Below are 72089 nucleotides of genomic sequence, written 5' to 3' on the forward strand. Positions count from 1 at the left end.
ATGAGAAAATCAAAATTTATTACAGAATGCCAAAATGACACCTAGTGTCCTACCAATGCACTGCAGAAGTTGAGGTGACACGGACACTATGCAGAACTGCAGATGGACTTACCCAATCTGTGGTCTACTGGCTCTCGATCGATCTTGATTACCTACAGCGTTGCAAAGCGACGCGCTAAGCATAAAGCTTAGTGGTGCAAATAATAAAATAGAAAGAAATAATATGCAAATAAAAATCATAATTTCTTAGCCATTGTGTTCATAAGAACTGAATAATTACCAACTTAATGTTTAGTCGAGGGCTAATTACGTTTTATGATATTAACTTCTTCATGCATTTTGTTTATTTATTTTCTTCATGATCTTGAGTTTCTTTGTATTCTATCGTAATCATTTCTGATATTTAATTTTCGTATTTTCTTTAACAATCAGTTCAATTACGTTATACTTTTCCATGCCCAAGTAACCTATACAAATTGACCGATTTGGATAAACGGGTAAACTAGCACTGGGTACTAGGTACCTCGGGCCGTCACACCATCGGTCACAATGTGTCTCCCGGTGTGCAAACAGAATGGCTAATAAGCCATATAAGCAATAAGGCATAAAGCCAAGTAAAACATCATAATCAGTATAGCCATAGGCTATCACATCACAGAATGGCAATGAAGCCATACATCATATGCAGTACTGCTATCAGAACCCTATTGGCATTCCAACCTATCCAAACCAATCACATTAGGCCTACTAGGGCATTTGATACTTTTGAATTCTTCAATTTTTGAATTTCAAGTTTTTATGTCACTATTCACTTCAATAGTCAACAAAAAGTTGACTTTTGCATAGAACATAGGTGCATTGGTTTTAACACTCCCAATGTACCACATTTTGCATTTAAAACTTGTTGGTTTTGGTCACTTTCTCAAAGCTTAGGTCATTTTGGCAAAATTGCCAATTTTCGGTTTTAATTACTCGAAGTTGCACTGTTCTATTGGTCGATCTACTGTTGGAATTTGACAAAACTTCCTTCATAGAAAATGTTCCTTATTTTGTTTAGTTGAATTTCGTTTTTTTAATCACTCCATTTGGAGTTTTGTAGCTCAAGTTATGGCCAAAATAAGTTTACTGTTCACGTGCTTGTTCATCTTTGCACTTTTGGGTTTTGGCGATTTTGGTCCAACTTTGGTCGATAATTTGACCAAGTTAAGTTCATAATTTGGTCTAACTTTCTTCATATGAAATGTTCTACTATGCCTTAGGTTTCCATCGGTTCAAGAATCGCCTAAATCCGAGTTTTCTAGAGAGAGTTATAGCCATCCAAACATTACTACTCAAATGAAAATTATGGAAATCTCAGTACAGTAAACTTCACTTTGCTCAATGATTTGAATGGGTTAATGGCATTATTTGGGGTAGGTTTCTCCATGAAAGTTGTTTGTCTATATCTTTTCTTGTTGCTGTAAAAATTTCAGGTCAATTGACCATATCTACAGTGAGTTATGGCCAAATGAACAGTTACTGTTCATTTGGTCATTTCTGCAGGGTCATGCAGGTGGTGTCCGGATTGGGGCCAAGTTTTGGTCCTCTTGCTTTGGTCTTTTGGGCATGGTTTCTTCAGCAAAAATGTGCCATTATAAGTCTAGTTTCATTTCCAATTGGCCAAACACCAATTGGACTAACACAGCCCAAGATATGGCAGTGTAATTGGACTGAAATTTCAGTCCATTGCTGCTGTCATAGGGCAGCCTACACATTCACTTTGCCATACTATTTTTCAGTCCAATTTGTGGTCAACTTACCTAAAATGGTCACTAACTGACCATTATAATGTTCCCTAACAATTTCATAAGCCAAGTAAATTTTCACTCCTCAAAACCCTAGTTTTCCCTTATGATTCACACATACACCTAATTAAGCACTTCCATTCATTATTTATGTGTATATACACCTTAAACATAATCTCTAATTCATTCTAAGTCCATTAATACAATCAAACTCATTCCTTCCTAGGGCTGCTGAAAATTCAAGGGATGCATACACTTAACTTTTATTCATTTAATTTACAATTTCTCACTTATTTCAAGCTTCTAACATGGAATCAAAGAAGTATATATATAAGTAGGCACTAACCTCACTTTAACCTCTTGTAGGGCAGATTTCTCCAAGCTAAAACTTCACTTTCCTTCACTTTCTAGGCTGCCAAACACTTCCCCAGAGGTAGAGACAAGCTTTTAGTGAAGGGACTTAGGGTTTTATAGTGCAAATTCATGGGAAAATGGAAGTAATTAAAGAAAACTTCCATGGAGGGTTATGGAGGAGAGGATCACGTTTTGAAGAAGAAGATGGCTGCTTGTTTTTGGTCTTCCTTGGTCTTTATTTATCTCTTTTATTAATTAGTCAAATTGTTACTTAATTGTGATTGGTTATGGCTTTTAAATGACATCATCAAGATGTCATAAATTGCTTTTTATTTCATTTTCCTTTTCTTTTATCCACTACTCATTTCCAATTTCATTTTTAGTAATGTTTATTCATATTTTATGTCATATTAATTATTTACTCAACTGGACAAGTCGGCCAAAAATCACCTCTGAAGGCAAAATGACCAAAATGCCCTCCGTTTGGCTTAACGGGTCAAAATCGTCTGTACCGATTGAAAAATTTTTCTAAATATTTTCTTGGCATTCTAATGCCATAGGAACCTCAATGACCCTTCTCTGGAGTCCCAATAATTATTTTATAAATTTTTCCCCGGGTCTAGAGCTCCTCGTTGCGAGAACCGCAACTTCCCTCTGGTTACCCATCGCTTGGGCATCGGCTCGTTTAACTTGGTTGTATTTTATTTCTAAAATTTTTACTAAATTTTTCTTATTAATATTTGAGTTAATTATGGTTCCTCAATTAAGTTTAAATATTTTTCCAAACATTCTAGCTGTCCGGACCGACACCGGTCACCGGAACAGTAGAATGTACGGAGTTGCTACCGGGAGGATGTTACAATTCTTCCCCTCTAATTTAAATTTCGTCCTCGAAATTTACCTGACTTAAGTAATCGGGGAGTTGCTACCTCCTTGTTTTTTCACTTCCTTGTATCGCCTCATCGATTATGCAGGTTTGGCTCTTCCCGAGCTTCCATAGCATATACTTGTGGTGCCACCACGACTTGGGCTTTTCAACCGCTCTCAAACAATCTTACGTGAAATGTCACCGCCGTTTCTACCCGATCTTTTACCCCTTTGAACTATAGGGGAAGGTCTATCAACTTGTACCGGAGCTATTGAACCACTCCTCTGAGGGCAATCTCTTATGATATGATCCGTAGCCCCACACTTGAAACACTCTCCAGTTAACAGTCGACACTCCCCTCTGTGTCTTCTACCACAATGCATACATTCAGGCACTGGGGTTAATCCCCTTATTATTGTGCCCGGGGAACTAGCTATAGAGATTCCAATCTGGCCTCTGTGGCCCTGTGTCTGATCTTGTGAACTAGAACCCTTAAACTTCTTACTATCAGTTGGTATACTTGACTGTCCTGGGCCCCTCTTCTGCTGTCTCTCCCTTCTGGTCTGCTCACTGATTCTTACCTTTTCAACCTTTATTGCAGCTTCCACTAGCTTGGTAAATTCTGTGATTCCCAAGGCAGTGAGCTGGATCTTGATGTTGTCATTTAGTCCCTCCTCAAATCTCTTGCACCTTTCGGCTTCATTAGGGACTATCTCCCTTCCATAGCGGCTCAATCTTACGAATTCCTTCTCATATTCGCCACCGACAACCTGTCTCGCCTCAGTTAATAAACTCTCTTCTTCTCTCTTCTAGGTATACATTACCCACATATTTCTTCTTAAATTCGAAAGAAAGAAGTCCCAAGTTCTGACTTACCTGCACTTCATCGACACGTGTCCCACCATTCGTAGGCATCGTCTTGTAACAAGGATACAGTGACTTCTAAGTTACGCTCGGGTGCAGTGGAGTTGTTTTAAGACTCGCCTGCCTGCTCAACCAATTTTCTACCGCAATGAGTCATCTTCTCTCTTGCCATAGAAATCCACCGCTCCAAACTTTCTTAGCCTTTCGGATGTGATTTACTGTGGAGCTGGTGGTGGTGGTGGTGCTGGCATTACTCCGGCCATTTGTCTAAAGAAATTGGCCATTTGCTGAAACATGGCCTGTGGAGGCTGAGCAGGCTCTGCTTGAGCTGGCGGAGTAGGTTCTCCCCTACCCCCAGTCTCAGCTGCTGCAGGTGGAGCATGACTCTCCACTTCCTCCTCGACTGCTCTCTGAGATGAAGGGTCCATATCCTATTCAAAATAAGAAAGATAAACAGATCTGCATTAGTGTCACCTCGACTCTTACAAATGCAATGCATGGTATGGACTCAACCTAGGCCCAGAAACGCCTAAACCGTGCTCTGATACCACTAAATGTGACATCCCTTACCCGACTACAGTGTAGCCGAGCAAGTTATGCCACTCAGTGTGCCGAGCACTCTATTTTATCTTAATTCATTTCCTTAATTAATTTTTTTGTCATAGTTTTGAATATAGTTTATGGAATATAATTTATTTAAGCCATTTATCGAAATTATAATTTATTTGAGGTTCCGAGAATTTTATAGAAAATCCGGCAAAGTACCGGCTAAAAATGGAGAAAACAGTTCTTCGGAACCTGTGAAAAACACTTCCAATATTTATATCTCATCACTCTCAAACTCCAATAATCATCATCTCAATTTCAATTCTCAATCATTCATCTCGTTTGATAGTCATGTAACAATCACAGATCAATATTCACTTTTCCATTTACAAACACAAATTTGCATTATTTACATGAAAATTCAAAATACATTACATAAGTTTCATTACATATGAGAAAATCAAAATTTATTACAGAATGCCAAAATGACACCTAGTGTCCTACCAATGCACTGCAGAAGTTGAGGTGACACGGACACTATGCAGAACTGCAGGATGGACTTACCCAATCTGTGGTCTACTGGCTCTCGATCAGTATCTTCAGTACCTACGCGTTGCAAAAGCGACGCGCTAAGCATAAAGCTTAGTGGTGCAAATAATAAAATAGAAAGAAATAATATGCAAATAAAAATCATAATTTCTTAGCCATTGTGTTCATAAGAACTGAATAATTACCAACTTAATGTTTAGTCGAGGGCTAATTACGTTTTATGATATTAACTTCTTCATGCATTTTGTTTATTTATTTTCTTCATGATCTTGAGTTTCTTTGTATTCTATCGTAATCATTTCTGATATTTAATTTTCGTATTTTCTTTAACAATCAGTTCAATTACAGTTATACTTTTCCATGCCCAAGTAACCTATACAAATTGACCGGACTGGATAAACGGGTAAACTAGCACTGGGTACCAGGTACCTCGGGCCGTCACACCATCGGTCACAATGTGTCTCCGGTGTAAATGTAATGGCTAATAAGCCATATAAGCAATAAGGCATAAAGCCAAGTAAAACATCATAATCAGTATAGCCATAGGCTATCACATCACAGAATGGCAATGAAGCCATACATCATATGCAGTACTGCTATCAGAACCCTATTGGCATGCCAACCTATCCAAACCAATCACATTAGGCCTACTAGGGCATTTGATACTTTTGAATTCTTCAATTTTTGAATTTCAAGTTTTTATGTCACTATTCACTTCAATAGTCAACAAAAAGTTGACTTTTGCATAGAACATAGGTGCATTGGTTTTAACACTCCCAATGTACCACATTTTGCATTTAAAACTTGTTGGTTTTGGTCACTTTCTCAAAGCTTAGGTCATTTTGGCAAAATTGCCAATTTTCGGTTTTGGTGCTCCGAAGTTGCACTGTTCTATTGGTCGATCTACTGTTGGAATTTGACAAAACTTCCTTCATAGAAAATGTTCCTTATTTTGTTTAGTTGAATTTCGTTTTTTTAATCACTCCATTTGGAGTTTTGTAGCTCAAGTTATGGCCAAAATAAGTTTACTGTTCACGTGCACTGTTCATGCTGCACTTTTGGGTTTTGGCAGATTTTGGTCCAACTTTGGTCAGTAATTTGACCAAGTTAAGTTCATAATTTGGTCTAACTTTCTTCATATGAAATGTTCTACTATGCCTTAGGTTTCCATCGGTTCAAGAATCGCCTAAATCCGAGTTTTCTAGAGAGAGTTATAGCCATCCAAACATTACTACTCAAATGAAAATTATGGAAATCTCAGTACAGTAAACTTCACTTTGCTCAATGATTTGAATGGGTTAATGGCATTATTTGGGGTAGGTTTCTTCATGAAAGTTGTTTGTCTATATCTTTTCTTGTTGCTGTAAAAATTTCAGGTCAATTGACCATATCTACAGTGAGTTATGGCCAAATGAACAGTTACTGTTCATTTGGTCATTTCTGCAGGGGCTGTTGCAGGGTGTCCGGATTGGGGCCAAGTTTTGGTCCTCTTGCTTTGGTCTTTTGGGCATGGTTTCTTCAGCAAAAATGTGCCATTATAAGTCTAGTTTCATTTCCAATTGGCCAAACACCAATTGGACTAACACAGCCCAAGATATGGCAGTGTAATTGGACTGAAATTTCAGTCCATTGCTGCTGTCATAGGGCAGCCTACACATTCACTTTGCCATACTATTTTTCAGTCCAATTTGTGGTCAACTTACCTAAAATGGTCACTAATTGACCATTATAATGTTCCCTAACAATTTCATAAGCCAAGTAAATTTTCACTCCTCAAAACCCTAGTTTTCCCTTATGATTCATACATACACCTAATTAAGCACTTCCATTCATTATTTATGTGTATATACACCTTAAACATAATCTCTAATTCATTCTAAGTCCATTAATACAATCAAACTCATTCCTTCCTAGGGCTGCTGAAAATTCAAGGGATGCATACACTTAACTTTTATTCATTTAATTTACAATTTCTCACTTATTTCAAGCTTCTAACATGGAATCAAAGAAGTATATATATAAGTAGGCACTAACCTCACTTTAACCTCTTGTAGGGCAGATTTCTCCAAGCTAAAACTTCACTTTCCTTCACTTTCTAGGCTGCCAAACACTTCCCAAGAGGTAGAGACAAGCTTTTAGTGAAGGGACTTAGGGTTTTATAGTGCAAATTCATGGGAAAATGGAAGTAATTAAAGAAAACTTCCATGGAGGGTTATGGAGGAGAGGATCACGTTTTGAAGAAGAAGATGGCTGCTTGTTTTTTATCTTCCTTGGTCTTTATTTATCTCTTTTATTAATTAGTCAAATGGTTACTTAATTGTGATTGGTTATGGCTTTTAAATGACATCATCAAGATGTCATAAATTACTTTTTATTTCATTTTCCTTTTCTTTTATCCACTACTCATTTCCAATTTCATTTTTAGTAATGTTTATTCATATTTTATGTCATATTAATTATTTACTCAACTGGACAAGTCGGCCAAAAATCACCTCTGAAGGCAAAATGACCAAAATGCCCTCCGTTTGGCTTAACGGGTCAAAATCGTCTGTACCGATTGAAAAATTTTTCTAAATATTTTCTTGGCATTCTAATGCCATAGGAACCTCAATGACCCTTCTCTGGAGTCCCAATAATTATTTTATGAATTTTTCCCCGGGTCTAGGGCTCCTCGTTGTGAGAACCGCAACTTCCCTCTGGTTACCCATCGCTTGGGCACCGGCTCGTTTAACTTGGTTGTATTTTATTTCTAAAATTTTTACTAAATTTTTCTTATTAATATTTGAGTTAATTATGGTTCCTCACTTAAGTTTAAATATTTTTCCGAACGTTCTAGCTGTCCGGACCGACACCGGTCACCGGAACAGTAGAATGTACGGAGTTGCTACTTGGAGGATGTTACATGTAATTCTTCCAAATTTGGCATTTCTTCATTGATTTGATCATCATTGGCATTATGAACATCTATTATGGTATCTCCTTGAGTTTCTTCATCTTTGCCATCAATTTGTTCCATTTCTTGACTTGATATTATATTTTCTTTTTCAAATACCTGCTCATTATTATCATCACAAACAATTTACCTTCTGATAGAAGGGTTAGTCTCATCAAACAAAACATGAATAGTTTCCTCAATAACTAAAGTTCTTCTATTGAACACTCTATAGGCTTTACTCTTAGTTGAATACCCAAGAAAGATTTCTTTATTGGATTTAGCATCAAATTTCTTTAAGTTATCCTTCTTGTTATTTAAAATATAGCACTTACAACCAAATGCTTTGAAATATGAGATATTTGGTTTTCTTCCTTTCCACAGCTCGTAAGGGGTCTTTTTCAAAATTGGTCTAATCAAAATTCTATTCAACACATAGCAAGATGTATTAACAGCTCAAGCCCAAAAGTACCTTGGCAAATTATTTTCATTCAACATAGTTCTAGTCATTTCTTGCAAAGTCCTATTTTTCCTTTCTACAACCCCATTTTGTTGAGGTGTTCTAGGAGCTGAAAAATTATGATTGATTCCATGTTTATCACAGTATCTCTCAAATAAATGATTTTCAAATTCAATTCCATGGTCACTTCTTATAGATGTGATGCAAAAAACCTTTTTCATTTTGAACCATTTTACTAAAAGAGGTGAATTTTTCAAAAGTTTCATCCTTGTGAGCAAGGAAGAATGTCCATGTATATCTTGAATAGTCATCAACAATAACTAAAGCATATGACTTCCCACCAAGACTAGTAGGAGATACGGGTCCAAATAAATCAAGATGAAGCAATTCTAATGGCCTAGTGGTAGACACAATATTTTTAGATTTAAAAGATGCTCTAGTATGCTTTCCTAGTGCACATGCTCTGCATTGAAATTCATTTTCATAATTAATCTTAGGAAGACCATTAACAAGTTCTTTCTTAGATAATTTTGAGAGTGTATGCATGCTTGCATGACCCAGTCTTCTATGCCACAAATAACTAGAGTTATCAAAAGATACTAGACATGTACCATGATTAGTTTCAAAATTATTCATGTCAAGCAAGTAAACATTATTGAATCTATTAGCAATAAACAATGTGTCATTATCTAAGTTATTGATCGTACATAGAGAAGAAGTAAACTTTACCTTAAAACCTTTATCACAAAGTTGGCTTACACTTAGCAAAATGTATTTCAATCCTTCAACAAGTGACACATCTTCAATATTCAATACAGGGTTTGGTTCCAATTGTGCCATTTCCAATTATTTTTCCTTTCCCTTTATCTCCAAATTTTACATGTCCTCCATCTTCCATTGTGATTTTTGAAAACTTGTCCTTTTCACCAGTCATGTGCTTTGAACAACCACTATCTATATACCATTTTTCACTTTCCTTCATCCCTTTGAAACAAACCTGAAATTTAATCACTGAGCTTTAGGTACCCAAGTAACTTTGGGTCCTTGGGGGTTAGTGACCTTAGGTAAGGTTCCCTTTAGCACCCATACCTTCTTTACCTTAAGAAGACCTTTCCTAAATGCACAAGAACTAATCATATGACCTCTTTTATTGCAATAATAACATGTGAAATTGGGCAAAGAGGATGTAGATGCTTTAATGAAATGATTCTTATATTTACCATAGTTCATGAAACCATCAAAACCAATTCCATACTTTTCATTTGAAATTCTTTGGTTTCCAAGAAGTATATCTAGAGTTTCTTTTCCTTTTGTAAATTTTGTCAAATCATTTGTCAAAGACTCTACTTTAGCTTCAAGAACTTTATTTTTCTCAATGAGCATTTCATAAGTTTCTTTTGAGATTTTCAACTCTAAATCTAGTTCTTTAAACAAGGCAATTTGTCCTTTGTAAAATTCATTTTCTTTGTACACATTGGACATGGCAATATTTTGTGATCTCAATGATTCAATCTCTAAATTCATTTTAGTGCACTTTCTCTTGTAATTTCTATCCTCATCATATACTCTAGCAAATGAAAGTTCAAGTTCTTCTACATTTGGAGATTCATAAGAGTTTACCTCATTGTCACTTTCTTCTTCCTTTTGTGAGCTCTCAACTTTCTCTTCAAGTGCCATCATACAAAGAAGAGCAGTCTCTTTGTCACTTGATTCATCATTTGAAGATTCTTCACTGTTGCTCCATATTACTTTTATAGCTTTCTTGCTCCTATCTTCTTTTCCTTTCTTCTTTTTGAGTAATGGACATTTGGGCTTGATATATCCAGGTTTGTGACATTCATAACATACAATTTCTTATTTTGAATCCCTGAAATCTTTATCCTTGGGAGTATACTTTTTCAAGAATTTCTTGTATTTGCTTCCTCCCTTCTTGAAAGCTCTTTTGAATTTTCTTGCAAGCATAGCCATTTCATCATCATCATCACTTGAAGCACTTGAGTTGTCACTAGAGTCAGCTTTGAATGCAACTCCTTTCTTCTTATCTTCATCTTTGTTTGACTTGAGAGCAATGTTTTTCTTCTTCTTTTACTCATTTTCAACTTCATCTTTCTTATATACCATTTCATGTGCAATGAGAGATCCAATGAGTTCATCATAGGTGAAAGTTTTAAAATCTTTGGTATCTTGGATAACTGTAGTCTTTGCTTCCCAAGATTTTGGAAGTGATCTAAGAATTTTCTTCACAAGTTCAGCCTCCTCAAATCTTTTACCAAGTGCTTTGAGAAAATTTACAAGATCGGTAAACCTTGTACTCATATCCGTAATTGATTCTCTTGGCTTCATTTCAAATAGCTCATAATCTCGAATAAGAAGGTTTGCTTTGGACTCTTTGACAACATCAGTTCCTTCATAAGTGACTTCAAGCTTATCCCAAATTTCCTTAGCAGGTTGACATCCTGAAACACGATTGTATTCATTAAGGTCAAGTGAGCAATGCAAAATATTAATAGCTTTAGCATTTATAGAAATTTTCTTTCAATCATTGCCATCATATTCATCTTCATGTTTTAGAATTTTTGTAGTTCCTGGACTATTCTTTTGAGGAACATGTGGACCATTTTTAATAATTCTCCATGCATCAATATCTACAGATTGTATGAAATTTCTCATTCTTACTTTCTAAAATGAATAATTAGTGCCATTGAAGAGTGGTGGTCTAGTGATTGAGTAGCCTTCAGCTAGTGGTGCGGGTATACCGGCAGTATTGCTAGATGAACCAGCCATTATGGATCACTCTAAGGTTGTAACACCCTAAGCAAGAGAAACCTAGCTCTGATACCAATTTGTTGTCCTAGAATAGTCCAAGAGGGGGGTGAATTAGACTTTAATAATTTTTCGGCCCTTGCTTGTAGCCTAATAAAAAATTGTGATTTTATTCAACTAGGTGCTTCTTAATATATAATGACAGTGATATGTATTTTAAGAAAGTGTCCCTAAGTTGCAATTCAAGCATTAATAAATATTTTATGGCTATTACAACATGCATCACAAAATATCCAACTAATTTCTCATCATACTCATAAATCCTCAAATATACCAACTTAATATATTCAATCAACATTCAAGGTCATGTATAAAAATTAAATTGCACAAAAGTAAGGAGGTTAAGGTTAGAGAGATCAAACACAACGATTTTTATAGTGGTTCGACTTAACTAGCCTACATCCACTCTCTCAAAGAACCCTCTTTGAGTCTTCTCTTCACTATTTGCTCTTTTAAAGGCAAGAGACCAAAAGCCCTTTACAACTTTTCAATACCAAGCTTTTACCAAGGTAGCTTGAACCCTTGACAAGTGCTATCTCAAGCACTTACTCTCTCTCAAGCTTCAATAGGTGCTTGTACTACCTCTCTTAAATGCAACTTAATGTTTTAACACTCACTCAACTATAAAGAAGAGATGAGTTGATTTGTCAATGGTAGCTCAAAGACTTTAAAGCTCTTGAATGAAGCAATAAATGAAAAATCAAAGTTGGAGTTCAAATGTAGGCTTTCATCAAGTGTAAAATGAAATAAAGAAGGTGTATTTATAGTCCCAAATCATTTTAGACCGTTTGAAACCTTTTTGGAACGTTATACACACTGCTCAAGACAAAATGGCCGTTATTTTGTCTTTTTGTGCGAAGTTGAGCAGCTCTGATCATTTAGCAAACTAATGAAATTTTGGCAATAGCAGTAAACTAGTTAGTAAACTAATGTTTTAGCAAACACATTAGCAAACTATTATTTTAGCAAAGCAGTTAGCAAACTAAGTCAACAGCTGCATGTCTCAACTTGTAATATTTAAAAACAAAGATTTAGACCTTAAGAAGAAAAATAAGTTCCAATATCAGTATCCAAGGTCATGATGAGAAAAAGTAATCGGAAAATAAAGTTTCATTTTTTAGCTCCATTCGACTAAACTCTCATATATTCTTTTCATATAAGACCTAAGACTCAATCTCTACCTTTATGAATTTCATACCTTTACTTTGGGTCTTGGTTTTTATAATCTTGTTCTTTTCTCATTTTGGATTTGTCTTGAAATGCCTTTGAGTATCCTTTCTCTTTAGGTGCAACTTTAAAGATTCTTTATGAAGAAGAAAAGGAATCTACACATCACTTTAAAGTTGTGTTAGATAGATTCTATTTGAGTTTTGTTATCATCAAAATCAATACTCATTTTGAGCTACACGGGTTCAACATTACCAATCTCTGCATAGTTGGAGGAGTAATGATTGCACTTGTTCTAATAATCTTCTTTTCCTTATTTCTTGTTTATTCGAAAATTCGAGAAGGAATTTTTCTTAAGGGGGGAAGAATGTAACAACCAAAAAAAAAAAAAAAAAGGGGAAAGGGGGATGGGACTTGGCGTGTGATAGTGGATTTCCACTGTCACTGCCAGTAAAAAAAAAAAAAAAATTTAAAACAAAATGGGGGGGCGCCCCCCCCCCCCCCCCCCCCCCAATTTCTCTCCTCTCCTCCCCTCTCTTCTTCTTCTTTCCTTCTCCGGTGACCAGCCGACGACCTCCCAAGTGGCTCCCCACCTGGCCGGCGACCTCCCAAGCTATGGCGGTAGCCCGAAATTCGGCCAATAGTGGAGAGAGAGAGAGAGAGAGAGAGAGAGAGAGAGAGAGAGAGAGAGAGAGAGAGAGAGAGAAAGGGTTCCAAACTTTGAATGCTTGTATCCGGTGATCTCGACGTCCGATTGGAGTGATTCCAGCGGCTATGGACTCCTAAGAGCGAGCCCTTTTAGATGAGACCAGCCTCGTCGGATTTGGTGGCCGTTTCCTACGCTGGTGAGGAGAGAGAAAATCGGCTTTTCTTTGACTTTTCGATGAGATTTCCGACGATCCGACCATTGGATTGATGATTCGAGACTACCTATGGACTAAGGGAGAGGAATGAAATATGATGGTATGATCAGATCCGGCAAATGTCGTCGGCGACTGACGGCCGCCACCGTGTGCGGTGGTTCTAGTGGTGGCTCCGGTGGGCTTTGGAGATGATTCAACTTCCAGAGACTTCCTCATAAATTTTTGTAATTTTTGAGACACAGATAAACTTCGGGTAAGACTATTTTTCATTATTTCTCTGTCTGTGGAGCATAAATACAGTGTTTCTTAAATAGGAAAAATTGGAGAAAATTTCTAAGAAAAATATATGATGAAAGTAAAATTATTTGGAGATATTCTATGGTGTTTGTTGAATTTTTGAGTGATTGTAGAATATTTTTAAAAAATATAGATGGATTTTAGTTAGATTTTTAGCATATGGGCATATAAGATTATTTAAAATTAAGATATTTAAATTTTATATGATTGGTTGAAGCTTGAGGATGGAGGTTTAAATATGTGAATATTGAATTGGGTTGAATTAAGAATATGTTAGCTGTTGGAAACTTATGAAATTGAGTAATATTCTTGAATAAAAAATTCATGGGTGATTAGAAAATTACAATTCATTTTGCAATAGCCTTATAATATTATTAAGGACTGCAGAGCAAAATTTTAGAATTTTAAGAGCTTGTTTGAGTGGATTTTTACAAAATGTCAATTATAGGGACTAAAACGTAATTTTTAAAGTTTTGAGTATTGCTTGGTTTGGAGGGCCCAGAATGGGCCTTATAATGATGATGAGATATGAGTTGAATTTATAAGTGTTATTTGAGCCTTTTTACAGGTTGGGTAGGTCACAGGTATAGGGGAAACTCTGTCGGATTTCCGGCATGAATTAGGCTGTCTGTTACCTCTTTAGAGTTTTATCTTAACTTAGTACTAATAAATTTATAATTTAATTATTAGGTGATCGAGATCAGCTATTTTTCTGTATTCAGCAGCCATAATAGTCATCGGTGTACTGTGAGTAAAATATTAATTTTAATTATAATTTCGATATTATTATATGTTCAAGTATGCCCATGCATCACTTATAAATATGTATTTATGTAGTTAAACACTAGGCACATTTTTATGTTGCATTCATAATTGTTAAAAAGCCATGGATGTTGTTGTGGTAATTTAGAGCAGCGTGTGTGAGTTGACGTGCGTGTGGTATGGTGTTGGCTATGGACAGGACGGGTAGACACGGCTTGAGATCTTCGCTGGGATCCGGTCCTTCGGGGTAGACACGGCTTGAGTTTTTCACTGGGACTCCGATTTGGTTTATTGAGCGAAAGTCCGGCTGAGTTCTTCGCTGACACAGGTTAGATTAAGAGGGCTGTATAGGGGATCAGCTTCCATATATGTATTGTTTGACAGTGTTGGGTGTGTGAGTGCTCCAAATTACATTTTTGATGTGATTTATATGAAATTTATGACGATATTGCATTTCACTTCATAGAGTGCATTAGCTTTAGATAGCTATAGAGATTATGGTTAAAATTGATATTTTACTCTCTGAGTCAAATGCTCACTACTGTTCACCTATTTTTCCAGGCTACAGGAGACCTTCTTTGGAATAACCTATTCCTTTCCTCGCAGGTTATGGAGAAAAATTACTTAATGGTATTATTATTGTCTAAATTTGTAATTTAGAACTCCGTATATACTAGTAGAAGCATTAATTCTGTCAGGAACTACATGAATTTAAGTTTTTGTGTTAATAAATGAAAAATTTTTATGAGTTTTAAATAGTTTGTAAATGATGTAACAGGGTTGAGTTAGGCTTCTCTAATTTTAATTTTTGATAATTTTTGGGTTAAGTTGATCTGAAATAAAATTATAACAGTTTAATTTAAATTATTTTTATATGTATATTGGGCATAAATTATGAATTTAATTATGAATTGAGAAATAATTAGACTTACTATGAACCTCAAAGATTTTAAATTAATTCAAATTCTAATATCGATCTAACTTATAAATTGGACCGTGACAAATAATATGTAATTTGGTCCCTGCATGTGTCATCTGTTCCATGAAAATGTGGATGATTATTTAACCAAGGCGCACGCAAGCCTAACATATTGCCGTCTTCATCTTTTCTTTCGATGGTTGTGTGTAGTGAGAAGACAAAAGTAGGTACTCTATATCACATAACCATCATTTGTTTGGCAATCAATCACACTGAGATATTATTTCAATCATATCTTATTTGTTCTCAATCACCTTAATTAATACTTTTAATTATATTCTTTTTCTTTTATTATATTCACATTCCTTCTGATAACAAACAGTAAATCTCTGCTGTCTAATACTTTGACAATTACTTTATTGGTAATTGTAATGGGTTGGCATAGTGAAGAATTTTATATTTTTTAAATAAAATTAAGTATTTAATTAAAAAAAATTTCAGTTAAAAATGAGTGTTTAATCTCATAATGTGCTTTTTTTGATGCTATTAAAATTAATTCTAACTTAATAAATTAAATAATATATATGATTTAATAAAACAAAAGTTAACTATTTAATTATATTTTTAAAAAATTTAATTAGAATGGCTTTATATTTTCAAAAATTAAATTCTTTAATTCACCTGTAATTAATGGAGTTATCAGTATTTAAGAAAGTTCCTCTATTCTCTCTCTTCTTGTATATATCATTATCCTCCTGTGATTAATGGAGTTTTAAATTAAATTAAGATCTATTTATTTAATAAAAATAATGAATTGTTATTGGTTGACAGTTGCCCCCTTGTATTTTTTTTTTTAATTTTTTGGTCAGAAGTTGAAAATTGCTGGTTGAAATTTGAAAAACCAAACTATGGAGTTAGAAATTTATTAATCATATCGCAATTTACTTTGTTTCAATTAATTTAAATTTAATTAAAGCTGAAATGCTGTTTATTATTATTATTATTATTATTATTATTATTATTATTATTTAAAATATTATAATTTCAGATATAATTTTAATATTATTAAATTAAAATTTATTTAAAATTAATAAGAAATAAGTAACTATTACATGTGTGCACTTGTTTTTGTAGCTTTTAAAAGTTGTTTGGTTCAATTATTTGTCACTTTAAAAATATTAAAATGTGTTAATTAGTTTTTTGTTTAATTTTATTATTATCTCTATTAATCACAATAATTATTTATATAATTTTTTTATGTCTTATCTTATTATTTGTTTAGATAAATAATAATTTAATTAAATTAAGAAGAATTTTTATTATAATTTAAATAATTTAATTATTTTTTTAATATGCAAAGATATAAGTATATATGTTACTATTTATTGTTATAAATATTTTAAATTAATTATTATTTTTATTTATCCTTTAAAATTTTTTTATAATAATTAACAAAATAATTAAATTATTCAAATTATAAATAAATATTTTTATTTATTTAAATTATCCTTCACCTTATTTAATTAAGGGAGAAAGAAATATTAAAATAAATTATAATAAAAATAAGAGTAAAATTAAAATAAATAATTAATACTCTTTAATATTTTTAAAATAATAAATAATTATAAATAAAAATAATATAAAAAAAGAAAATTAAAAGAGAAATTAATAATAATTTAGTACAAATTAAAAGAAAAAAAAAAAAAGTGGTTAACGTTGGATGGGTAAAATAATTTACTCTAGGAGAGTAGGGGTTGCTGGAAATTTTGCAGGCACACAGCTTTATACAAAAAAACCTTAAAAGCAGGTGGTGTTCTATTTGCTTGGATTTTAACAGAGGAAAATAGGCTGAGGATCGGGCTCACTGTTTCCGGTATTCTCGCTCTCTGGTCTCGCACTTCCTCTCTTTCTTACCATTTACTGCTTTCTCGTAATTACCTTTACCTTCTAAGCTCAATTTCAAGGTGTTTTAAGAAAAATACATTCTTGCAGAAATAGCCGTGATTTCTTAGTTTCTGTTTGATTCAATTTTTTAATAAAATTTATTTTATTTATAAATAAATTATATGATAAATTTTATTTATAAATAATTTTTTTTATATATATTTTATATTAAATATAAAATTAATTTTAAATAAAATAAATTTTATATTTAAAAAAAGTAAAATAAAATAAAATAAAATAAAATAATATATATATATTTGCCACTCAAAATATATATAATTTTAAATTTTAAATTTATTTATAAATTTTATCAATTTTGATAAAATTTAATTAGTTATAATAAATTTTACATAATTAATTATTAAGAATTCTAAATAAATTTTTATTTAAACTAAATATTAAAATTTTATATTTACAATGAATTCAACTAAATTTCATGAAATTAGTTTATACCAAACACTACTACCTTAATGATAAATGTATTTATTAAAATTAAGAGATTCAAATTCAACTCTTCTTTTTTGTTATTGATGTAAATCTTATTCAATAATATTTTTAAGGTAACATTTAATATTTTAATTATCAATGGCATAATAATTATATTAATATTTAAAAATTAAAAAAATAATTTATAAAAAGTTATTATAATAATTAAGAAAGTGTTTTGATTAAAATTAATAGGATAATATTATTATTTTTATATTTAATAATTAATTTAATAATTATTTTTATTAAATATTTATATTTTAAATTAATATATAAATAATTAATTATTAATAACTAATATTTAATAAAAATATCAATTACTATTAAAATAACTGATAAATATTAAAATAATTAATATTTTATAATTTTTAAATAAAATATTTAATTTTATAATAATGCTATTTATAGTAGCATTCAATGCATGGGTAGCGTCTAAGATGCTAATATTAATCATATATGTCTATTTCATCTCTCTTTAATAAATAGTTTGAGTCTCAAATTTTTTGGGTATTTTAAATTTTCAATTACACTTTTTTTTTTAAAAAAAAAACTCTATTGTAGAATATGATTGTAATAAAAAAAAATTATCATTGGAATTATAAAATTATTTTGAAAAGAAAACTGTAAGGATATGGCCATTTAATTTTTCCATAAAAAGCAAATATATTTAATTATATATAATGTTTTAATAAATTATTGTAATTTAGAGGTTTTTATTTCTTATGTTATGAAATGGATTTGTGGGTAAAATAAGTTGATGAAAATTAAACTGTTTTTATACAAAATGTGGATTACAACAAAGAAATAATCACATTAAGCAGTTTTATTTAACAAAAAGGAGATAGTAATATTAATTAATTATAATTATAACTAATAAAAATTTTCAAAATACAAAAAATTGGGATATGGATAGTACAAAGATCCGACCCACTACCATCCAATTGCATGAAAAGTGGAAATCTGCATGCAGGACATGTGGGTAAAGTTCAGTTAGCACGACAAAAAAGAATTTTTAAATACCATTAAAACGGCAAGGTCATTTTCGTAAAAAGATAGAGATGAGAACCCTATATTTATCAAATTTCCGCCATCCCGGATCTTTCGCGACGTTGTTTCAGACAAATTTTCTTCTCCGCAGAGCTAAAAAGTCACCGCCTCTCTTCTCCTTTTTTATTATTATTTCTTATTTCTCATCTTTTATTTAAATAAATAAAGAAGAAAAATCTCTGGTTTTACGCCGGTTGGCTGCAGAAACCGCTCAGCTATGCCATTATATCTAAGCTACACCTCCTGCTAATTTATTTTTTCTCTCTTTTTCTCTGTTTTGTGCACAGGGACTTACGTTTCTTCTTCATCTTTGTACTAGATTCTCTCCCTTTCTTTGCTCTCTCGAGTAGGTCATTCCATCGATTCGAAGAGTTATCTTTCAAGCACAAAATCCCAAATGGGTTTTCCGTGCACTGTATTTCTAGAACTTAGCTCTTCAATCTTTTGAAAACAAATCCCTGATTGTTTTTTGGAAAATTATTTTGACTTTGCTAGTTGGGTTAGTGATTATCGTTGTAGCTCTTTCTTATTTGTAATAGGAAGTTTTTAAGTAACGGATTAAGGTAAAGTTTGTTGGTGGTCCTCTGGAGGTTTTTTTTTTATTTTTTTTTTATTTTTGTTTGTTTCATGAGAAAATTTTTGTTTTTAATGTTGGGTTTTGTTTAGTTATACAGGGTTATCGTTTTTTATTTTCTATTCTTAAGAAAGGGGTAAAGGAAATAATGGCACCAGCTACTAACTGGCTTTCCTTTTCACTCTCTCCGATGGAAATGTTGAGGTCATCTGAATCTCAGTTCTTATCCTATGAGAGCACCTCCACTGCCTCTCCTCACTATTTGATCGAAAACTTCTATGATAACGGTAATAACTTACTCTATTGCCTTGGTTTTCCTTCTTCTTTTCTTCATCTCCCCTCTTGCTCTTTTGTTTTTGTTTGTTTACCTGTACTGAGAAGGCTTTAACTTCTGTTTGATATCCGAGAAAGTGCTAGAAAAGATACAGATAATAAGCAGCCGAGTGAGATAGTTGCCTATTACTGTTACTAGTTCAAGCTCACACTTGCACCAGACACATGTATTTCGCCGACTCAAATCTCACTAAAAACAAGCAAGTCCCAAATTTTCCTTTACTGTTTTGATTGATAAGGAAAGGGAAGAAAGTGTATACTCGTGTTCAATTCATGAGAGTTACCCGAGTATCCAACAATCAAAATACACAGTTGCAATAGCACTGTTCAAAATATTTGCTTGTGAAAGATACCCCATGGAATCATAAATCTAAGCTTCAAATCCAAGTTATACCTAAACAATCTTTATGTAACTCTCTTGACTTGATATCACTCCTTTTCCTGAGTCATCGGATTAACCCGCTTATCACTTGTTCACAGGCTGGGGAATTTCCAAGGAAGCCCAAGGGGCTACAACAATGGCAGAGACCGCTATCCTCACAAGCTTTATAAACCCAGAAACCCACCACCAAGAAGCACCAAAACTCGAGGACTTTCTTGGGGATTCATCATCAATTGTTCGATACTCAGACAATAGCCAAACAGAGACTCAGGACTCATCTCTGACTCACATCTATGACCAGGGCTCTGCTGCTTACTTCAGCGACCAACAAGATCTCAAGGCGATTGCTGGGTTCCAAGCCTTTTCAACTAACTCGGGGTCGGAGGTAGATGACTCGGCTTCAATAGCCCGGACTCAGCTTGGTGGCGGTGAGTTTGTGGGTCACTCGATTGAATCGACAGGAAACGAATTGGGTTTCTCTAATTGCACCGGTGCAAATAATGCGTTGTCACTTGGGGTTAATAATCAGAGTTCCAAAGAGAAGGCTATTGTTCCAGCTGAATCTGATTGCCCTAAAAAGATTGCCGATACTTTTGGCCAACGAACTTCAATTTACAGAGGAGTCACTAGGTACACCACTGTTTCTTACTTTTGTTTCTGGTTGTTTTGTTAATCTATTAATTTCATGTGTTGATCAATCTTCCCGAATGAATATATTATGGTAGGGGTTTAATTATGATTTCTTGGTGAATATAGGCGCATGTGTTTTTTTTTTTTTTTGAAATGGATAAATAAAAAGCATAAATCAATGTGTAAAATCAGTCACAAGACTAATTCCTAATCTTCTCAAAAATTTCTTTTCCATTAAATTGATGCAGACACAGATGGACAGGTAGATATGAAGCGCATCTTTGGGATAACAGCTGTAGGAGAGAGGGTCAGGCAAGAAAAGGGCGTCAAGGTCCTAACTTTCACTCTCTTTCTTTCAAAACTATATTTAACATACAAATGGGAAAAGCATATATTTTGTAATTTTGTGTTTAAGAGATGGATGCACTGTAACACTGAAAAGAAACTTGCATGCAATCGAAGGCATTGACTAATAGAGAATGGATCTCGTAGGGTGGGAGGAGGTTTTTGCATCAGAGCACCTTTGGCTTCTTGTTTCCGATATTATCTTCAGTCTTTTGTTAGACTGATGTTGGTATATACATCTGCGGATGGTACTTTTTAAAATCAGTCTACTGTTGCTTTTCTTCTAATTTTCTTTTCTTTTCCTTCAATTATGTGATTGATTTGATCAGATGTGCCGCCAATTTTGTTCACACTTGGCCTCACTCTTCCTTCTCTTACCTCACCTGGGTCCCTCCCCTCAACTGCAAGGTTTTGTTTGACCCGACCTACTGGCCACTTCCACACCCCCACCATGCCTCAGACGTTGCAGATATCAATGAAACTCTGATATCTTCTGTCAGCCATGGATTTTTTACCTTTTTTTTTTTTTTTTTTTTTAGAGGGTGTCAAGGTTTGACCAGTGCTCCCACGTTCAACTCAAAGATAAAATTTTAAACCCCCCGCGCCTCTCTCTCTCTCTCTCAATATTAAAATTGCCCACCCATTATTATTGCCGAAACTTGCTGGCAGTGGTGCTGGCATTATGGTCTAAAACTTTAGCTCCTTCCACACTCAGTATATAGTACCTTAGGGTCTTCTAGTGAATATGCATATATAGTGAACAAAGTAGAGATTCCAAGAGTTGTTGAAGTTCTTGGTATTGGAACTGTGTGCTAATAATAATAATAATAATTATTATTATTATTATTAGTAGACAGAAAGAAACTTTTGTCCTGCATGCTGCAGTTAATGGGTAAATGCCTCTTTCTTAATGGGTAAATGCCTCTTTCTTAATAGACTATCACATGGTTCTCCTCTTATTTTCTCCTTTAAGTGATGGATTCAGGCTGATATTTTTGACCACCTTTTTTTTTTCTCCTATTGAAAATTCTCTCTTTCCCATTTTGCATGAAAACGTGGGATCGTGGATTCTGGCTGGCGTTTAATATTTTGAATCTGCTCTACAGTATACTTAGGTAAGCTGATCTCCTTTATTTTGTTTATTTTGTTTACGGATTGATCTCTAAAAGAATGTGGGAAAGAATCTGGTTGATGAATCTTGTATAATTTATATAGGTGGATATGATAAGGAAGAAAAGGCCGCCAGGGCTTATGATTTGGCAGCTCTGAAATATTGGGGTCCCACTGCAACCACCAACTTCCCTGTAATATTTATTTTCTTTGATACTTCTATTTATTTGTTGATCTTTGCATTTGCATGAGAAACTATGTTAAGGCTTTACTAAGCAAGACAGCATGTCTCTCCCAGGTTACACATTATACTAAAGAACTTGAGGAGATGAAATATGTGTCTAAACAAGAATTCATTGCCTCGCTGAGGAGGTATATTGCCCAAACAACTCTGCAATTTTTTTCCCCCCTTAAAATTTTCTTCATTCATCAACTAAACTTTCTTATGAAAACTGATAGGAAGAGCAGTGGGTTTTCAAGGGGAGCCTCTATATACAGAGGAGTAACAAGGTTTGTATTTTTGTTTATCTTTTAATCTCAACCTTGCTGCATATACGAGCCAGTAATGACGTTGATACATTTGTGATAAAAAATTTGCAGGCACCATCAACAGGGTCGTTGGCAGGCAAGAATAGGTCGTGTTGCAGGAAACAAAGACCTATACCTTGGCACATTTGGTAAGGATATGATTCCTCTTAGCTAGAATGCTACCCTTCCCTCTTGAATTCAAAATATTTCTGAATCTAATTGGTTTAATTGATAAGAAAACATTAGGCAATATGTATAGATGTATAAACTTGCACAATTTTGTGCTTGTCCATTAGCACGTTGAGGAGTGCTGGACACCATCTTTGATAATAGTCACTTTTAATGCTTGTCGTATTGTCGCTCCACCTCATTTATCTTCCTTTAATAGTTATGATGGATAGACGTGAATAAGTGATGGGAGAGAAAAAAAAAAAAACTCTAATTTGTCTTTTAGTGATAATAAATAAAAGAAAAAAAATTTGAGAAAAAGATGATGTGGACCAATAATATGGCAAGTGTTAAAAGTGACCGGAGGCGATGGCTAGCTTTCCTCTTAGCACATGTGTTAACTTCCATTTGATCATTAATTAGCTTTATAATTTATAAGGATTCTGAGGAAAGCGTTATGAATCAATAAATACCCGACCTTTAACTGTTAACAGCCACTGAAGAAGAAGCAGCTGAGGCATATGATATAGCAGCCATAAAGTTTCGGGGTATGAATGCAGTGACCAATTTCGAGATGAGCCGATATGATGTGGAAGCTATCATGAAGAGTGCTCTTCCCATTGGTGGGGCAGCCAAGCGGTTGAAGCTCTCGCTTGAAGCCGAGCAGAAACCGACACTGAACCATGAACAGCAGCCTCAGAGTAGCAGCAATAATATCAGTTTTGCTTCTATGGCGCCTGTATCTACTATCCCTTGTGGTATTCCTTATGAAAACACAACAGTCTATCATCACAACCTTTTCCACCACCTTCAATCTGCTAACAACTTTGGTGGGACTGATTCTTCCGGCTCCGCCTCATCGATGGCGAGTCCGATGACTTTATTGCCACAAACAGCTGCAGCTGAGTTTTTTATATGGCCTCATCAATCTTATTGACCAAAGCAGTTTTGACTTAAGAAAAAGCAGCTAACATGTGGCAGCTGGCCGAGTCGAAGTTATCTTCCTAGCTGACAAATATTGCTGACTGTTCTACCTGAATGTAACTCTTAGCTAACCTTGGCAGGAGTAGGAAAGAAAAGCGAGTAGGTTTTTCCTTTTTCTTCTATTTTGTTTTAATGGATAAGGTCCTAGTTGCAGTATGATGCTGGATTTTGTAACTAACTTGTCTTAAATATGTGTTGAATGATGGAGCATCCAAATACTTGCGGAAAGGTTTTCAAGATTATTCTCCAATTTTGCTAGTCTTGGAGCAGGTAACAGAATTTGTCTAATGCGTGAATGTATTTGATCATTGACTGTTCATTAATTTCATGAGATAGAAATCTAATGATAATGAAATAGAAATCTGATAGACTTCCCCAAGAGTTTCTTATAGCTAATTACAGAATTTGTCTAATGCATAAATATATTAATGCATTGATTCTTTCACTAATTCATGAAATCTGATGACAATTTTCCCTCGAGTTGCTAAACGTAGTACATGAGCAAGTGTTACTAAAAACCTACATCATTGCAAGCCCAGCCGGTCTAAGCCATTGCGAGCCTCAACGGACCCGGGTTGGACCTTTAGGGCCTCCCCAAAAGCCCATTTAGCATCCTCCCTCATTCCTTTCCACTCGTAACACTGGCCCAACAAACAAAGCGCTCTTTCTCCTTCACCACTCAGCTTCACACCCTCCTTTAAATCGTCAATAGCCGAGTCAACTCGCCGTCTCCGATTCACAGCCATCTTTAACTCGGCCCTCTTGATCAACGCATCCCCACGCTCTCTCCCCTCCAACGACTTCACACGCGGCGAAGACAGCGCCGACTCGAGAGCTTTCAGGGCAGATCCCTTGTGACCCATGAGATCGAGAGCTAGAGCCTTGAGGAGTAGAGGCGCGGGATCTCTGGGAGAGAGAGAGATTGCAGTTTCGGCTTCAAGGAGTGCGTTTTTGGCTAGGCTTAGAGATTGGGATTTATGAGATGTGGATTTGGCTTTGGCTAAGAAGTGAGTACCTTGGATGAAGTGGCGATTGGACTGCAAGGAGGCTCTGTTCTTGGTGCGAAGCTTGGTTAGGGCTTGTTTGGGGAAATATTGGATGGCTATGAACATGGCAACGGCAAATATGAGAATAAGCACTTGAATTGCAGCATCTATGAATGCCATTGATTTGGGGGGAGAGCTTCTTCTATCCCCAGAATAGCAGAATTGAGCAACCGGAAAGCCGAGTGGGTTGTGGCACTTCCAGCTTTCACGTACCCATCTGATTTTTTATTGGGCTGGGCTGGCTTTGGTTACCTGTAGGCCTGATCTCATCCTGCCCAATGTTAGAATTGGCAAGCCAAAATACATAATACAACTTATTTTTAATGGGGTTAAATTCCTAAATGTTGGCTTCTTCGGATCTCACATTTGGTAAAGTTGTGTGTGTGAGTTATATATGACCAAAAATTCTATTAATATTATCATGATTTTAACAGCGGTCCAATTCTATCTCTGACCTATATGTGTGTTCTTTCTTTGACCAAAAAAAAAAAAAAAAGTAACCATCTGGGTGAAAATACAAGAGAGGTGAGAGTCCACAATGATAGCCTTGATTGAGGTCTGCAAGTTCATGGATGTACTTAGAAGTTGATTCTTTGGAATCTCACATTGTGGTGAGGGCGTGCGTGTATGGATTATACAGGATTAAAAACTGTTAAAATTACTATGATTTTAACATCGGTTCAGTTCTGTCTCTGACCCGTGTGTATTCTCCTCCTTTGACAAAAAAAAAAAAATCCTAAATGTTAATTTAATAACTCATTTTATAAATTATAGATATAAAATTATTTGATATAATAATTTTTTTTAAATTTCATCTGTTGATTGAATGAGATCAGAAATGCAGGTGAGCACTTCCCTCTGTTTGACTATTTGCTTGAGAATTTTTATGTATTGATTGATTTTCTGTATCTGTGTATTGTGATTACTCTTCATTACTGTTCAATATGATTTCATGTCAAACAACCCATCGGGAGAAAATCCTGAAGGAGAAAAATGTTGATTTCTCCACTCACGAAGAAAACGGAAATTCGAACATTTTTTTCCTCAAAAACACAGTGGAAAACTAAAGCAGCAGAAACAGCAGTAGCTCCTCCTAAGTGTATCAAATAAAACACTACTCCATCACAAGTTGCATATGACGATTGAGGTCATTGAGGTAACTGGTGCAAGTATAATCTTGTATATCACAACCATCCAAAATCACAGCCCTCCCTGCATTAGTCTTTTGCTTCAAATCTATTGGTGCTTCCTTACCCTTCAATAACTGCACAACCTGAACTTGTGAAACATTACTTTTAGATGTGAATTCTGCTTCTTATTAATGAATTATCATTTAATAGAAGAGAGAACAAACAAATTTCATACCCGATTCATGTGCGGACGCATAGATGGTAGGTGGTTGATGCACATTGAAGCTGTTAACATGGCACGCTTCATTTCAGCCGGATCATAATCGTTACCTAATCGCAGATCAGCTAATTCTTTAGCATTGTTTTCCTGTAACAGTGGTTTTGCCTGTGCAGAGAAGCAGCAAAGTTTGTCAGTGTTTTCATGAACAAATGGCTATAAAACCCAGGAGTTAAATCCAAGAGCTAACAAATTAACCTGTTTGTGGACATAAAATGTATAAAAACATGAAGCTTTTACTTGAAGTTTGAAATCACTTGGATTTCCATGAACAATAATGGAAGCAAAAGCAGATCTTACCCACATCACAAGGCTTTGTCTACTCGAATCAACGGCATGGCGACCTGTTATTATCTCTAGTAATAGAACCCCATAAGCAAATACATCAGTCTTCTCATCAACTATCCCATGCATAAAATACTCTGGAGCCAAATACCTGAAACCCATTTTAAGTTTCCATTAGTCCAAATCAAGAAGAACATTTAGATAAGAGAGATGAAAAAGACATTTTTCTGAAGCTGTAAGACTAACCCGAATGTGCCCTCAATGGGAAAGACAACATGGTGAACCCAATTTTCTGGAAGCCACTTTGCCAGTCCAAAATCAGAAATCTGCAAAGATAAACAAAATTGAGAGATTATATATGTTCATTTGAAAACATACTCTAAAATATACATGGAGATGATATTTAACATTCTTTGAATTGAAAACTGACCTGAGCTTCATAATCTTCACCAAGCAATATGTTAGAGGCTTTGATGTCTCTATGGATAATCCGTCTTTGGCAATCGTGATGCAGGTACAGCAATCCTTCTGCTATTCCTATAGATACCTGAAACCTTTTCTTCCAATCTAGACATTCTCCTCCACCTGAAACATTGAATGTCTCAGTTATTAGCAACAGAACTAATATATATTTATGTTCAAGAGACGAATAAAATAGGAGTTAGACGCAGCACCATGGAGAATGGAAGCAAGGCTGCCATGTGGTAAATATTCGAGGACAAGATGCAAACCGCCATCGATGCTGAAACCAAGCAATTTAGCAGCATTGGGATGGTTTATGTGTGCAATAATCCCAAGCTCAGATAAAAAATCGCCAATTCTACCCTGTTCTTCCTTTTCAGTCTTGACTATCTTCTTCACAGCTACAACTTGACCATCAGACAAACACCCCTTGTACACTTTTGCGTGGCCACCCTTTCCAATCAAATTCTCTACGAATTTTTGATGTGTAATTAGAAGCATAACAAAATAAAAACAATGGGAAAAGGCAAGCAATATAATGTAAAGTGCATCTTTTTTCAGTGAAACATCAAACCATCTGATCAGATCATTGCGATATTCATAAAATCGGCTGCATAAATATGTTGGATTAACTAATTCTTAGTAATATATGAGTTACTGACAAGTTGTGATGTTTAGAAGCCACAATTGATTAACAATGCTAAAAATTCAGTAGTAGCTCAACATTATTTTGTTTGAGTAGGGAATGAGAGAGTGATGACTCAAATCTGATTCTGCCAGTTGAGTGATATATGCCTTCAGCCACTCACTCACTTGGCAAAGCCAGGTTAGACAGTAGCTCATTACATTAGACCTGAAGTTTAGTTTTATAATAAAACAATTAGTTATGTATATGTCATTTGAGAGGGTACATATATAAACCAAGGGATCAAAACATTATTATAAGCATTTGCAACTCACAGATTGGACTAGAATTTAATATCTTAGGCCAAACAGCAGCATAGAAAACCCAAAAAAACATGTCATTGTCAGCTAATATAAATGGTACTTAAATCCCTCTTCAATGAACTAAAATATATCTAAAAATTGCTCTGGATGAACACTGACAAACCACCCCAGTTTTATTAACTCAGAGCTATAGTCAGCTAGGCCAAGGCCTTGAAGTGGATGGCTACTGAAAGTTACGAATAAAAACTTGGGTTTTTCATGGCAGGCAGAGTTCTTAATAAGTTTGGTCCCACCATAACTCTCCTAATTCCTCCTAAATAAAAATAAGTCAACACAGTCTCCTAACATTTGCAGGCGGCATTGACTGCTAGGTTTTGGAATTTGGATGCTCACTCTTTCGAAATTTCAAACTTGTAGTTGGAAACTTTAATGAGACAAAAGTATTAAACTATGAAAATGACCTCCATTGATAAACTAAGAAGAATTACGACATGACAAGACTGGGGAAGCAGAAATTAAACATAACTGTTTGGAATATCACTTGAGGAAATTAGTCCACATGGCATTGTAAAAGAAAAAAGTAAAAAAATTAAAAATTAAAAAAATAAAAATTAAAGGGCATTTAAGTATTGGTAAACCAAATCATGGTGAGAGGAGCTCTCTCAATTTCAAGTGAAGTTTAGCTTATAACCCTGTCAGTTTGATCAGAGCAGTTATAAAGTGTTGCAAAAGCCAAATCCAACTTGTATTCTCAACAATAACTATTTAGCATTTACCCTGTACCCTGTTAGTTTGATGATTCACACTGCAGAGTTCCTAATTTTCAACAATAAATATTTAGTATTTACCCATAAGCTGAAAAATGAAACTGTTTGATGCCTTCCTGACCTTTCTATCTTCCTTTAAACCAAGAGTACAGAGAAAAAGGAGACGAATAAGAGAACAGAAATGCAGAAAATATTAGAAAGAAGGGAACAATTTTTAAGTGAGAAATTCTTACCAGAACTGAAATTATCAGTTGCAGCCTCAAGTTCTGCATAATCAAAATTTCTCCAGGATGGTTTAGGAATTGGCATGCCTTCCCAATCAATCACCACATGAGGGGAATTCTGCATTCTAGTCAATTTCCTTTTCAAATTCCTCTTAGCAATAATATCATAGTTGTTGAGCAATGGAATCACAGAAAACCTTCTCATGGATTTCTTCCTAAACGAATCAAGCATGCTCTTCCATTGTAACAAATTACCCTCTCGTTCAGGGACTAATTTCTCGGTAGAATTTGAGCTACTGCTGCCGCTGTGATCAGAGCACGGACTTAAAATAGGAATCTCCAATACACCTCTTGGTGAGGGTTCATCAAGGATGAAGTCTCTCTTTTTCTCGTCACTCTGTATTTCCATTTCTGGGATTTCCCGGATTTCTTCTTCTGTAAACAACAATTCATTTCAGTGATGGAAAAGAAAACAACCATCTTTTTTTTTTCCTAACCACCTTTTTTTTTTTTCCTTTTATGACTACAGCTGAGCCATAGACAAGCAAGGAGAAAAGGGAAAGATACAGGATGAGGGAAAACTACAATTTTTTTTTTTTCATTTTTCTTTTCCCTTCCTTGTCTCAGCAACTAAACAAACCAAAAACTAGAAAAAAAAAAAAAAAAGCGGTTTACCTTCCATAGCCATTGGCTAAAATTTCTGGGTGTTTGATATCTTAAACTTAAATCAAAGAAAGAAAGTTCCTTGAATGAAAATGATATCAAATACCCAGAAACAAAGAAAACTAGGAATCCAAGTTCCTACATAGTATAAACAGAGTAACCAAGAGAGAAACAGAAAAAAAGAGAGCCAGATAAATACACGGATAGAGAGACAGAGAGAGATGAGGGGAGCTCCAAGAATGGTATATCTTTAGAAGTTGGTTATTCTTGAACAGAGGAAGGGAGAGAGAGCTAAAACCAGCTTGAGGATGATTGGAACCTGTGCCATATTTATACAACTTTCCGTTACTCTTCCATAGATGGGCTTATTATATTAACTCATATTATTTTTTTTTTTTAAAATTGAAAAATAAGGAAAGAAAGGAAGGAAAATCAATTACTATGGCGATAAAATCATGGCCGTTTATCTTTTGGGTCGCGATATTTGCCGCGACTGGCGCTTGAAAAGAAGAAGAATGGAGGGACATAAACGAACTGGCGGGTACGAGATCGATTGGGTATTACGGAAAAGGGCTAATTGCTTCAATCTGTACGGTACCTGTTAGAACTACGAGATTTTTTTTTTTATCCCCCGAAAGATAGCGCAAATGATTTAGCGACGAACGTTTGTTATAATTTTATCAAAATTTTTATTAAAATTTAATTAATATTATTAAAATTTAAATTTATTTTAAATTTAATTAAATTTATTATTAATCACTTAAACTCATCATAAATATAATAATTATTATTTAAAAAATATTTAAATATATTTAATTTATATTTTTTAATTAATAATTATATATATAAATTTATTTTTATTAATAATTTATATTTTAAAGCTTAATAATTTTTATAAAATATTTAAATTTTACTTTATTTAAAATAAAAATATAAAATTTATAAATATTATCATAAAAAAAATATATTTATATTTAATTAAATATTTATATAAATAAATTCGAGTAACGGATATCTAATATGTATAATCTGAATCCATTCTGAATATTACTATTTTTTTTCAAATTTAAATTCATCAAAAACCGATTAAGTACTATCCAAATCTGTTTTATCAGAGTTCAGTCAAGTCGAATACTCACAAATACTCAATTCATTGTCACAAATACTCAATTCATTGTCATCCTTAATTTTTTTGTAATTTTATGGCTTGCAGTAATTGTGAAAATTAAAAACTTTAAAAAATATTTTTTTAATTGAAAAATCCATTATAAACCAATTTAAAAACTAAATTTTTTATTAGGATAAATAGTTTTTATATTTCCTTAATTAAAAACTTTCACTTTCCTAAAATTGTTAGTAACACTACAATCCCTAATGTTTAAAATAATTTCAATTTGATTTCAAATATTTTTGCTTGTTTATTATTATACCCAAATATTTTTGAAAATTATGTTTAATATCCAATTATTTAATGAAATTGTATTAAAATACACCCTAAGGCATAAATAAGAAACCATTGGATTTTGCCAATATATATGTATACTAATTAAACTAGTGGCACATTCAAGCTAAAACTTCTATAGAGTTTATGTAAATTTAGGTATTTAGATAAACATTTTATCAATATATATCTGTTTTAATCTAACTGAATTAATTATTAAGATATTACTAATTCAAAATTATCGAGCGGTTTAAATGCTAATCATAAATAAAAAATAAATATTAAATTTGAGATAAATTCTTACATAAATTTAATTTATTGTGAATCTACAATATAATATGTATGATAATATTCATGTAAAAATTAGTAAGACTTACATATTCAAGTAAGTAAAGGTTTAACACAAAGCATGCACCATAAGAAAAAAAGCAATAATGGATATTAATTGTAGGCTTTTTGACTTCAACATGGTTCAAATGTTGAATGTATGATTATGAAAAACTCGAACTTATAAGAGAATAAATTTAATAGTAGTTAAATTAAATATTTATATTTAAATTTATATATTTATTATATATTTTTTAATTAATTTTATATAAATCTCGATTTGAATATTTAATCAAATAATTATTAAATTTATTTTTAGATGAGTTTATATTAGGTATATACTTTTCTTTATTATTAATTTAGAAGTTTTTTAAAAAGTGAAACTATTAAAATTTTCAAATATTAATAATTACCCATAGTAGCACTTCTTCATTAGTCTTTTTAATCATAATAGCTAATGATTTGCTTGTGCAGGACCAAAATCAATACTTGTTTCATCAAAATTGGCTTTCAATTTACAAAAGAAACTCTAATATTTTTTTTTCTTCTTTTGAAAATGTTTATCTTTTTTTTTTCTCAGCCAAATAAGTAAATTGTACAATCTTAGCTCAAATCAGCAGATATATGAAGGATAACCAATCTTCAATAATCAAAAGCATATTTGCATAATATATTTGGATTAACTTATTGAATATTTAACTTTTTTTTTTATTAAATACATAAATTTATGAAAATTATAATATTTAAACACAAAATTACATAATATTCAACACATGTTCTGATAAATTAGGAGATAGTGCTAACAAATAATTACGTATTAATTCATTTTTATTTTGGATTTATATAAGTGATTGAATTACTTTACATATCAAAATGACTAATCAAGTTAATGTTACAACCCATCTACTTATATTCACTTGTTAATTTTTCTATTTATCTAATACATTCTTTACATGCACCATGTTAAAATAATAATAATAATAAAATGATTCCAACTATTACTGATTGTGTTCTAATCTTTTTGCTAAAACGATGAAACTATTCCCAAAAATTGGTAAAAGCACTGTTTTATATTGTTAGATTTTTTTTTTGAATTTTGTAAATAAATTTTTTAAAATTTATTTATTTTTTTAGCCATTTCATATACTTATGAGAAAATATAATGCTGATTGAATTCACATCAATATAATGCTGATTGAATTCACATCAATTTTAAAAATTCTTACTGTAAATATATATCAAGGTGATAATTTGATGTATTTTTATAAATAGAACTATATGACATAAATATATCTCAATCTTATGCCATAATAAATAGGATTTAAATTTTTAATCGTTAAAATATTCTAAATCTCTTATTACCTACTCTATTATTGATGACAAAATAAATATTTTTTATTTAATTTTTTTAGATAGAAATTTTTCATTATAAAACTGCAACATAATCTTTTTTATAAAAAAAATATAAATATAAAAAATTGAAAATTTCTTTTCAAAGATGATTGAACAAAGAAAAATAACTAGTCTGTTTTCATTTTAGATTATCGCAAAAACCTTTTACAATATTGTCTTTTTGGGAACTTAGTATCCATAAGAATTTAAACCATCAAATGTCAATGGAAAAATAAATTGCACTATCAGGTTCCATTAATAAAATATCATTATTTGTATTTAAAGATTTAAAGTTTCTAACAAAAAAGAATCAACGATTCACACTATGTTTCGAACTATTAAAAAAAATCAATAAATACAACAAGAAACAAACAAACGCCATTAAGGGACAGAAAACAAGGTAGATCCCATAAATGAGAGAATAAAACCTCAACATTGGGAAGAAAAACTTCATATTTGTTCTTAATGGATATAGATCTAAGGAGATAAATTCATATAAGTTCCAATTGGACATAAATTTATAAGTTTATTAAAAAAAATTAACAAAAAAGCAAAAAAAAAAAAATCAATTTGGGGTAGATATGAATAATCTGTAGTTCTCCTTGACCTTAAGATGAAAATACTCCTCTTACCCTTAAATTTTTTTTTTTTAAAGAAAAACAAACAAATCCAAAGTTATCAAAGTTATCAAGTAAAAGTGATTAGGGAAAATTTTTTTGACCTAATACCCAACGCCCAAAAAAGGCCAAATCCCTAAAGCTTGGGAGGGTGAGTAAAGAGAGTAATTACAAGAAGAAAGGAAGTAGTACACGAGACAAGCAGTTGGCTTTAGCTGACCCATATCAAACCCCAAATTTAGTCGTTTAGGCCAACAAGCATATATATATATATATATATATATATATATATATATATATATATATATATATATATATATAATGTGAGTTTTGAATTCTAAGGCATTAGCCAAGAGGGGGTTTTGCTTTGCTTCCTATGTGCCTCATATTTTAGGCATTAGGAATCAATCTTTATCAACTTCAAAAAACCTACCCTTGCATATATATCATGTTTGCTTTTATATATTCAAATATAAATCTGCTTTATATGTGTTTAAATAAAAATCTACCTATATTTGATACAACATTTGAGTATGGTATATTGAATTTTTTTTAAATAATGATAAAAATAATTTCTTACTATCAAATTTTAAATATTTTTAGTGTCTCATTATATTTAGATTAATGGTTAAAATAAAACTCTTACAACATTTAGAAAAAAAAATTAATTTTAGTAATTTTTATTAATAATAGATAACTTCACATTGTCATGAAACTAATACTCCCTTTGTTATTTTTTTTTGTCGCTTTTAAAATAGTTTTATTTAAAATTATCTGTCGCTTTAAGAAAATTAATAAGTAGTAATTAATTTTTTTCTTATTTTATCATTATTTCTATAAAGTATAATAATTATTCTTACAATTTCTTAGAACTCATTTTATTATCTCTCTCTTAATTAGATGGGTAAGAGGTACTTTTGTCAAATTAAAGAGTATTTTATTATAATGTAGTTGATTGAATTACTTTCTTAATCAGTATACAAAAATCTTAAACGACAGATAAAAATGAATAGAAGGTCAATAATTAAATTGTCCTCAAAACATTTAAAATTAGTTATTCATTATCCCTACAAGAACACCTTCTTATAAACATTTTGATCAAAAATATATATTTTCTTCGTCTCACAAAAATAATTTTGTATATATTTTCACATATAGATTAAGAGAATATAGTTAATATAGTTAAAAAATTAAATTTTATCTAATCTTTTCCTAATATACATCAACACATATTGCTCTATTAAAAATTATACATCAACACATATAGTTAAATTATTCATATTACTAAAATTTATCTTTTTAATGAATATTAATAGCAGTATATTAGTAAATTAATATCTAAATTACTATTTTAAAAGGGAAAGGGAAGGAAATAATATAAAGATTCTGAAAATTGACATTTTGTGTGTGTTTCTCTGATGAAAGAAAAAAAAAAAAAAACCTTAGCCTAGGATCAATGTGTGGATGTCTACTTGTTGAGGTTTTATTTTGAGGCATGTCTAGAGAAATAATTTTTCAGAATTCTATATTAAATATAAAGAATATATATATGAATTATATAAAAAAAATCGATTAAAATGATTAAAGTTTTAACAACGATTTATTTTTATTTTTCTTAAAAAAAAAAAACACTGACCTTGCAAGGAGCAGCATGTAAAAAAGTAAAGATGAGCAGCGGTGAAACAAGAAGATAATTGTGATTTTGAAGACGTCACGATCCCAAAGCATGAGAACTAAAAAACAAAGAAGAAAAGGGAAAGTAAAAGGTGAGGTGATTGGCTAGATATATGATTAAGTGGGCGAACTAATCCTGTTAATGCGACTCTGGAACTTGTTTAGATAACGTAAACACCCATCACCAAAACTCACTCACCAACCACACCAAAGTCACTTCAGTTAGAGGAGTGCGTTTAGCTGAATTCTCTCTGACCTCCTTTTTCTAAAAGATATGCCATTTCAGTGTTTTTTTTTTTTTTTCCTATAGTCTTCCTCCTTTAAATCCCCTTTTTTAAATGCTTTACAACCCCAAATTTCTCTATCATCATATTCAATGGCAATATACACTATTAAATTTTTAGATTTTTTTTTACAAAAAAAAAAACAAAGATTTTGTATAGACTTCAACCTTTTGATTTTTATATTATAAACATTATCTCCGTTTACTTTTATATTCCAATTTTCAAAAATTATTTTATTTAAGACTATTTGTTACTTTGAGAAAATCAAAATTATTAATTAATTTTTTTCTAATTTTATCTTTATTTCTACTAAGCACAATAATTTTTTCAGAATATTTTTTATAGTCCATCCTAAACTTTGTCCTATATGTTATTTTTGTCCTTTAATATTAATTTATTACTAAAAAATTTCTAAATTTTAATTTTATTTCATAAAAAATCTCTCACCTGCAATAGCAGGGTTTTAGATTAAAAATCTCTTTAAACTATAGTGTAACGTCTATAAATGCAGTTTTAGTACTTTTCGGTGAAGGGTAAATCCTTCACGTTTCCAAGAAGTAGATTATTATGATAGTATTAATATTTTTGTGATAAATTTAGATGATAGTTAAAATAATAGGTATTTTTTTAGTGTGAAAGTAAAGGAGGTAAAAATGTGGTTTTTTTTTTTTTTTTTTTTTTTTAAGCTGGAAACCTATTACAATAGATTAGAGGGATTTTTTAATAATAAAATGAAGGGATGGAAATGAAATATGGGCAAAGTTCATGGACTTGTTACAAAAATTACCTAATTATTTATACAATTTTCTATAATATCTTGTTACCTCCCTTTCTCTCTTAATTAGAAGAAATAAAGGATAATTTTGTTATGATTTAAGTAATTTAGTTATTTTCTTGATTACCATGCAAAAATTTTAAATAATAGATAAAAGTAGACTTAGAAGTACGAATTATTAATACAATAATAATTATGAGTCTCTTTATTTATTTTTTTTTGGTAAAAACAAGTAATCTGGATTCGTGTAGAGCAAACTCACAAAGGGGGTAAAGCGTTCCCTCCCAAGTTTTAAAGGTGCTTCATATCCAAGAGTTGAACTCAAAACTATTGGTTAAGGGAGAAAGGACCCTTGCCATCCCATCTCACCTTTTGGGGTATTTATGAGTCTCTTTTAAAATAGATACATTTATTATTACTAAAATCCTCTATAAAATTGATGAAATTTCAAATTCAAATCTCAATCAAAATTATATAAATAAAAAATATATATGTATATTTATCTTTTTCTTAGTCAACAAAAACCTTTCATATATATTAATCATTGTTTCAATATCACAAACAAGGGAACTCAGCTTAACTTGGAAATTTATGTCTCATACATAATGATCATATCCCACAGAGGAGAGCCTAACTCAATCCTATGATCCATCTAGTATCCTCATATAAGAGTTTATAGGAATTAAATGCAAAGGCACAAAATTATATAATTCTATTGTCATTGCAAAGCACTAAGAATTTATTTAAAATATAGTACAGATCCAAGTAATGCATGGGGTGGAGTGCAAGGATAATGAGAAAACATACTCTTTATTCTATCACTTGAAAAACAAAAAAGTTAAAATGAATGAGTGTTTGACTCATAAAGTTTAATATTGAACATGAAAATAACCTCTATAACTAACCTAATATCTAATGTAATCCTAATCATAGAATACACAATCATTCATAATATTTACATAATATGTACAAGAGATTTGTTTAGAACCACACATGCACCCATATTTCAACACACATATAGGAGCTGACCCCAATAGTAGCTCTGCTATTCCAACTATGCTAACTAGAGTATGGACTTTTTCTTAACAAGCAATCCATATGCAAAGGCCAAAAATTATTCTCAAGCATGTACTTATCTTGCCCAATCCGTAACATCCTAAATTTTTAAATAATTATTTTATGTGTAAATTTTAATATTTTAATGCATTAAATATTGTGATTTTTAATTGGGATTTTCTAGGTTTTTAAAATTGGGTTTTTATTTTTCAAGATAACAAATTTTAATGATTTTTAAAAATTAATTTAAAGACACATGACAAGTTTAAAAGAATATTTGGACTCCATAAATTTTTATAAGTTTTCGGTAATTTTTTCAAAATTTTTTAGCCTCATTTTAAGTCACAGAGCAGAGTAAAAGTTAAATTTTGGGGGTCTTGAATTGGACCGATCGAATCAAATTGGACCAGATCGAACCAACTGAATCGGACTGGTCCTTTCCTTTTTCTCTTCTCCTTCCCCATGTGCTTTTGGTCCTCTTCCTTCTCTCTTCATTTTCTCTCTCCTCCCTCACCCCCACCGCCTGCCACCACTCCTCCTCCTTCCTCCCTCGTTGGCGCCCCACCGGCCACCCTTCCCTGCCACTATCGCCTTATTTTCTGGCCGAAAAATGTGCCCAAACTTTCTCCCTTTCTTCCATGCAACTTTTCGACTTCTCTCATTGTTTCTGGCGATTCTGGCCATCAATTGAACCGGGTCTTATCCCCATTGTGTTCTACTTTTCTAGAGCTTTTTATAGACACTAATTTTATTAATTTTCATCAAGCGATTTGTGCGAATCGAGCCCACAAAGTTTTAGCCCTTTTCGACTTTTGGGCTAGATTTCTTCCAAACCGTGAACCCCACTGAAATTCCGAGATCACCAATGCGCTCTACTCGTCAAGAGTTTTGCAATGACACCAATTTGAAATTTTTCCGACACCAAAAATTTGATGAGTCTCATGAACTTTTCAGTGATTTTTTGAGTCTTTATTGGTCTTTTTAATTAAATAAAAATTATATTCTAACTTCTGGTGTTGTGAGCTTCGTGTAAGTGTTTTCATTTCGAGGAAATTCTATCGGCAATCAAGACTATATTTTTAGGCTAGACACATGGGCTGCCTGACCCACTTTAAAAGTGAGTCAATATTATAGGGCTTCCTACCATTTTCAGTCGCCCTGAACGTGTTTCAAGTGTCAGAATTGGCATAGGTAAACCTGAACTCTAAATGCCTCGTTTTACTTAAGGTTGAGTTTAGAATAAAATTCATAAAATATTTGTAGATAGCTAGAAAATTATGATTCCAATTGTATTAGTATAATAGCATTGTTAAGGACTACATGACATAATTATATAATTTTTGGGGTTAGTTTAGATAGTTTTTACAAAATGTTAGTTTTAAGCTTAATGGCTGAATAGTGCAAATAGGTGAGATTTAATCGCTTTGGAAGGCCCCGGAGGGGTATTATGTTGTTGATGTATTATAGGCCTAAGGCCTTTAGATTAGGAAGTGTTATTTGAGCTGTTTTGCAGATTGGGTAGGTCCTAGGTACAAGAGAAATTCTGTCAGATTTCTGGCATAAAATTTAGGGTGTTCTTAACTTTTTGATTTCTTGTTTTGTTTTAATATTGATAAATTTATGAATATAATTGTTTAGGTGATCTGAGTCAGCCTTTTTCTTCTTATCAGCCACCTCAGTGATCTTTGGTTAATCTGTGAGTTGATATTGATTTTATTTGTAATTTTAATATTATTGATTTATATTCCAGACATGCTCATGCATTCACTTATAAATATGTAGATAAATAGTTAAATGCTATGCACACTCTTTTGTTGCATATTTTATTAAACTTGTTTGTGAATATCACCTTAAAGTAATTTGAAACTGTGTGTGTGTGTTGGTGGGTATATGGTATGGATATGGACTTGGTAGAATGGGTAGTCGTGGCTGGAGCTTGACTCGCTGGGACCTGATCATTATATATGGATAAGTCGGGGTGAGTATAGATTGATCTCGCTAACTCTCGCACTTGGATTATTAAGCAAAAGTCCGACTTGAGTTGGCCTCGCTGGCAGGTATTGGATTAAGAGAGCTATACAGGAAATCAACTCCCATATGTGTGCATGCTCTAAATTATCTTTTGTGCAAATTTTGTTTGAATTGTTTAAAACTATGTGAATATATTGCATTTCATACATAGAAATGCATTAGGTTTCGATAGTTATAGAAATTATATTTAAAATCATTATCTTACTCTAAGAGTCAAATGCTCACCCTTGTTTAACTATTTTTCCTTAGATGACAGGTGGAATTATTGAAAATAACCCACTTTCTTTCCTCACTGATTTAATCAAAAAAAGTTTAGTTTTACTTTTATTATCTTTTATTCAATTCTAGAACCCGCATGTACCAGTAGTTTATTATTTTTATATGGGGTTATAATAACTTAATTTGGAGTTGTAAACTTATTTATGTGTGAATGTTTAGACGCATGTGATATTTACTACTGTTGATGGAGGGAGCTGAGCTCTCAATTGTTAATTTTTTTATATTGAGGATTGTGAGGGTGAGCTGTGTTTCCCATATTATTATTTTTATTTGTTTACATGTCGGACGAGTAATACTCCCCATTGGATAGTCTAATTTATGGCCAGACTTAGTCCGTTTATTTTCTTAAAATTGGACAACTTTTATGGGCTTTATATTTGGGCTAGAAATAATTAGGCTTACCACAGGTTTTATGGGCCTTATGCTGACCCAAATCCTAGTGCCGGTCAGGCTCAGAAACTAGATCGTGACACAATCAATAAATCCAACCAGCAATCCCAACTTAGGCGTGATCTATTCAATCACATATACTACAAGGTTCTAAATAATTCTCAATACATCATCCAAACATAAGCAGTAACAATTAATGTAACAAGATTTATGTCATGTTTGGTATAGTATAATCAAAGTTGTAATATAATTATGATTACATTATATATTTGATTACGTTGTTTGGTAAATAAAAATATTTAACATAATGTAATAACAATTACATAACGTAATTAATTATAATGTAATGATTATTACATATAAAATAGATGTAATCATAATTATTTATTTTGATTTTTTATCTTTATTGTCAATACTATTACCACTACCACTATTCGGCCACCACTGCTACTGCTATCATTATATCTTCCCTATCATAATTACCACCACTATCACACCACCGCTACCACTATCACCATCCTATACTATTACCACCACTTGATTACCGCTATTACCATTTAGCCATTGTCACTTTTATCAGTACCTAGCCACTACCACCACAATTAACTCACTTTATCACCACCACCACCACCACCACCACTTAGTTACCACTATTACTCGACTATCAATAATTGTAATTATTATCATTTATTATTAATTAAATTAAATATTAAAATAAAAATTAACATTGCATTACACTACTTATATTTTTATTTTACAATCAAATATAGAAATATAATGACAATTATATTATAACTTTGATTATCTTACATAATTGATTACATTGTATTATATTATATTCTATCAAATATAATTAATATATATAATATTAAATTAAATTTAAATTAAAACCTCTTAATTAATTTAAACAGAAAATTGAAAGTAAAATAAATTAAAAATCCTAATTAATATAAAGGTTAAATTAAATTGACTTTTGCCTTTTAATTTAATTAAATCTTACTGTTAAGACAAAAGTCAAATTGACTTTTTGTCCTTTATCCAGCTTTTTTTTTTCAGCACGTTTCCTTATTTCCTACTGCTATTTTTATTTTTATTTTTTAATTTTCTTTTAATACGGACATTTTTTTAAAGATATAATGTGGACCTTATAAATTAATTTTTAATTGATAAATAATATCACAAAAGCAAAGTTGGACAGCATCAGAGATTTCAAATATTATTTGCTAACGATGGAAACTACATGTCACAAATTAAATTAATTGCATAACCCTAATTAAAAATTGCTTAAACTATAGGATGCTTTTCTTGGGAATTTTTCTTAATAATTTGCTTAATTAAATTATATAACCCTAATTAAAAAGTAGCTTGAGCTTCTCATACAATTTTTTTTTTTCCTTTTATTGGGTAAAGTGAGGTCAAGAATAAAAGAAAACTGATCGACCCTGATTAATGAAAGAAGAAGAAAGCAAAGATTTATTATTGCAAAGTGTTACAGCAGTTTCCACTTTGTAGTTAACTGGATTTGGTAGTCTATATATTCACCAACCAACCATATGAGCTTATGGCCTCTTAATTTATTGATATGTAAGAGGTGATTCAACCAATCCAATTGAAAATTAAATATATATGCAATTTTATCTTCAACTCATACATGTTATCGATTTCAGCGGGAATCTCATAAGTCATACTTTTATTTTACGTACCCTTTGAATAAGGTAAGATTATAGAATCTCTATATATGAGACCAACGTTTGTGTTCATTTAAATATATTGATAAAATAGATTTAATATAGATGGTAAACTATGGTCCAATATAGCTCAACTTTGTATATTCATTGCCTGCCGCCCTTCAATACCTGAAATTTTATTTGAGGTTTTATTATGTGCTTAGAGCACATGCTTCTTCTCTTATAATGAGAAAGAATCTATATCTTCAACTCAAATTTAAACTTAATATCCTATAATCTTAAAGACGATTTCAATATCATTAAATTAAAATTCATTTCATTGATTTCTCGAGAGAGGGGCTCTTCCTTCTCTTTGAAAACTCTTTTCCTTTTTTATATTTCTTTATCATTTTCATTCAATTTTTTCTTTAAATCTCCTTTTGGGCGGCCATTGCTGAACTAACCCATATTTTTTTTTTTTATGTTTTTGTCATTTCCTTCTTTTTTTTTTTTTTAATAAACTCTCAAATTTAGGTTTATCTTCCCATATCTTTGTTTGTTAAGAAGAAGATGAGGTTTTCGATCGAATATCAAAGTCCTATTCTCCTCATTACTGAGGTCATGTTTTTTTAGTTGGAGATTTTGAATCTTTAAATATAAGTAATATCTTCTAATAATAAAGTCTAGTAGTGCGATCTATTTCTCTATGAAGTTTGATAGTTTAAACTATCTTATAGACTACAGAAATAACAAATTCTCCAAAGAACAATATAACAAGAAGTTTTTTATTGTTAACAAAAAAAAAATCAATTACTACCTCTAAGATTACTCCTCTCGCCTGAAATTTTATTTATAGTAGATAAATGCAGAAACAATTGTCCACAAATCAATTTAACTAATTAGTTAAAACTCATTTCTCTTACCTTCGCATGACCTTTCTTATTCCTTCCTTGTAGTAGTGACAACCACCAGAAAACAACTACTTGAATAAGAATACGACCTTGTCGCAACAGCAAACCTAATATTCAATGCACCAATTGAAATGAGCATTTCACTCATACAAGTACTGCTCTTTAGGCTAAACTTAATATTGGATTAGATAAATTGTAAATTTTAAACTTTAAAATGGAGTAAACTTCAATTTTATATTAAGAAAAATCATTCAATGTAAAAAATTTAAATTTATAAATGAAGAATTAAGAATATACTTTAATATCTTGAATCATGTATCAAAGAATTTTTAACTTAGTAACATTACAATTATTTCTAAAACTGTGAAATTTTGAATTTGAGTTTTAATCAGAGTCAATTATAAAATAAAAAAAAAATTCACATAATATCTATTAAAAAGATTCATAAAAATAATCTCATTATTTAAAAGATTAAGTTTCTGTTTGTTTCATGGAAATTTTTATACTTTCTAATATTTTGAGCATTAAGAAAACAAATGAATGAAAAATATTTTTCTGATCATTCATTTTTTCAATTTCAAAAGAGAAATTCATTTTACATTTTGTAGATTTAATAATCTCATTAAAATATAAAAAAGCTAATACAAATGAAGCCTCGAAAAAGAAAAGGGATGGATCCAAGCCCTTGCTAGCTTGTTGCCACAGGATAGTGGTATTGTTGTTGTTGCTGCCTCTTCATCAAGGGTTAGTTAATTTATAAATTGTCAAGAATTTGGTAGGCTAGATAACTCTCAAACCATAGTGATGCAATTGAGAAACTAATTGCAAGTTGAATGTGACACAAGAATAGGACATTCCCTGGTTAATTTCTGCTTCACTTTTCCTTTCCATTAAGATTCCAGAGATTTGGTAATCTATCCTTTTCTTGTAATTTCATTGATTCCCAAATCCCAAAGCTATAAATTCATATCTATATATATAAACTAATGATTTTTCCAGGTTCATTTTCATGAAAACAACATAATTTGCTCTCCACTCAATTTATAGAGTTTCAATCATTGCAAAAGATATAATTTTCTTTTGGGTGAATCCATCATCCTAACATGAATATTTTATCTTTAATCAAATTGAAAAGAAAATTAGGGAAGACAATGTCAAAAGTGAGCTGATGAGCATTATAAATGAGATGGTGGGTGAGGCCCAAGCAAGCTCTGATTTTTACAGGCTTGGGGCACTAAGTTTGCCAGGCAGGGCCCTGTTTTAAGCTGCTTAGAATCAATGTTTTCAAAAGTAGATAGATAAGCCTGGAATTGGACTGTCATACAAATTTTTTTTTTTTTTTTTTCTTTTTCTTGTCTGAGGATTAGCTCTTCAAGGTAATGGTGGCCTAATTATAAGCTTATTGATATATATTTATATAGGCCAATTGATACTGCAAACAAGCGCCTGTAGCTCAGTGGATAGAGCGTCTGTTTCCTAAGCAGAAGGTCGAAGGTTCGACCCCTTCCTGGCGCGATTATGTTTTTTTTTATTCCCACTTTATTAATTTGAAATTGCTATTTAAACATTAATTTTAATTTTCAGAATAAACTGAACATCAAAGAACAGAATAATAACCCACTTTAAGAAAAAGAACAGAGTCAAAAGACTGAAAACACAAACTTGAACAGTCATCTCAATGGCGTTCAAACCGCAAACGGTCAATATCAAAGTCTTAATTTCTGATGTTGAATTGTGCTTTCGCCTGATTTGATATATCTTAATTTGTGAAACTTGTTAAACTTTTGGTGTTCTTTAATAGGTATGATGAGTGGGATTAGTAGATTTAGGTTTCTGTTATTTCCATTTAACATGTTTCTCTTTTTTTTGCAAGTAATCTAGGCTTTTTAACGGAGCTTGACAAGGATGGTGCTAGGAATAATATAGTGCAAGCAACGCAACAACAAATACTTGGAAGTTGGAATCCAGTCACTTTTGCAGCCTCAGCACCACAACACCTTCGGCTGCCAGCAAAGATATGAGATCTGCATTGGTTTCTATGAATCGCAAGTACTTTTTCAAGTTGAGCTTCTCATATTGTGAGCAAATCAAGTAATGAATTTTTGTGAAACTACAGATTTCGAGACAAATTAATGCATCCCAAATGTTCCATAATCCTCAAAATTTAGCTTCTCAGCAGTAGCAACAGAACTTCACATGTTGAAGTTTACTTGGCTGATTACTAATTAGATGTATTTCATTAAACTTCTAAAATGTGCTCACCAGTGTGCAAGAACATGGACATTATTAATTAGGGCTCCACCAATGAAGGTTGAAGGTTTTCAGGAATTGATGGGTGGAGATGTTTCATTAAAACATGACTTAGGAAAATAAGTGATTCTGTTATCCTCTCTAGCGGGCTATAGATGTTGGATATAGGAATTGGATCTGCAAGGAAGGAAAGCACTGGGTGGGTTAGATGACCATTGCTCCGATGCCTAAGTCAGCAATAAGAATGAGACAATAGGATGAATGGAAAAACTTAATTAGCATGCATACTTGAGGGCTTTTATATAGGACTTTGATATAGTCTCTTATTAGGATTTGGAGTTCTAGGAACGTTAGGAATCTACTTGATCGAGTCCTTATGCAAATTAGACTTTGATTAAGGCAGATATCTCGGGATCCTTAGCTCTTAGTATAGTTGGGAGAGTGACTCTCTTATTTGGGTGTTCAAGTGTCATGCGGCTTCGGATTGCTCCTTACCGATATACTTGGTTTATTCATGACTCGGCTTATAATATTATTTTAGTAGCTGTAGTATCATTAGGCCCCCTGTGGCTATCCGAGTCCTTAGGCTCGGTGTCGCCTGTTACTTTGTCTTCTTTGTTTGCTACTTAGGTGCCAGTATTTGAGATGTCAGATTTGAAAAGTTTTGAAATGACTCGTCGCTTAGAGAGTCATGTGGCAATCATGTTAGCGTGATGTTCCAAATGTCTCGTTTGGCGTTTTAAGGGTTATCTGATTAATTGCTTATTTATATATATGTATTGTTGGCTCTTATTGCTTTTTCTTATTTTGTTCTTTATCCTTCTTGTTGCTTTTCTTTCTTTGTTGTTTCTTCTTGTGTCAGAGACTTGAGTGTAACTACCGCCGAAAGAGTCGTTCCTAGCTTTTTTTGACATTTTTTAAGGTAAACTATTTTGTCCTTCGTCAGTTTTTCTTTTTCTATTTCTTTCAATGAGTTTCCCGAACCTTAATCTGGATCAAGATACCACCAAAGATTTTTTTTAATTTGGCCACTCCTCCTCGAGAGGCATTATTGCCTAGAGGAGAAATGCCCCAGCAAGGTGTGCTAGATGCCAGAGTAGTGGCTACCATAGAGAGGGTATAGTTAAAAGTCAGACACTTATAGGTCCTTTTGGTTCTAAGCAAGCACCCCCTCGTTATAGCCAAAAGGGAATACAGTCAGTTAAAGGGGCTCCTGGGGTGGGTATGATTGCCAGTAGTCTAATGAGGGATGAGATTGGTGTGATCTTGGAGGAGCATCACATGCCACCGTACAGGCTTGCCTAGAGACCTAAGGAGCACATGAGGGCTAATGATATCCTCTCCTGTGGTAACTCTATAATGATCTATAAGGAATATCTCAAGGCTAATGTATGGTTTCCTTTGGACCCTTTCTTTATTGAGGTCCTTCAATTTTATAACATTTATGTTTCACAGCTCTATCTGAACAGCTAGCGAGCTTTAGTCGCCTTCCTTGTGCTCTATTGGAAAAAGAATTTATTGGCCACCGTGAAGGCATTTCAGAACTTTCATAAGTTCTTTTCTCATTAAAATGCAGATTTCTACTATTTCACTGCAAAGGGTGGGTTTCCCTTGTTTTTTGGGCTTCCATCCTCCTTAAAGAGGTGGAAAAACTGATTTTTTTATGGTTACTATGGAAGAAGGGTGAAGCTGGGAGTGGTTTTCACTGCATTGCATGCCCAAGCCAACTAAACACGAAGGGAAGCCTATCTTGAGCAAAAATGATTATACCACTATCAAGGAATTGGAAAAGGCTTGTAAAAAGGAGACGTATCGAACTGATGTGTTGGTCCATTTATATAAGGACCAGTATATAGCTACTGCTAGGGTGAGTGAAGGATGTTCTCTGGTTGGAGAAGCGTCTTGCTTGAGTGTGGGGGAGACTGCTACTATTTCTGAAGAGGGTAAAGTTATAAAAAATTTTCTACTTTTGCTCTTTGTTAGTACTTACTAATTTCTTTTTGTGTTTGTAGGTATGGCTGAGGGGGGTTATGACTCCTTGAAGGCAATCTTTGCTTAGAAACAGAAGGAGGGTACGGCGTGTGCGAAGCCCACCAACGAAAAGAAAAAGATGAAGAAGATAGTTGTGCCACCTATAAGAGTTGCGACTAAGTCGATTGTGGCTGAGGTGATGCCACCTCCTCCTCCTCCTCTACTGATTGTTGACATGGCTGCTACCTCGAGTGCCAGTAGGTTGGATGCTGTCTTGAGAAGACAAGGATAAGTAGCTAAAAATTTTTTGCTGGCCGAGCTATTCGGTAGGAAGTTGACTCTCCTTAGTGATCGCACTTGTCTAGAGCCTGAAAGTGACCATGATCTCTTCGTTCACTCTATGAGCCTAAGTCTAGAGGTGGTCACCGTGACCAATATTGTGCAAGAGCAATTCCAGGCACTTTGCGACAGTTATAGAGAACTGTAAATGCAATCTGAGCTAGAGACTTCTGAGGCTAAGGTGGCTTCCTTTACCAAAGAATTATCTTTTACCAAAGATCATTATCAAGCTAAAATAGATGGAATCAATGCTTAGAACTAGGAGCTGGAAGCTAAGGCTAGGTTCTTTAATAAGAGGTTAGTGGATCTATACATTGCCTTGTAGATGACTATTATGTCTAAGCTTTCCAATCACCAGCCAGGGAATGATTTTGAATGGATTAAAGAGATAGTCCTAGTTCATACTGACTTTAGAGAGAAGGAGGATGAAGTGGGCAAAGATGGGGAGGAGAGGGGCAAGAATGGGGAGGGGGGTGAGGGTGAGGATGAGGAGAGGAGAGGAGAGGAGAGGAGGGGGGGGAGGGGGGGGGGGTGCGGAGGGAGGAATGATGCTCCTCTTCCCAGTGAGTGAAACAAGGGTGAGTGTGCCTTATTATGCCTTTTCTACTTTGTCTTTTTGATCTTTAATGAATTCATAATTTCAGTTATCTGCTTCTATTGTTACTTGTTTGAATTTTAATCCTGGGATACTCGTCTAAATTTTGAAAGGGTCTTTTTATTGCCTCAAAAATGTTTGAATGCTAATATCTGAGTTATTGTGTATTCGAGCATCCTAGAAACTAGAGTGTTTATGTTTAAAACTAATGACATTTATTTGAGTTACTGTGCATTTGAGCGTCCTAGTAACTAGAGTGTTTATGTTTAAAACTAATGACATTCGAGTAACTTGGTCACTAAAATAATTTAGGCTTTATGGGGGAAACAAACCCGAGTTTCTAGAAAGATTTAGTAACTTAGTAATTTAAATACTTAGGTTTTTATAAAGGAAAAAGAATGAGCAACCTAGTAATTTAAATACCTAGTTTTTTATAAAGGAAAAAGATTGAGAAACTTAGTAATTTAAACTCTTAGGTTTTTATAAAAGAAAAAGATTGGGCATTACTTAGGTTTCTATAAAGGAAAAAGATTGTGGGCCGAGTAAATACCTGGAAATCTTATGCCTTTAATTTTTATGTAGCCTTCCTTAGCCTTGTCATGTTTTATGTTGATTGTTGGGCTTTACTGGTGTTTTGTTGGCTTTTTGGCTTGTCAATGCCTTTTAGGCAGAAATGTGCCTTTGAGTGGCTTGTCTATGCCATTTAGGCAGACGTGTTCCCTTGGTTGGCTTATTAACGCCTTTTAGGCGGATGTGTGCCTTTGATTGGCTTGTCAACACCTTTCAAGTGGATGTGTGCCCTTGGTTGGCTTGTCAACACTTTTCAGGTGGACGTGTGCCCTCGATTGGCTTGTTAATGCCTTTTAAGCAAACTGTGCCCTTGGTTAGCTTGTCAATGCTTTTTAGGTGAAAGTGTGCCCTTGGTCGGCTTTATTTATAATAAAAATTTTAGAAGAATAAGTACTATCTTTATTGAAAAAATAGGCAGAACAACTTACATAAATTGTTGATCATATTAACCAACTAATAGTACTTCTTGAGATTATTAATATTCAATGCTCTTGGGAGCCATTTGCCCTTCATGTTTGCAAGTTTGTAAGCTCTTGGGTGAATGACTTTTGTGACCGAGTATGGTCCTTCCCAGTTCTGACCAAGCTTTCCTGTCTCAGCTATGCCTTTCTTTAGTCCGGCTATTTTCATTACTAAGTCACCCACACAGAAGGCTCGTCCTTTGACTTTGGCATTGAACATTCGAGCCATTTTTTGTTTGCATGCTGCCATGTGGATGAAGGCTTTTTCTCTCTAGGCTTCAAATTAGTCAAAGGAAAATTTGAGGTCTTCATTATTGGTAGCAGCTTTTGGGTTCTCTACCTTTGTTGTTAGGGCATAGAATTTTGCTAGGATGACTGTTTCAGCTCCATAAGTCATAGAGAAGGGTGTCTCGCCTTGCTTGATCTTGGTGTAGTCCGGTAGGCCCACAGGACATTAGGGATCTCATCTGGCCATTTGCCTTTTGCTTTATCTAGCCACTTATTTATTCCTTGTACAATGGTTCTGCTTATCACTTCTGTTATTCCATTAGATTGTGGGTGATAGATTGATGTGAAGTGAAGGCTGATTCAAAACTCTGCACAAAATCTTTGAAATTTTTTAAACTCAAATTGGGTGCCATTGTTAGTGATAATCACATTTAGTACCTTGAATCTTGACGGGATATTGGTTTTGACAAATGTAATGGCCTTCTTTGCTATGATCTTTGGAGTTGCCTCAGCTTTTGCCCATTTTATGAAGTGGTCAATTGCTACAATCACATATTTGCGTTGTCCTAAGGCTTTTGGGAAGGGGTCAATAATACATTCCCGTCTGGTAGAATGGCCATGAGCTGCCAATTGCTGCTAATCTGTTTGAGGGCTGGCATGGGATATGGTCAAACTCCTGGCATTTCAGACATGCTCAGACCAACTGTTTGGCATCTTCAACCATGGTCGGCCAATATAGTCTTTATCGAAAAGCTTTTTTAGCTATTGTCCTAACACCTTCATGACTAACATAGATTCCTTCATGAATTTCCTTTAGGTTTTGAATTCCTTCCTTGAAGGTGATCCATTTGAGCCAGGGTTGTAAATAAGACCTATGATAAAGCCAGCCTTTAATAATGCCATATCTTGACATTTTTTTCTTACTATTTTACCTATTTTTATGGGATCTTGAGGGAGAGTTCCCTCGATTAGGTAATAAAAGAGAGGGTTCATCCATGTTTTGCCAATGTTAATGGGGAATATTTCATCTTGGTTGATTATTGAACACTTTATCTCTTCAAAAGGAATTGGGCAAGTTAAGTGTTGTTTGCCTGCTACTGCAAGTTAAGCTAAGCTATCTGCTTCATAATTCTCTTCCCTAGGGACTTGAACAATTTCGACTTTCCCTCCTTTAGCCCATGTATCAGCTATGAATTGGAGTACTCAAACTTCATACTTAGCTAGATTCTGTTCTTTTACTTGGAAATTGCCTTGGCATTGATTGACCATAAGTTTTGAGTCAGAATGTATGGTCACGTGTGTTGCCCCTATTTCCTTTTGTATGTGCAGTGACATTAGTAGTGCCTCATACTCAGCCATTTTATTGGCGGCCTTAAATATTAGCTTGGCAGCATATTGGAGCTTTACTTTGTAGGGTTATTCAAGGATTTCACCGATGCATGCACCCTTCGAACTTGTTGTGCCATCTACCTAGATTTTCCATTATTGCTTTGGTTTTAGCTCTGGGCCAAGGATTGGGGTGACTTCTACTATGAAATTGACTAGAGCTTGTGCCTTGAGTGCCAGTCTAGGGCCATACCGAACATCATATGCCCCTAGATAAATTGCCCATTTTGTGACTCGCCCAGTGGCTTCTGGCCGGTGTAGGATTTTTCTAAGTGGGTAATTACTTCGCACCTCTACTATATGAGCTTCGACATATGGTTTAAGTTTTTTGGCAACTATAACTACTGCAAAAGCTAGTTTTTGTAGAGCCAGGTAATTGCATTCTCCCCCTTTTAAGACTTGGCTTGCATAGTAGATGAGGTATTGTTTGCCCTTTTCTTCCCTGACCAGCACTAAACTAATAGTTTCATTAGTTACAGTCAAAGATAAATATAATGGTTTACCTGGTTTGGGTGTGTCTAGCAGGGGAGGCTAAGTGAGGAATTCCTTTAGTTCTCGGAATGCTGTTTGGCAATCTTTTCCCCATTTGAATTATTTTTTAGCTTTGAGGGCTCTATAAAAGAGAAGGCGTCTTTTAGCCCAGCATGACATAAATTGATCAAGTGCAAGTATTTGCCCATTTAACCTTTGCACATCTTTTATTGTAACACCCTCACTGTAGGTAGTCCGTACGTTCTACTATTTCGATGACTAATATTTGTCCAGAGAGCCAGGATGTCTGAAACTACACTTAAATGATAGTGAAGAGACATAAAATGAAGGAATACATGATAAGAGAATACAAGAAGAATTAAGAAAAAATAAAAGACATGAAATGCAATTAGGTTAAATGAGTTGGAACCGTAACGATGGGTGACCACATCGAGAAGTCACTGCGTAGACAGTTGATGATCTCAGACCCACAAGGAACCCCGAGAAATAATTTTTGAGATTTAATTAAAGGTCTACTGAGGTACAAATGACATTAAAAATGTCAAAGAAAATTTAGTTAATCGGTACAGATAAAAACGAAAATTAAAGGAACTGACGGATTAGAGATTTAATCGGTATTACCGAAAAAGTTGAACTATGACCCGAAGAGGGGCATTTTGGTCATTTAACACTTAAAGTTGACTTTTGACCTAAATGTCCATTAAAAAGAGTGAAATTAAAATTTGAAAACCCCATGAAAATGTGAAATTATACATGCAATGTAATTAAAGGAAATATAGGGGGTGTAAATTGAAATATGAAAACTTGAAATATTATAATAATTAATTAAATTTTTAGTGGAGGTATAAAAGCATAAGATGACAAGTTAAATCCACTCACTTCACTTCATCTTCTCCAATTCTCAATAATGGCCGAAATTGTTCTCTCTCAAATCTCTATGGATGTTTCTTCATGCAAAGCTTAAATCTCCCACATTTTCAACCTAAAATCACAAGTTGCCTTCACTAAACTTTGTCCTCACACCATGAGAAGACTATAGGCAGCAAAAGAAAGGAAAAATTTTAAGGTTTTAACAAGCTCAAGAAAGGGAACAAAGAGATTAGTGCTTAATCTTCCCATTTTTCTTCTTTAATTCTTTTTTTGAGCTTAGGATGAGTTGATATGCTAAGAAAATTGAGGAAATTGATGAGTAATGGTGAATCCTTCATTTCGGTAGCCATGGAAACCATGAGAGTGTGATTGATTCTTACATGTAAATGATGATTAGTGAGGTTAATTAAGGTGATTACATGTACTAGGACTTAATTGTATGCGTATATTGGAGATTGACAATTTAAATTAGGTTTTGAAATAATTATTGGAGATTTGTGTAATTGCTTCATTTTGGGTAGCTTTGAAAGAATAAGAGATTGATAATTTCATGTATGTAAAAGGTGAATTATGATGTTGATGAATGAGTTATTGGTTGAGAGATGAAGTTACTTGTGATAGAAAATTGATTTCACGTGTATATTGTTGACTTTGACCATTTGAATTAGGGTGTTGAATTGATTATTAGAGACTTGTATAAATTGCTGAAAATTTGACCAATTGAGATTTGATTGATGATATTAGAAGTGCCATGAATGCAAATATGTAGTTTGGGAGATGGGGGAATGAAAATTGGAAATGTAATTTTGTGCAGGTTGAGTAATTTGTTGTAAACAGTGTGTATTTTGAGCCCTAACTGAAATTGTGTGACCCCAATTGGTATGAGGCCAATTGAAGGTAAAACTAGACCTAAGATGCACCAATTTTCATGTAGAAACCATGCCCAAATTTTGCCTAAAAAGTGACCTAAATATTACCCTAATCCGGATTACCAAATAGTGAACCAGAAAATTGACCAAATAAATAGTGTATCTTCATTTGACCATAACTTACTCTAGACAAATCTAAATGACCTGAAATTTATACCATTAGAAAGCTTAGACATAGGGATACAACTTTTGTGAAGAACATAAAGCCCAAAAATGCCATTAACAAATTCAAATTGCTTGCACAAGTTGGGACACCAAAACTGTCCAGAATCAAAATAGCCCAGAATTGCTGGACATATACAACCTGACCAGTTTTGGTAAAAAGACCACAACTTCGTCCACAGAACTTTAGATGATATGAAACTAGTGCCAAAATTTCAATAAGACATAGACCTACAATATTGCTATTTTGACCAGAACTCAGAAATCAAGAGAAATAGGTCAATTGGCTAGGCCAAATTAGTGCATAAATTCTGGAAATGTGCCATATAGTTTTGGAAAACTAAGAAATAAGGCTTTAACTTTGTCTTAGATATCTACCTCAAATTATGAATGTAAGAAGCTTAAAGTTTGGGTCAAAGCTACTAACCTAAATGGAAATCATGTTAATATAGGACATTAGAGTCTAGGCCAATAATGTGGTTAAAAGTAAGTCTACATGACTTGAAATAGTGCAACTAAAAATTTTGAGTGACCATAAGACATAGGAAAATGTATCCTATAAAGAACACTAGGCCTAAATATTGCTACAACCTATCTAAAAAATTTGACAAAGTATGATACCAAAACTGCCTAGATAAGGAACCAGAATTTGCAACTGAACCAGTTATGGTTATTTGACCATAACTTGAGTTATAAAAATCCAAATGACATGATTCAAAAAGAAAAATAAAGGCAAGATATAGAAGGACAACTTCCATGAAGGAAGTGAGGCCAAACAGTGGCCATAAATTTCTCAATTTGATATTCAAAATCAAGACATTATAATTGAACCTAAAGAAAGGTTCTTGAAATAAATTATTGACTTATCCCTAATATGTCACTACATGCTAAATTATATGAAATAAGTATGTGGAGCCCACTTTTCCACTACAAGGTGACATGAAATCAGTTGATACATAAAATATAAATTACCTAAATGGTTTGTTAAACACATAAGTCATATGAAAATACACTTGGAACCTATGTTTCCATCATATATGAAATAACATTACTATGAATATGTATAGTACATGACATGATAGATGCCACTGTGCCTAATTGTATTTCTGGCTTTAACAGCCTGCCCGCTGGCCTTGTGCCTGACATGACAGATGCCATTGTGCATAATTGTATTTCTGGCTTTAACAGCCTGCCCGCTGGCATTGTGCCCGACTTGACAGATGTATACAGGATAGAATATTCTCGTATATCCAGTCTTTATAGACTGTTATAGGTTACTTGGCATTGATATGATTTTAAAAGATTAAGAATGCACTAATATGATTTTTACATGAATAATCATTGATTGACAAAATATGTCTAATATGATTTCTAGCTTTATGCTTACCCGCTGGCCTTGTGCCTGACAGACAGTTGTATACAGGATATTATATGCCTACCAACTAACCTTGTGCCTGGCATGACAGTTGTATATAGGGTAGACATATGGAGGTCTAACCAGTATACTCCCGTGTATCCAGCATCACAGTCTGTTATAGGTTACTTGGGCACTAAAATCATTGATATGATAGATATGACTGCAAAGATACTGATCTGACTGTAAAGACACTGATATGACTTTAAAAGACAAAGAAAGAAATAAATGCACAGATAAGATACTAACAATTAAATTATTTCCAAAGTGCAATTGAAATATACAATTGACCTAGAATTATGAAATTACACATATTATTGTCATTTTAAATTATTTAGTTATTCTGCTTTAAGATTATGCACCACTAAGTAATTTGCTTAGTGCGTTGGATTTTTCATCTCGTAGGTATTGGAGACTAGACACAGCTGTAACACCCCTAATTTTTAAATTTATTATTTTTGGGCAAATATTGATGTTTTAATTTTATTTAAATTTTAGGAAATTATTTGAAATTTTTCGGATTTTCGAAATCGAGTTTGATTTCCCAAAAATATAAAACTTTGATGATTTTTAAAAATTAATTTAAAGACCACGTGGCAAAACTAAAAATATATTTGGAATCTACAAATTTTTCTGAGTTTTCTAGAATTTTTTCGAAATTTTTGGACGTCGTTTTCGGTCCCAAGGCAGAGTAAAAATTCAAAATTTTGTATTCTGAATCGAACCGGCCGAATCAAATCGGACTGGATCGGACCGGTCGAATCAGACCGGCTTCTTCTTTTTTTCTTCCTCCCCGCGCGCGTCCCGACCTTCCTCTCTTTCTCTCCCGTTTTCTCTCTCCTCCCTCCTCCCCTCGCCGCGCCGCCACCTCCCCTGCCACCCCAGCCCGCCGGCACCTCCCCAGCCGCCCCATGTAACACCCCTATTTGCATAGCCTGGTATATTTCACTGTTCCGGTGACCGGAGTCGGTCCGAACAATTAAGAAGATTAGAACCACATTTAAGACAACTAGATAAACCATAAACACAAATAATTAGTAATTGTCAATTAGTTAAGTACAAATAAGAAAAAACAGAACATAAGAAGTTAAATGAGCCGAGAGTCACAGCAATGGGTGACCTTCTCGGGAACGACTGCGAAGTCGATTTAAACTCGAATTTTGAACTGTAAAATGTGACGCTGCGGTCCTTAGGACCATTACGAACACAGTGGAAAAGAGAAAATCACGAAAAAGAATTGTTAAGTCAGTCAAATAATTAGGTCAGGGAGTCGGAAGAAATATTGAATTATTTGTAAACCGGGTTGAACCGGCGAGGGGCAATTTGGTCAATTGACCCCGAGAGCTGACTCCTGACCTAACTGTCAAATAAAATCGGAGAAAAGAAAATTTCGGAGTCGGGAATTAAATTAAAGAACTAATAGAAAAAAAAAAAGAAAATAAAGGAAAATGAAAAAGTATAGGAAGATGACATCATGCATGACATCATGCATGATGCCATAAATAGTATAATTAATAAATTCAATTAATTAGATATTTTGGTCTTTCATAAGATAAATATGCATAAAAAGGAAAAGAAAAGAAAAAGAAAATTTAAAAAGTTTAATTACATCACCTTTATGACATCATCATGATGTCAAAAATAATTTTAATTTTCCTACCATAATTGACCAAGTCAATTAAGTGAAAATATACATAAAACTAATAAATTAAAAAAAAAAAAAGTCATTTTGGCCTTCTTCCCTTCCATTGCCGCCTCCCTCTCTCCCAAGTTCTCTCTCTCAAATTTTCCTCCATGAAAGCTTATTTTTAAGCTTTCTAAACACTAATTCCACCATAAATCCTTTAATTTTTTTGAAGAAAAATTATAAGCAAGTCTTGAAAGGAAGATTAGAAGGAGAAGAATTGAAGAAAATTGAGAGAAAGTGAAAGATTTGAAGATTGAAAATTCAAAGAAAGGTTAGTAAGCTAAACTTGAAATTTCTAGTTGAATTAATTGTGTTTATAGTTCAATTAACTTAGAATTATGCTTAAAATGAAAATAAATTAATTGTTGGAGGATTAAAGCAAAATTCATCCAGCTAGGGTTTTGATGTGTGTGCATGAATTTGATAGACTTAAAGGTGTATGTGAGCTTGATTGAGTTGAAGAAGCATGTATATAGGCATTGAATTGGTTAAATGCAACAACTTAGTGAGTTAGGGTTTTGGACCTAGGGTTTGGGAGACAAAATTTGAAGAAATAGTGAAATGATGTATTTGATCTAGTTTGAAGTGAAAAATGGTCATTTGTGACCAAATGAAGTGTGTTGAAAGTGTTGGAGTTGAAACTAAATTCAGACTCAATGTGGTCATGCTGCTGGCAGCATGACCAAGGTCCCTTTGAGGGACCAAATATGAAATTTTACAAGTCCAATTGGTATGAGACCAATTGGGAATAAAAATAGACACTAAATGACACAATTTTCATTTAGAAAGCATGCCCAAAAAGTGACCAAAACCTAGTGAACAAATTGACCAAAGTTGAAAAATTGCAGGCTGCCTCTGTATAACTGACCAAATGAACAGTGTTTGTTCATTTGGTCATAACTCAAGCTAGACAGGTCTAAATGACCTGAAATTTTACCAGTGATTAGATGAGATATAGACCTAAAACTTTTATGAAGAACACAAACCCAAATTCTGCCAGCAATCAAGTCATTTGGCCACCCCAAGTTGGTGACCCAAAACTGCCAGCACCAAAATTGCCCAGAAAATCTGGGTTGTTTCCAATCTGGCAGCCATGGTTCAAATGGCCATAACTTGAGCTAAAAAACTCCAATTGGGGTGATTCAAATTGAGAATAAACTTAAGACAATAAGGAACATTTTCTATGAAGGAAGTTTTGTCAAATTCCAACAGTAAAATTACCAATGGAACAGTGCAACTAGGAGCACCAAAACTGAAAATTTGACAATTTTGCCAAAAGGACTTAAGTTTTGAGAAAATGACCAAAACCAACAAATTTAGTTACCAAAATGTGGTATATGGGTGAAGTTGGAGTTCCCATACCTATTAAGCCTTAGAAAGTCAACAAATTGACTTGAATAGTATAGTGAATAGTGACCCCGAAATGAAAATTTCCAAGAATATTAGTTTAAGCATTTTTGGGCTAGAATTAAGTATTTATGAATTAATTATTTGATTTACTGTGAAATAAGATACTGAAACACTATAAATTTTGTGTTTCAGCTGAAAAAGACCCGAAAGGCCTAGAGGCGATTAAGTCCAGGTTTGTGCACAATAACTTTAAATTATTGTTTTTCCACTGAAAACTTGATTTGTATGCATTATGTTAATTATGGATTTTGAGAACTATGATGTTGCCACTTTTTAATGGAAATTTGATTTTGAAAATTGATTGTGTTTGTGCACAAAATTTATAAATTATAGTTTTTACAATGAAAATTGATTTTTTATGCATTGTGAATATGTTTTATTCATTATGAATTTCGAGAATGTTGTGTTGCCTATTTTACAATGGAAATTTGAAATGAAAATTATTTATTGATTTGTATGGAATATTTGAACAATATGGTTTTGAATTTAGTTATGGCTTTGGAAATTTTATTTGAGAATTTGTGTGTTGCCTACTTTGGAAATGTTGATTTGAAGTTTGGTAGTTGCAAATGAAGTTGTGATTGAGAAATATATTGGGAGTATTTTTATTTTCAAGTTTTGAAGAACTGTTTTCTCAAAATACAAACGGAACTCTACCAAAATTTTTATAAAAATTGCAGAGATTTTAAATATCCAAAAATTTGATTTATGTTTGGACACTAAATGAAGGTTTTTAAAATTTGAAAAAAAATTTTACCCACAAATTTCAAAATGAACGAAAATAGTTTTAAAATCCCTTGTAGTATATTTGATGGGTTACCGGTAGGTGAAGTACAGTAATTCATTAGGTGTACTACGGGAACATGTTACATCTTACGAGTAGGGTGTGACACCCCAGCTTGCCAGCCGCCGCCTGGAGCGCCGGCAAGCGTCGCACGAAGTGACGCGACGCGGGCGCGCGACCCTTCGACTTTCCGGTCGAAATCTGGCCGATCTGGCTACCAATCGGACCGGGTCTTGTGCCTAAATCCATCTACTCGTCGAGAGCTTTCCATAGACACTAAGAACACCGAAATCCATCGAGCGGTTTGTTCAATTTTTGCCCGAGAAATTTTAGTCCATTTTGACTTTTGGGCTAGATTTCTCGCAAACTGTGAACCCCACTAGAAAACCGAGAGTACCAGAGCGCTCCACTCATCGAGAGCTTCGCGCAAATATAAATTTCGAAATTTTCCGATACCGTTTTTCGGTGGGTCCCACGAAACTTCGCAGTGTTTTTCCGAGCATTTAATGAGCTTAGAAAATTCCGTAAAATTTATGTACTAACCCCCGTGTTGTGGGCTTTGTGTAAGTATCTTCAATTCGCGGAAATTCAACAGTCGTCCAGGTCTGTGAATTTCCGGCCAGACAGACCGGTTACTGAAAAAGTCTCCGGATTGGATCGATATTTTGGCTATCCCACCATTGTTAGACATCCCGAGCACGTCTCCGAAGTCGGAATCGGCATAGGTAAACCCGAACTTTACTTTTTTGTAATTTTCTAGTGCTTAAATGAGATTAAAAATCCATAAAATATTCGTGGTAGCTCAGAAAATTATGATTCTTTTTGCAATAGCCTAGTAATATTGCTAAGAACGCCGGGGCAAAGTTTTAGAATTTTTAGAGCTTATTTGGGCAGTTTTTGCAAAAATTATCAATTATAAGGACTAAACTGTAAATTTACATATAGTGATTGATGACTGTTTGGATGGGCCCAGGAGGGGCTGTGTGATGTGATTGAGTTGTGAGTGTATGATTTGTGAATATAGAAGTGCGTTTTGAGCCCTTTTGCAGGTTAGGTAGGTCCTAGGTATAGGGGAGACTCTGCCGGATTTTCGGCACGACTTAGGACGTATTTGGTCTTTTCTCAAGTTTGTATTGAGTCAAATTTATTAAATGATTGTAATAAAATTGTCAGGTGAGCCGGGATAGCCTTCTTTCTCCGTCCAGCCACCACAGTGACCGCTGTCAAGTCTGTGAGTAAAATATTAATTTTAATTGTAATTTCGATATTATTATATGTTCAAGCATGCCCATGCATCACTTATATGCATATATATCTATGTAGTTAAACTCTAGGCTCGATTTATGTTACATTCATAACTGTTAAAGTGCCATGGATGTTGTTGTGGTAATTTGGAGCAGTGTGCATGCGTTGGCATGCGTGTGATGTGGCGTAGACTATGGATAGGATGGGTAGACACGGCTTGAGATCTTCGCTGGGACCTGGTCCTTCGGGGTAGACACGGCTTGAGTTCTTCGCTGGGACCCCGATTTGGTTATTTAAGTGGAAGTCCGAGCTGAGTTCTTCGCTGGCACAGGTTGGATTAAGAGAGCAGTATAGGGGATCAGCTCCCATATATTATGATTGATATTACTGGGTGTGTGAGTGCTCCAAATTACCTTTTTGCTATTATGATATGAAATTATTGCTGATGTTACATTTCACTCTACAGGGTGCATTAGTTTTAGATAGTTATAGAGATTATGGTTAAAATTGATATTTTACTTTCTGAGTCAAACGCTCACTTCTGTTCAATATTTTTCCAGGCCACAGGAGAATATTTTTGAGGTTAACCTGCTTTTCTCCCTCGCAGGTTATTTATTAATATTTGTATAAACCTGTTAACTCTTAGAATTTCCGCATATGTTAGAAATATTTATTTGATTTGGGTTTGTAATATAATTACCAGGTTGGACCTGTAAACTTATTATTATATGCATGTTTGTTGAACTGGATGAGAGAGCTGAGCTTCCATTTATTTTTATGACATATTGAGTATGTGGAGGGTGAGCTGAGCTCCCCAATTGATTAATTATTTTGTTTACAGGTCGAGTGAGTCAAAAACTCCCCATTGAAAGGTCCATTTTATGGCTGGACTCTGTCCGGTTGATTTCTTTAAATTGGGCCCAAATGGGCCTTAGAGTTGGGTTAAGGAATAGTTAGGCTTACTACGGGCCTCGGGGGCTTTAAGCTAGCTCAGGTCCTAGTGCCGGTTCGGCCCATAGGTTGGGTCGTGACAAATGTGGTATCAGAGCTTAGGCTCCAGATTCTTAGGGATTGTTTGTCTAAAGTGTTGGAAAGAGTCTACTAGGAGTCACATGCGGAAAATAGTGTCCACATTCATCTTGCATTGTCATCTTTGCTTCTAGTTTCTGCTTTATATATTGTGTGTAAACATGAGTCTATAGAGCTATGTAATGTGCAGATTTGAATTTTGTGGGCTAATGCTGCTGAATTTCAGGAAAATGCGTAGAAGTAGGAGAGCTGCCACTGCACCAGAACCAGATGTGCCTGATGAGGTGTCAACACAGGATGAGCCGCCTGCCCCGAGGAGGCGGGGTAGGAGGCCTAGAGCTGCTCAAGTAGAAGAGCAGCTGCCACCAGTTTAGGATTAGTCTTTTATGGCACAGGGTCCAATGGACCCAATGGCAGCTACTCTAGCTGGGTTGCAGAGAACCATCGATATGATGGCGCAGTATCTGGTCCACCCTCCACAGCAGTAGTAGTCCACCGCACCAAGAGGGGAACCCTACAAACAGATAATCAATTTCAAGAAGTTGGTGCCTGGTACTTATGATGTGTTAGACGATGCATATCGGTTTTGGATTCCTGCAGACAGGCGAGAACAGAATTGCAGTTGACTGATAGAAGACTTATAGAGTGTATGCAGCATGTCATGGGGCCTATGCCTAGACAATGGATGAATGACTATATATTACCTCGGATGGAGGGTTTGTCGTTGACTCAGTTTGTGGAACTGTTCATCAACCGGTTTATACCAGAAAGTTTCAGAGATCAAAAGCAGTGGGCCTTTGAGGAATTAAGACAGAATGGCAGGTCTGTAGATGAATATGGTACAAAATTTCTGGAGTTTAGCAGGTATGCATCTACAGCAGTAGCTACAGAAACTATGAAGGTAAAGAGATTCCTAAAGGGACTGGATAGGAGGTATGCAAACCTGGCTATGATGTCTGATCAATCTTTTGATGTGGTAGTTGATCGAGCCAGACAGATAGAGATTAGCTATGCTGTGGATGACAGCAGAAGGGCAAAGAAAAATAGAGCAGAGGGTTCTTCAGGTGTTCCCCACATGGGTACTACGGATAGTGGTGGCCAAACTAATTACAGAGGAAGAAGCAGGAATAAGAGGAGTGGTTTTAGACACAAATCCTGAGGGTTCAGAATAGGGTACGGATCCAGCAGTGGTCACAGTTCGGAGTACAGCAGTTCTGGGTCTGGTTCAGGATCCTCCTTGGTACCTTGTGCACAGTGTGGAAGAGGACATTCAGGACCTTGTATGATGGGTTCAGGAGTATGCTTCAGGTGTGGCCAACCAGGTCACTTTGCTAGGGAATGCCCCTTGTTCAATGAGTCACAGATGGGGTCACAAGGTTCTGTTGCAAATGTTCCTCGTTAGTTGTATCTTGGTGCTTCCAGCATGGCAGGCAGTCAGTTCAGTGGCCAACAGGGCCGAGGACAAGGGGGACGTGGATTTGGAGGCAGATCAGGAGGTAGAAGTCAGTATCAGGGTTCTGCCACTCAGGGTAGGGGTCAAGCTCGGGTTTTCACCTTGACCCACCAGGATACTCAGGCTTCCAATGCAGTTGTGGCAGGTATTCTTCTAGTCTGTTCCTATGAGGCTCATGTTTTAATAGATCCGGGTGCTACGCACTCATTTGTCTCCCCTGTATTTGCCATGAGATTGGGTAGAAACCCTACCACTTTAGAATGCCCTTTGTCGATAGCTACCCCACTTAGTGACAACATAGATGTAGATATGGTTTTTTCGGGTAGCCCAGTAGTAATGGATGGGAAGATCCTCCCAGCAAACTTGGTTCCTCTACCAGTAATAGATTTTGATGTAATCTTGGGGATGGATTGGTTAGCAACTCATTATGCCACTTTAGACTGCAGGAACAAAAAGGTGTATTTTCACATACCTGGTGTGGAAGATTTTAGTTTTGATGATGACAGGAGCGTGGCTCCATATAATTTGGTGCCAGCAATTAGTGCTAGAAAAATGTTGAAGTGTGGATGCCAAGGGTATTTGGCATTGGTGAGAGATACATCTGTAGAAGGTGTCAACATGAAAAATGTTCCTGTTGTCAGAGAATTCATGGATGTCTTCCCAGAGGAGCTTCCAGGGTTGCCACTAGAAAGGGGAATAGAGTTCTGCATTGATGTTGTTCCGGGTACAAACCCCATAACAGTGCCACCTTACAGGATGGCACCAGCAGAATTGAAAGAGCTAAAGGAGCAACTTCAGGAGCTTTTGGTCAAGGGTTTTATACGTCCGAGCACTTCACCCTGGGGTGCTCCTATTCTATTTGTGAGAAAGAAAGATGGGTCATTGAGGTTGTGTATTGACTACAGACAGCTGAACAAGGTGACTGCGAAGAACAAGTATCCACTTCATCGGATCGACGATCTGTTTGATCAGCTCCAAGGGGCTAGATTCTTTTCCAAGATAGACCTGCGATTAGGCTACCATCAGTTGAGAATCAGGAATGAGGACATGTCCAAAACAACATTCAGGACAAGATATGGTCATTATGAGTTCTTGGTGATGTCTTTTGGACTCACTAATGCACCAACAGCCTTCATGGACTTGATGAACCGGGTGTTCAAGCCATTTTTGGACCGTTTTGTCATCATATTTATAGATGACATTTTGGTATACTCTCAGACCAAGGAAGAACACGTGTGGCACTTGAGGATGGTGTTGCAGACTTTGAGGGAGTACCAGCTATATGCCAAATTTTCAAAGTGTGAATTTTGGCTAGAAAACATCTCATTCTTGAGACACGTGGTTTCTAGTGAAGGCATTCAAGTGGATCCCAAGAAAATTGAAGCTGTAACTGATTGGCTTAGGCTTACAACAGTCACTGAGGTGCAAAGTTTTCTGGGTCTAGCTGGCTACTACAGGCGTTTCGTGCAGGATTCAGGATAGCAGCTCCCCTAACTAAGTTAACTCGGAAGAATGTTCCATTCATTTGGACAGATGACTGTGAGGAGAGTTTCCAGAAGCTTAAGGAGTGTCTAACCACCACCTCGGTGTAGACACTACCGATGAGTGGTGAAGGATATACCGTGTACTGTGACGCCTACAGAGTTGGCTTAGGGTGTATTTTGATGCAGAATGGAAAAGTAGTGGCTTATGCTTAAAGGCAGCTGAAGAGGCATGAGCAGAACTACCCCACCCATGATTTGGAAATGGCGGTTGTAGTCTTTGCACTAAAAATCTGGAGACACTACCTATATGGTGAAGTGTGCGAGATATACACTGACCATAAGAGTTTGAAGTACATCTTCCAACAGAGGGATTTAAACTTGAGACAGAGGAGATGGATGGAGCTTCTGAAGGACTATGATTGCACCATCCAGTACCACCCTGGGAAGGCCAATGTAGTAGTAGATGCTTTGAGTAGAAAATCTTCTAGCAGTTTAGTGCACATTTCAGCAGAGAAGAAACCGTTGATTCAGGAAGTACATGAGTTGATGGATCAAGGTTTAATCCTAGATCTTTCAGATGAGGGGGTATTGTTGGCTCATTTTTCAGTGAGGCCAGACTTGCGAGATAGGGTCAGAGTTTCCCAGCACAGAGACCAACAATTGATGAAGATCATAGAAAGAGTACAGCAAGGTGAAGGTGGTGAGTTTGGATTTGCCAATGACGGCGCCCTTATGCAAGGTTCTAGGATATGTGTGCCTGATGTGGACAATCTCAGAAATGAAATCATGCGAGAGGCACACTATACATTGTACAATGTCCACCCAGGCTCCATCAAGATGTACCACGATGTGAAAGATAGCTATTGGTGGAATGGCATGAAGAGAGACATAGCAGACTTTGTGTCCAAGTGCTTGACTTGTCAGAAGGTGAAGTTTGAACACCAGAGACCGTCAGGGAAGCTGCAAGAGCTCCCTATCCCAGAGTGGAAGTGGGAAATGATTACTATGGATTTTGTGACTGGGTTACCTCGTACCACGCGAGGATATGATTCGATATGGGTAATTGTAGATCGCCTAACTAAATCAGCTCACTTCTTGCCTGTGAAGACTACATATTTTGTGGCACAGTATGCCTGGCTCTACATTCGAGAAATAGTCAGATTGCATGGAGTTCCTACTTCCATAATATCTGACAGAGGGCCCCAGTTCACTTCTCGATTTTGGAGGAAGTTACAGGAGGCACTTGGCACATAGTTGAACTTTAGTACTGCTTTTCACCCTCAGACAGACGGGCAGTCCGAAAAGATAATCCAAACACTGGAAGACATGCTTCGCATGAGTGTTTTGGATTTTGGAGGTCAATGGGATGATCAGCTAGCTTTGGTGGAGTTCGCCTACAACAACAGTTACCATTGCATAGGGATGGCACCCTATGAGGCACTATATGGAAGAAAGTGTAGGTCTCCTCTATGTTGGACGGAAATGGGAGAAGCGAAGGTGCATGATGTAGACCTAGTGCAGTACACTTCAGAGATAGTTCCTTTAATCAGGGAACGATTGAAAATAGCTTTCAGTAGGCAGAAGAGTTATGCAGACCCCAGACGGAGAGATGTGGAGTTTGCAGTAGGCGATTATGTATTCCTGAAGGTTTCTCCGATGAAGGGAGTCATGAGATTTGGAAAGAAGGGCAAGTTGAAACCTTGGTATATTGGACCTTTTGAGGTTACTGATAGAGTTGGAGCAGTTGCCTACCGGTTAGAGCTACCACCCAACCTTTCTCACGTTCATCCTGTGTTTCACATCTCCATGCTCAGGAAATACATTCCTGATCCTTCTCATGTGCTACGGCCGGATGTAATAGAGCTAAAAGAGAACTTGACCTTTGAGGAGCAACCTATAGCCATAGTGGACTACTAAGTGAGATAGTTAAGATCAAAACAGATCCCTATGGTTAAGGTTTTGTGGAGGAGCCAATCGGTGGAAGAGTGCACCTGGGAGTCAGAACGGGACATGCGTAGCAAGTGCCCTTATCTGTTCAATGTATAATCCTATACTTTATTCTGCCTTGTGTAAAAATTCGAGGACGAATTTTCTGTAAAGGGAGAAGAATGTAACACCCCTAATTTTTAAATTTATTATTTTTGGGCAAATATCGATGTTTTAATTTTATTTAAATTTTAGGAAAATTATTTGAAATTTTTTGGATTTTTGAAATCAGGTTTGATTTCTCGAAAATATAAAACTTTGATGATTTTTAAAAATTAATTTAAAGACCACGTGGTAAAACTAAAAATATATTTGGAGTCTACAAATTTTTTTGAGTTTTCTAGAATTTTTTCAGAATTTTTGGACCTCGTTTTCGGTCCCAAGGCAGAGTAAAAATTCAAAATTTTGTATTATGAATCGAATCGGCTGAATCAAACTGGACCGAATCGGACTTGTCGAATCGGACTGGCTTCTTCCTTTTTTTCTTCCTCCCCGCGCGCGTCCCGACCTTCCTCTCTTTCTCTCCCGTTTTCTCTCTCCTCCCTCCTCCCCTCGCCGCGTCGCTGCCTCCCTTGCCACCCCAGCCCGCCGGCGCACCTCTCCAGCCGCCCCAGCTCGCCGGCCGTCGCCTGGAGTGCCGGCAAGCGTCGCACGAAGTGACGTGACGCGCGCGCACGACCCTTCTACTTCCCGGCCGAAATTCGGCCGATTTGGCTACCAATTGAATCGAGTCTTGTGTCTAAATCCATCTACTCGTCGAGATCTTTCCATAGACACCAAGAATACCGAAATTCATTGAGCGATTTGTTCAATTTTTGCCCGGGAAATTTTAGCCCATTTTGACTTTTGGACCAGATTTCTCGCAAACCGTGAACCCCACGAGAAAACCGAGAGTACCAGAGCGCTCCACTCATCGAGAGCTTCGCGGCAATATAAATTTTGAAATTTTCCGACACCATTTTTCAGTGGGTCTCACGGATCTTCGCAGTGTTTTTCCGAGCATTTAATGAACTTAGAAAATTCCGTAAAATTTATGTATTAACCCCCGTATTGTGGGCTTCGTGTAGGTATATTCAATTCACGGAAATTCGACAGTTGTCCAAGTCTATGAATTTTCGGCCAGACAGACCGATTACTGAAAAAGTCTCCGGATTGGATCGAGATTTTGGCTACCCCACCATTGTCAGATGTTCCGAGCGCGTCCCCGAAGTCGGAATCGGCATAGGTAAACCCGAACTTTACTTTTTTGTAATTTTCTAGTGCTTAAATGAGATTAAAAATCCATAAAATATTCGTGGCAGCTCAGAAAATTATGATTCTTTTTGCAATAGCCTAGTAATATTGCTAAGGACGCAGGGCAAAGTTTTAGAATTTTTAGAGCTTATTTGAGCAGTTTTTGCAAAAATGATCAATTATAAGGACTAAACTATAAATTTACATATAGTGATTGATGACTGTTTGGATAGGCCCAGGAGGGGCTGTGTGATGTGATTGAGTTGTGAGTGTATGATTTGTGAATATAGAAGTGCGTTTTGAGCCCTTTTGCAGGTTGGGTAGGTCCTAGGTATAAGGGAGACTCTGCCGGATTTTCAGCACGACTTAGGATGTATTTAGTCTTTTCTTAGTTTGTATTAAGTCAAATTTATTAAATGATTGTAATAAAATTGTCAGGTGAGCCGGGAAAGCCTTCTTTCTCCGCCCAGCCGCCACAGTGATTGCTGTCAAGTCTGTGAGTAAAATATTAATTTTAATTGTAATTTCGATATTATTATATGTTTAAGCATGCCCATGCATCACTTATATGTATGTATCTATGTAGTTAAACTTTAGGCACGTTTTATATTGCATTCACAACTGTTAAAGTGCCATGAATGTTGTTGTGGTAATTTGGAGCAGTGTGCGTGCGTTGGCGTGCGTGTGATGCGGCGTGGACTATGGATAGGACGGGTAGATATGGCTTAAGATCTTCGCTGGGACCTGGTCCTTCGGGGTAGACACAGCTTGAGTTCTTCACTGGGACCCCGATTTGGTTATTTAAGTGGGAGTCCGAGCTGAGCTCTTCACTGGCACATGTTGGATTAAGAGAGCTGTATAGGGGATCAGCTCCCATATATTATGATTGATATTACTGGGTGTGTGAGTGCTCCAAATTACCTTTTTGCTGTTATGATGTGAAATTATTGCTGATATTGCATTTGACTCTACAAGGTGCATTAGTTTTAGATAGTTATAGAGATTATGGTTAAAATTGATATTTTACTCTCTGAGTCGAACGCTCACTCCTGTTCAATATTTTTCCAGGCCACAGGAGAATATTTTTGAGGTTAACCTGCTTTTCTCCCTCGCAGGTTATTTATTAATATTTGCATAAACCTGTTAACTCTTAGAATTTCCGCATGTGTTAGAAATATTTATTTGATTTGGGTTTGTAATATAATTACCAGGTTGGACCTGTAAACTTATTATTATATGCATGTTTGTTGGACTGGATGAGGGAGCTGAGCTCCCATTTATTTTTATGACATATTGAGTATGTGGAGGGTGAGCTGAGCTCCCCAATTGATTAATTATTTTGTTTACAGGTCGGGTGAGTCAAAAACTCCCCGTTGAAAGGTCCATTTTATGGTCAGACTCTGTCCGGTTGATTTCTTGAAATTGGGCCCAAATGGGCCTTAGAGTTGGGTTAAGGAATAGTTAGGCTTACTACGGGCCTCGGGGGCTTTAGGCTGGCCCAGGTCCTAGTGCCGGTCCGACCCATAGGTTGGATCTTGACAACAGCAGCTGCCACAGTAGTACTCTGATTACAGTTGTCTAGATCTGCTACAGTCCAGAGCTTATCTCAGTAGTGTTTATTTTGGTAGGGCCCAATGTACTTAGGTTTTGCATTTTGGTTCATGTATAATGAGATATATATTAATTTTGAACATTGTAATTAAATGAATTTATATTTTAGACTGTAAATAAAGCTTGTAATTTTTGTATATAAATTTTCATATGAATGAACTGAATTTCATTTTCTTGAAATGATATGATATGGTACATGGAAAAATGATAAAGATATGAAATTATTTTTAACAGGTAACTATTAGAACCCGCCAGATGCCAATAAATCAGAGGAGGCTCTGCCCGGGTTTCCACAGAAATAAATTGTGATAAAAAAATATTACCACATATTTTCTACAAAGTTTAAAAATTAATAATGGACACGACAAGATAAGATAGGGTGCTCCGGCACCAAATGTGCACTTCTTGCTCGGCTACACTGTAGACAAGTGAGGGGTGTCACATTTATGGTTTTTGGTGGTTGCATTTCCATAATTGCCCTGATCTTCTTTGAATTTACTTCGATTCTCCTTTCAGACACTAGGTATTCGAGGAATTTCACAGCTTTAATCCCGAAAATGCATTTTTTCAGGTTAAGTTTCATGCTGACTTTATCTAGGATATCAAAGGCTTCTGCAATGTCAATTGCATGGTTTTCTAACTTTTTACTTTTGATTATCATGTCATCAAAGTATACGTCTATTGTTTTCCCAATTAAGTCCTTAAACATTCCATTGACTAGGTTGCTCCTGCATTTTTTAGTCTGAAAGGCATCACTTTGTAACAGAACACAACCTCATCTGTTATAAAAGTTGTTTTCTCCAAGTCACTCGACTCCATAAGTATTTGGTGGTAACTGGAGATGGCATCTACTAAGGAGCATACTGCATGGCCTATTGTTGCATCCATCAGGTGGTCAATTATTGGGAGAGGGTAATGATCTTTTGTGCAAGCTTTATATAGATCGGTGAAATTGACGCACATTCTCCACTTGCCATTTGCCTTTTTAACTAGGACAATATTTGCTACCCAAGTTGAGTATTGGACTTCTTTGATAAGTCTTGCCTTTTCTAACCTAGCAACTTAGTCCTACCTTTTCTAACTTAGCAACTTTGTCGGCTATCACCTTTTGTCTATCAGGAGCAAAACACCTCTTATTTCATTGGACGAGTTTGGCTATTGGGTCAATATTGAGCATGTGTGTCATGACTTTTGGGTCTATTCCCTTCACCTCTTTCGGTTACTAGGCAAAAGTTGTTATCAATGATTTGAGTGTTTGTATTACTACAATTTTGCTCTGCCTGGTGAGAGCCGACCTAAGTTTCATCCTTTTTCCGTCTTCTATCTCGACTTCACTGATATCATCGACTGGCTCAGCATTTACCTTGTCCTCTAATTTTTCCAGCAACTCGATTGGGAGTGAGAGTTGGGATATGATTCTGGTGGACTGTCTGTAACAATCTTAGGTAGATTTTTGACTTCCTCGAGCAATGGCGATTCCCCCTATTATAGGAAGCTTAAGACACATCTCCATGTTAATTATTATACCGTGGTTATTTAGAATTGGTCTTCCCAAAATTGCATTGTAGGAGAACAGACTACCAACCACAGCAAACTCATCATACATCTCCCTTTTAAATTGTTTGTCTCTAATAACTATAGTCATGTTTGTTGTGCCAAGTACATGAATGGATTTGTCTCCTAAACCCATCAAAAAATAAGAGACTTTTGATAAATCTTTTTCCTGGAGGCCAAGTTTCTCATACACCTCTAGTGTAATAAGGTTCACAAAGCTTCTGGTGTGTACTAGAACATGTTTCACCCTATACTTATTCATCTGAAGGGTGATAACTAGGGGTCACTATGTGGGCGAGCTACTCTATCATCCTCCTTGTCGAAGGTTATGGGCAAATGACATAGTTCCTCCATTGTAAGTATTATGTCGGGGTTGTTTGTGGACTTTCTTTTTTTGTCTTATCTCGTAGGATTAGGGCTACATTAATAGTGCTAATGGGTTCTTCATCATCACTTTCTCTCAGTCTGTGCTTGAATCTTTCCCTCCTGTTCTGTTACGGATGGATCAAGTGTAATGAGTAAAACTCCTTACTGCACCATCCCTCACCAGCCTTTTGATCTCATCTTTCAGTTGTCTACATTCATCAGTGTCATGGCCAAAATCATCACGAAATCTACAGAATTTGTTCTGGTCTCACTTTTCTACAGTTTAAGGATTTAGCTTTAATTGGATCTGCAAGGAAGGAAAGCACCGGGTGGGTTGGATGATCACTACTCTGATTCCTAAGTCAGTGATAAGAACTAGACAATAAGATTAATGGAAAAACTTAATTAGCATGCATAGTTGAGGGCTCTTATATAGACCTTTGATGTAGTCTCTTGTTAGGATTAGGAGTTCTGTGGTTGAGTAATGCTACGAATCTACTTGATTGAGTCCTTATGCGGATACGACTTTGATTAAGGCGGATATCTCGGGATCCTTATCTTTGAGTATAATTGGGTGAGTAACTCTCTTATTCGGATGTCAGAGTGTCGTATGACTTCATATTGCTCTTTATCCATATACTCGATTTATCCGTTACTCGGTTTATAATATAATTTTAGTGGTTATAGTATCAATAAGCTAACCTCTCCATTAAGTAAATAGCCTTGCTAGCTAAGCTTAATTTCCACCACAATTCTTTCGGCCTTTTAATGTATTGTTGTTTAGAAAAATGTTAATTTTTTATATACGCTAAATTATACTTGTCCATAGTGCGTGTATAGTTTTGATAAAATTAGGGCCACACTTTTGAAGTGAGGTAATACAAAGCTTCGAAAACTCACATTTAGTCTTTAAGACCTGGTAATATATCACGTGATTAGGTTTGTGGAATTAGTTAGCTCGATTTTGAATATCGAATGATATAACCAAAATAAAAAATTATATAAATCCAAATCGAATTTGAATAAATAGAAAAATTAAATCGAATTAAACTAACATTTTTCAGTTCGATTTAATTGGATTAATCTATTATGAACTATTTCTCTGAATAGAATCACCAAATGAAATAGTGATAGATTTGTAATTCAAAATCCTACCGGAATTTAGAGAAATCTTTATTGATGAAAAAATATTATATATATATATATATATAAAGTATAACTATTATTTTAAAGTTATTCCTAAATTGAGTGAAATTTCTAATTAGATTAGAATTGAGAAAATTAATAAAATAAATAGATAAAAAGGTCTATTTGACTTTATCCATTGAGAGAAGCTCCTACTTATTACAGAGAAAGATTTTGCCAATTGCTGAAGAATAGTTTTGCCCATTGATAAGAAGCTCTTGCCCTCTGCAGTCCTATGGAGAGAAAGATATTTTGGCCTAAGGTAGAGAAATGTTATAGTCTAAGAGGAAGAGATTATTATTCATTGTAGTTGAAGATACCCTTTATATAAGAAGCTCTTGCCCACTGCAGTCCTATGGAGAGAAAGATATTTTGGCCTAAGGTAGAGAAATGTTATAGTCTAAGAGGAAGAGATTATTATTCATTGTAGTTGAAGATACCCTTTATAATGTAGTACTTGAAGTAATAAATATAATAGGTTATGTCTACAAGCAAGATAGACTAACTAATATATTTTATGTAATGAGAATTCTTTTAGATATAATTAGGTTGAAAGATTGTTTTAAACTTATAATTATATATTTTATTTGAAAATAATGAAAGATGGTATATCTGACACATAATTTTATATGGAAAAGGTAAACCACAAAAATATTATTATTTTATATATTTTTTTTATTTTTTTTAATTTACATGCTTTTACATTACAAAATTTCAAGTCTCACATCTCTAATTACAATTTGCGAGCAACCAAAGAGTCACATAGCAATCTCAATAATCATAGAAAATTACAAAACGATCTCAATAAATCAAATAAAATATTCAATTGAAAGCTACCCATGAGCAACACTATAAAGAATTAAAGAAACTAAAATTTTTACGGAGCAAGGTAGGATGGCTCTTAAGGGACGAAGAAATAGATTGGTGCTAAGAGTGCATGGTGAGTGATGGATTTAAATGGAGTGGTTTTGTTGTTCTAGTTCTTGGAGCCATGGTTGTTTTTCTTCTGGTTAATCCTCTTTTATTTTAA

The 72089-nt window shown here is 34.5% G+C and overlaps 3 protein-coding genes and 1 non-coding gene across 5 annotated transcripts; 2 read left to right on the top strand and 2 right to left on the bottom strand.

The window, feature by feature from the left end:
* Window positions 1–18732: 18732 nt before the first annotated feature.
* LOC110641274 (AP2-like ethylene-responsive transcription factor AIL6) lies at window positions 18733–23969 on the top strand. The gene is made up of 9 exons (XM_021792940.2): window positions 18733–19526; window positions 20053–20584; window positions 20833–20915; window positions 22036–22044; window positions 22145–22233; window positions 22338–22411; window positions 22499–22549; window positions 22640–22716; window positions 23230–23969. Exons 1-9 carry the CDS (start codon window positions 19388–19390, stop codon window positions 23670–23672), a joined length of 1497 nt encoding a protein of 498 aa, XP_021648632.1. The 5' UTR covers window positions 18733–19387; the 3' UTR covers window positions 23673–23969.
* A 91-nt stretch (window positions 23970–24060) lies between these two features.
* On the bottom strand, window positions 24061–25091 carry LOC110641275 (uncharacterized). The gene has a single exon (XM_021792941.2). It carries the CDS (start codon window positions 24883–24885, stop codon window positions 24244–24246), a length of 642 nt encoding a protein of 213 aa, XP_021648633.2. The 5' UTR covers window positions 24886–25091; the 3' UTR covers window positions 24061–24243.
* Window positions 25092–25677: 586 nt separating this feature from the next.
* On the bottom strand, window positions 25678–30073 carry LOC110641252 (receptor-like cytosolic serine/threonine-protein kinase RBK1). Of its 2 annotated transcripts, XM_058154368.1 has the most exons (9): window positions 29962–30073; window positions 29534–29840; window positions 28868–29293; window positions 27132–27389; window positions 26888–27042; window positions 26704–26783; window positions 26473–26608; window positions 26131–26280; window positions 25678–26038 (listed from the first exon to the last, which is right to left on the bottom strand). In XM_058154368.1, exons 2-9 carry the CDS (start codon window positions 29544–29546, stop codon window positions 25880–25882), a joined length of 1377 nt encoding a protein of 458 aa, XP_058010351.1. In that variant the 5' UTR covers window positions 29547–29840; window positions 29962–30073; the 3' UTR covers window positions 25678–25879. The 2 variants fall into 2 exon arrangements, with proteins under 2 accessions (XP_058010351.1, XP_058010352.1); XM_058154369.1 differs by lacking the exon at window positions 29962–30073 and having other exon boundaries at window positions 29721–29871.
* A 13734-nt stretch (window positions 30074–43807) lies between these two features.
* TRNAR-CCU (transfer RNA arginine (anticodon CCU)) lies at window positions 43808–43880 on the top strand. The gene has a single exon. It is a non-coding gene; the product is annotated as a tRNA-Arg (tRNA).
* Window positions 43881–72089: the final 28209 nt, after the last annotated feature.

The sequence above is a fragment of the Hevea brasiliensis genome, chromosome 10, assembly GCF_030052815.1.
Source record: "Hevea brasiliensis isolate MT/VB/25A 57/8 chromosome 10, ASM3005281v1, whole genome shotgun sequence".
Lineage (NCBI taxonomy): Eukaryota > Viridiplantae > Streptophyta > Magnoliopsida > Malpighiales > Euphorbiaceae > Hevea > Hevea brasiliensis.

What these genes read in the sequence shown, in the direction of transcription:
- LOC110641252 (XM_058154368.1), bottom strand. An exon ending in AACTGATAATTTCAGTTCTG is followed by an intron (nt 27,390 to 28,867) that starts GTAAGAATTTCT and finishes AAAAATTCGTAG; the next exon opens with AGAATTTGATTGGAAAGGGT. An exon ending in GTGAAGATTATGAAGCTCAG is followed by an intron (nt 26,784 to 26,887) that starts GTCAGTTTTCAA and finishes TTATCTTTGCAG; the next exon opens with ATTTCTGATTTTGGACTGGC.
- LOC110641274 (XM_021792940.2), top strand. Translation starts at nt 19,388, where the DNA reads ATGGCACCAGCTACTAACTGGCTTTCCTTTTCACTCTCTCCGATGGAA. An exon ending in ATATACAGAGGAGTAACAAG is followed by an intron (nt 22,550 to 22,639) that starts GTTTGTATTTTT and finishes AAAAATTTGCAG; the next exon opens with GCACCATCAACAGGGTCGTT. An exon ending in CCTATACCTTGGCACATTTG is followed by an intron (nt 22,717 to 23,229) that starts GTAAGGATATGA and finishes AACTGTTAACAG; the next exon opens with CCACTGAAGAAGAAGCAGCT.
- LOC110641275 (XM_021792941.2), bottom strand. Translation starts at nt 24,885, where the DNA reads ATGGCATTCATAGATGCTGCAATTCAAGTGCTTATTCTCATATTTGCC.